The sequence below is a fragment of the Carcharodon carcharias genome, chromosome X, assembly GCF_017639515.1.
Source record: "Carcharodon carcharias isolate sCarCar2 chromosome X, sCarCar2.pri, whole genome shotgun sequence".
Lineage (NCBI taxonomy): Eukaryota > Metazoa > Chordata > Chondrichthyes > Lamniformes > Lamnidae > Carcharodon > Carcharodon carcharias.
The window spans coordinates 21,967,636-22,028,583 of NC_054507.1; the positions used below are offsets into that span (position 1 = coordinate 21,967,636).

The 60,948-nt window shown below is 41.7% G+C and overlaps 2 protein-coding genes and 1 long non-coding RNA gene across 5 annotated transcripts in view; 1 reads left to right on the forward strand and 2 right to left on the reverse strand.

Moving 5' to 3' along the window:
• The window catches only part of LOC121273306, a 23,209-nt gene extending 21,654 nt beyond the window's left edge, over nt 1-1,555 (forward strand). For both annotated transcript variants that reach the window (XR_005941971.1, XR_005941972.1), the window contains one exon: nt 1-1,555. This exon is cut by the window's left edge and continues 1,325 nt beyond it. This is a non-coding gene — a long non-coding RNA (uncharacterized LOC121273306).
• Nucleotides 1,556-14,098: 12,543 nt separating this feature from the next.
• Nucleotides 14,099-35,846, reverse strand: LOC121273217 (leucine-rich repeat flightless-interacting protein 1-like). Its single transcript, XM_041180230.1, has 5 exons — nt 35,566-35,846; nt 21,882-21,968; nt 17,762-17,932; nt 17,043-17,132; nt 14,099-16,304 (listed from the first exon to the last, which is right to left on the reverse strand). The coding sequence occupies exons 1-5, from the start codon at nt 35,647-35,649 to the stop codon at nt 14,289-14,291; spliced, it is 2,448 nt and encodes an 815-aa protein (XP_041036164.1). The 5' UTR covers nt 35,650-35,846; the 3' UTR covers nt 14,099-14,288.
• On the reverse strand, nt 35,714-59,045 carry LOC121273218 (ras-related protein Rab-5B). 2 transcript variants are annotated; one of them, XM_041180232.1, is made up of 6 exons: nt 58,941-59,045; nt 50,105-50,376; nt 48,182-48,333; nt 46,919-47,041; nt 46,303-46,396; nt 35,714-35,848 (listed from the first exon to the last, which is right to left on the reverse strand). In XM_041180232.1, exons 2-6 carry the CDS (start codon nt 50,265-50,267, stop codon nt 35,844-35,846), a joined length of 537 nt encoding a protein of 178 aa, XP_041036166.1. In that variant the 5' UTR covers nt 50,268-50,376; nt 58,941-59,045; the 3' UTR covers nt 35,714-35,843. The 2 variants fall into 2 exon arrangements, with proteins under 2 accessions (XP_041036166.1, XP_041036165.1); XM_041180231.1 differs by lacking the exon at nt 35,714-35,848 and adding an exon at nt 41,489-44,506.
• Between the last annotated feature and the right edge of the window lie 1,903 nt (nt 59,046-60,948).

The following is a 60,948-nucleotide window of genomic DNA, read 5'->3' on the forward strand; positions in this document are numbered from 1 at the left end:
GTAACCAACACAATAAATTAACAGAGAAGAGAGTGAAGAAAGGAATGAAACAAGGGATGCTGTATGCACCTTTATACAGGTCTTGGGTTCTGGCTCAAGTAGATAAAAACTTGTTGCAGCTTAAAAATCACCAGGTGCCAGATTGGATAAGGGAAGCGACTTTACGAAAATGGGCGCTAGGGTCATCCCTAGCAAATGTTGATGTCCGAGACGTCTCTCGAGCCACCCGCATCCCCCACCTTAAGAGCAGCAACAAAAAGAAAGAAACAATAATCCTGGGAATGCTTCTGCACATACCCAAAAGCAAACATGATGCACTGAGATCTCGACTATATCGACTAGGAAATCTCGGCTGGGTGAAGAAAAGGACGTGGTTAGCGGTCCCAGAAACCCCAAAATGGGCAGTAGTAATGAAAAACACAGCAAAAGGATTACAAAGAGATAGGTGCCAGAAAATGGAAGGCAAATGGCTGTGCCCAGACTATGCCCTCATGAATGAGAAAATGTGCGGTTTACACCACTGGAAAGACTGTAAAATACATGTTAACCCCACTGTACATAATGGTTTGTACTTTGTTAAAACACACAACGCAACTCACTATTATGTGGTGACCACAAATTTAACTTACCTTGTACGAAACAAGACTTGTGCCTTACCAGATTATAATGTGATAATCAAGAACCCCCGGAACAACTAACCTTTGGAAGCAATAATATAGACCCATTAACAAAGGACGCGGAGATAGAAATAGAAGCAAACATCGTAAAAATGAATAATGATACCGAAGTACGTAAGATTGTATCAGATCTGTTGCCAACTATCCCACCATTGAATGTGGATTGGGAACAATTGATAAAGGAAGCAAAAAAAACTGTGAGCCACAAATGGAGTGAAATTGAATAAAAGATTAAAACGGACAAAGACAAAGCTGAAGAACTACTCAAGAAGGATTCTCTCTTCTAGGAGGTTTGGAACTGGGGAATGAATGTGAATATACATCCTTGGTTAAGAATTCTCTCCCATGTCTTGGTCATTGTTCAGATTTTGATCATAATTTTAATAATCTTGGTGTGCCCTAATAAGGAGAGAATAAAACACAAAAGGGGGGACTAAGAAAGAAAACATTGATGGATAAGAAATAAGGAAATAAGCTAAGAAAATAGCCAGATTGTCTCACAGCCTGCCTCTACTCAACAGCAGACAAACAGGAGCAAGTCATAAATATTAACATCCTGAAAGTGTTTAACTTGTACCTTATGTACGAGCAAGTAAAGAGTGAATTGAACAATGAAGTGTTTCTCTATGTCACTAAGTAATAAATTGTAAGATTTGTGTGAAAACCAAGGAAGTATTCTTGGTTTATAGCCAAAATCAAATGTACTTTGTGCACAATTAGTTGTGTAAGTATGGTGGCCAGTTTGTTTTTTAATTTGCCGTTCTGTTTTTTGTAACTTCCCGAATCTATGTCCTGTAGATTGTTGATTGTGGTCTAATTGGAGGTAACATGTATTTGTAAAACTGTCTGTCTTGTACTTGATGTAAAACAAAAACAGAAATACCTGGAAAAACTCAGCAGGTCTGGCAGCATCAGTGGAGGAGAGCACAGTTGACGTTTCGAGTCCTCATGACCCTTCAACAGAACATGCTGCCAGACCTGCTGAGTTTTTCCAGGTATTTCTGTTTCTGTTTTAGTTTTGGATTTCCAGCATCCACAGTTTTTTGCCTTTATCTTTGTACTTGATGTAATTGCTTAAACTTGTCAAGTACTTAACCCATTGTGAAATGTGATTACCTTCAACAATATGTAACTAACCGATTGTCACATGATTGTTGCTACACTGACATCGTCTCGTACACTTGGTTGTTTCACTGTATAAAGGAAGCTTCTAACTGCAGATCGGCGAGCAGATCTTTCTGGACCTGCTCCCAATGATCATTGTATATACAAAGCACTAAATTAAAGTGTGGCCTTTTCCTCTAGTAACCTGCTGTGCTGTGGATTGATTGTTTTTCTCTAACGCTACGCTCTCTTGGGTGATAAACATGTCACTCCCAGTCCCGTCCAGTATCTCTGTTACCACATTGCAGTTGTGGATGAAGATAATATATGTTTATAAACTCTATCATAAACATGATGCCTTGCTTTCTTTCACATTGACTTTTTCAATACATTCTTTGGGTGTATTGGCATCTTTATCAAGTCCTCTTCTCCAGTGTGAGCAAAATTTCACAAGGTCACATGTGGATCATGTTCATTCCTTCTGAATCTACAGTAAAATTAGACAATGTGTATTATGTTAACTCTGCTCTTTTAGAGTGTGCAGTTGATGCACTTAATCATCCCACACCATGAATGGCTGCAGAGGTCAACATTATGCATTAGTTCTTATGGCTATGTGATCTTATGCCAGTGCACCTTAATAAGATACCACTTCCAGTATCTTTGTGCCCTCTAGCAGGCTGGTGGGTGCACAATGCAGTACTGCTATGGTATAAAACAAAAACAGAATTATCTGGAAAAACTCAGCAGGTCTGGCAGCATCAGCGGAGAAGAAAAGAGTTGACGTTTCGAGTCCTCATGACCCTTCGACAGAACTAGGTGAATCCCTCGGAGACGGAGACAGTCACTGAGAAAGGAGATATGGCTGTGAAAGCGGGTTTTAGTAAACACCTTGTCAAACACCAGGAGAGAAATGGAAAGCAATGAAGGTGAGCAAGGCAAAAGAGAGATATGGAAATCTTGTCGCAGAGAGGAACAAAACTTCTTCAAGGAAGGCATTTCTTGAAGAGCAGTGGCAGTTAATTAAACACAGAGATAAAAACAAAAAAACTGCCGATGCTGGAAATCCAAAGCAAAAACAGAATTACCTGGAAAAACTCAGCAGGTCTGGCAGCATCAGCGGAGAAGAGTTGACGTTTCGAGTCCTCATGACCCTTCAACAGAACTAGGTGAATCCACTGCTATGGTATGTAGGTATAACAGGTTGTAGAATATCAACTTTTTTTTTGAACCAGGGTTGATCCCCTGACTTGATGGTAATGGTAGACTGAGGGATATGCCAGGCCATAGAGTTATAGATTATGGCTGAATACAATTCTGCTGCTGTTGGCCCACGGCATCTCATGGATGGCCAGTTTTGAGCTGGTAGATTTGTTCTGAATCTATCCCATTCAGCACAACGGTAGTGCCACACAACACAATGGAGGATATCCTCAGTGTGAAGATGGGGTTTAGTCTCCACAAGGACTGTGCCGTGGTTACTCCTACCACTACTGTCATGGATAGATGTGTCTATGACAGGCAGATTGGTGAGGACAAGGTCAAGTAGGTTTTTCCCTTTTGCTGGTTCCCTTACCACCTGCCGCAGGCCCAGTCTGGTTGATTTGTCCTTGAGCACTCCACCAGCCTGGTCAGTAGTGCTACTACCAAGCCACTCTTGGTGATGGATATTTAAGACCTCACCCAGAATACATTCTGTGCCTTTGTTACCCATTCCATGTGGTGTTCAAATTCTGTCTGTTATGAAGTGTTCAGGAGAAGACCAATTAAGACTATTGCTCCTGATCATTATCCCAAGATCATGCTGGAAAAACTGCATAAGGACAGAATTGGACAGAATTGGGCTTGGATGTAGAGTATTTATATAGTTGAGCAGCCTGCCAACACAGTGTCAATGCTCACACATGAAAAATGGTTGCCTGTGTATGAGGTGCTGGTGCCTACTGGTAACCATGGAACTGTACTCCAGTATAAGTCAGCACCTGAAGAAGAAAAAAAGGACAAAATTGGACAAGGAAGAAAACAAAACAAAGGAACTAAATTGTTGCAATTTAAAACAAAAACAGAAAATGCTGGAAAAACTCAGCAGGTCTGGCAGCATCTGCGGAGAGAGAAACAGAGCCAATATTTCGAGTCCATATGACTCTTCATCAGAGCTCCGAAGAGTCATATGGACTCGAAACGTTAACTCGGTTTTTCTCCCTCCACAGATGCTGTCAGACCCGCTGAGTTTTTCCAGCATTTTCTGTTTTTGTTTCAGATTTGCAGCATGCAGTGTTCTGTTTTTATGTTGCAATTTAAAGTTGCTCCGTGATTTTAAAAAATGCATTTCTTATTTTTCTTAAGTAATCTGCAGCAGTAAACAAATATGTCATGCAATTCTCTCATTTAATCTGCTAGAGTTTGGGCATGGCTGGAGTTGGGGAGAGGGCGAAAACAACCATTCAGTGCCTGAACTGGTAAAAGAAATTCTGTACCAGCCAGAAACCTTAAATTTTAATTACAGTAGGGTTCAGTGATACTCTCACCAACTACAATTATATCAATGCAAGAATTTTCTTTACTGGCATGTTTTGTTTTTAATTACTTGAAGTCTGTTTTCTCTCAATCAATGTCTCAATTTTTCTCTCACGATCCCCGACCCCCACAATTCCTTCTCTCTTCAACCTGAAGAATGGATGAACCTCTTCTCTCATAAGACAACTCAAATGTACCGTTTTCCCAGAGCTGTTCTCAGCTGCTTTCAGGTTTCTGTTGTTACAAATCATTGTTTGTCAGATATAGGATTACACCTTCAGGACATTTGTGTTAATGACAGTGAAGGAGACACAGAAAAAGAGCAGACCAAAGCAAGGAAAAGATGACTGAAGTAAAAACTGCAATGACTAACAGCAGATTGAAAAACTTTGAATACTCAAAATTATAACCTAGAAACGGGAACATAACACCATCCCCATTACAACAACAATATTAGACAGTGTCTGTAATGTGGCAAACTGATCTACAGCACTTTATAGGAGTGATTATCAACAAAATTTCACACCGACCCATGAGATATTTGGACAATCAAAGAGATAGATTTTACGGAGTGTCTTAAAGAAGGAAACAGAGCTAAAAGAGATTTAGGGAGGGAATTCCAGAGCTCTTGGGTCCTAGGCAACTGAAGGCATGGCCACCAATGGTGGGATGGTTAAAAATCAGAGATGCGCAAGAAGCCAGAATTGGAGGAGTGTAGATACCTCAGAGGGTTGTAGAGCTGGAGGGGCAAGGCCATGGATGGATTTGAAATCAAGGATGAGGATTTTAAAGTTGAGGCATTGCTTAACCAGGAGCCAATATAGGTCAGCAAGTGCAGGGATGATAGGTGAACGTGGCTGGTGAGAGATCAGATACAGCCAGAGAGTTTTGGATAAGATCAAGTTTATGGAGGTTGGAAGATGGGAGGCCAGCCAGGGCTTCAGCAGTAGATGAGCTGAGACAGAGGTGGAGTAGGGCAATGTTACGAAGATCTTCGTGATAGTCCTAACGTGACGTGTGGTCAGAAGCTCATCTTGGGGTTAAATACAACACCAAGATTATAAAGTCAGGTTCAGCCTCAAACACTTGCCTGAGCATTAGAAGTTTATAACTATACACTAGATAATTTAAAAACTGCACCCCTCCTCCACCCCTGCCCTCAAGAACAGATTCAAATTAAAAGACCCATCTATTAGCTTATCTTACTCCAAACTGCAAGTAGCTCATGGGATAATGTTGAAGCCAGGAAGATTGGGGAAATCAATTCAACTCGGCATGGTAAGAACTGTATGAACAATGCCGGGGTGGGGGGGGGGGGGTGGGGGGGGGGAGAGAGAGAGAGAGAGAGAGAGAGAGAGAGAGAAAAAAAAACTTAACTGCAAAGGCTAGAACCCTCGGAGAAAAAAACTCCCAGAAAATGCTACAAATACTCAACAGGTGAGGCAGCATCCATACAAAGGAGTTGACATTTTGAGTGCAGACACTTCATCAAAACAGCTCACTGCCGACATGATTAATTGCCTTAATAATTAATGGACCAGTGAAATTCTTCTGTTATCATGCCTGCAGTACTCGAGCCCTGAACAATTTCTGATAAAGGTTCCACACCTAAAGTGTAAACTCTTTAACTCTCTCCAGAAACGCTGTATGGATGTTGCCAGCACATTCCGTTTTTGAAGAATTGCATGAAGTCTACTTCCTAAAACAATATCTTTGCCGTGAAACAATGAATCAACTCTTCAAATAAAGAGAAACTTGTACCTGAGGATCCCTTTGTTCAAACTAATATTGCGACATAGCTGATTACAGAATCAATAAACAGGTAATATAATTTCAAGTAATTCATAATACGTAGGCTTATTGCAACTATTATCATTCTACATCAGGATTTGAGTGTGGGTGTATTCGAAGAGCCAATGAGATAAACTAGTTTATCTGCTCACATGTTTCTGGAATCATTTTTGATTCACCATCACTTTATCAAGGGCAATTAGGGATGGGTAACAAATGCTAGCTTTATCAGTGGAGCTCACATCCCATGAATGAATAAAAAAATTATCTGAGCCAGAATACACGACAAAATCCAGCAGAGGGCTTTCCTAACAAAACCAGCTCTTAAACTATCAGGCAGAATTTTCCCAGAATTGCACTAAGTGCGGTAGCGGGCAGGTAAAATGGAGTCCTACCCGCCGATGAAAATGGTGGGTTTTCATACCATATCATCCCGAGCCCGCCTCACTATTGCCGTTTCCATGACGAGCGGGGTCTCATTTGTCCGCTCGCTATCACCCCACTGTTGCATCACGCTGGCCGCCATCTTTAAAAGGCAGCCTCCAGCAAAGCGCTCATCACCACCAGCTCACCACTGCTGCCTGGGAGACATGGCCAGCAAAGGAAAAAAGACTGCAGCGCCCCCACCTCAACAACGGGTCCCTTGAGCGACTGCTGGGTGCCGTGGAGGCCCGCCGGGATGTGCTCTACCCCCGCTCTGGCTGCAGATGGGCAGCAAAGTTACCAACTCAGCTTGGGAGGCGGTGGCTGTGGTGGTCAGCACAAATGCACTGCAGAAGAGGACAGCCACCCAGTGCCTCAAAAGGATGAATGATCTCCGTTCCGCCAGGGTAAGTCACTCTTTTCATCACTCCCAACTCACACACTCACAAACCCATCACACATCCACAGGGCCCTCACTCACTGCCAATGCAAGGGACATCACCATTTATTCTTTCACACTCACCGTCATTGTCCTCATCCCGTCTATGGGACCACTCACCACCCACACAGGCCAGGCATGCCTATCATCTGGCCTGGCAGGTGTCCTGATACACTCTCCCCATCTCCATACATGCAGGAGAAGCTGGCACATAACAGGAGGGAAAGGTTGCAGAAAGGTGGAGGGATGCCGGAGATCAAATTTCTGACAGATTTCAAAAACAGAACCATCCAGCTGGCCGGCGATGACCGGGACTGGTCCTGTGCTAACGGTGAGGTTGCTGCTGCTCTACCAAGTGAGGATCCAGCAGTGCAACATCCATCAGACACATGCCATGAATGATGTGTCCTCTTTCACAGGCCACTGCCACGCACTAATTATCTCTCCTTGCTTTCACAAGCACATCTGTCAAACAGCCGATAGAGTCCATGACCCAGGGCCGCCAATCGAGCTCCGAAGAAACCTCTGAAGAGGAATCTGAAGGCACCCTCCCTGAAGTCCCGTCACACCGCTCACCCACACCCTCCACCAGCGCAGAGAAACACACCTCAGAGAGACCTAGCTTTAGAGTAGCCTCGGGATCACAATCTGGTGAGCACATCGCACTGTCTGATCCAAAGTAGGCGGAGGCAGGGACTTCCCAGGTCCCTGGCACTCAGAGGGCTGCCGGAGGCCAGAACGTTGCTGAGTCCGAGTCAGATGAGGAGCTTCTTGTCTCGGTCATGTCACAGCTGCTGGAGCTGCAAAGGCAAGCTCGAGAACATCAGGAAGGGATGTCCACTGCACTCCTCAGATTGCAAGGCACGATGGAGGAGTCTGTTCATCTTCGGGCTGAGGTGACAGCGCCGGCATTGCAAGGCACTGAGGTCAGCACTGGCAGGATGGCGGCTGCCATGGAGACCTTGGTCTAGGACGTCACTCCTGCACTGCTGCACAGGCTTAACTCCATTGCTGATGCCATAGTTGACCTCCAACAGTGTGGCGAGGGGAGCACTGGGCAGCTCGATCTCACTCCAGCTACCTCGTCTGTTCACGGAGTGAGCCAGGGGCCCTCGGGCACGCATAGGGAGGAGGATCAGCAGGTGCACACTCCGGGGCCATCCATCCAGGTGACTCTGGGAGTAACCGGCCCATCTGACTCCTCTCGCCCTGTGAATTCTGCAGATTCAGCACCACAGGCCTATCAGCAAGACCCCAAAAGCAGGCCGGGGCCCTCCAGGTCTCGGCCCTCCAGAGGATGCCTGACAATGTAATCACAGGCAGGGTGTCGCGGTCAGCAGGCTGCCTCCACCTCTGCAATATATGTCCGGGGAGCACCAAGACATAGCAGCACAGTTAGGAGAGTTAGGTAAAAGTAGTTGCACAGCCTGACCATGGGTGTTGATCACTTTTACATACTGTTCACTATTGTTAATAAACTCCTAAGAATGTCACCCTGCCTTGGCTCCTTGTTCTGATGAGCATTGCTCTTATCACTCAGATGTGAAATCTTTCTGCACAAGATAAATGGGAGGTGTCTCAGTCCAGGGCCTCTTCCCTGTGCTCTGTGCAGCCTTCAGACCACAGTGATGGTCCAGCCTCACATTCCCTGGAAACATTACTGATGCCTGCACCTCAGTGGTGCTGGTCATTGCTGCCAGAATGTAGTGGGCAGGTGCACAGAGTTCTCTCATTCTCTGTGTGCTCTCAGCACCTTTAAAGTGGGGCTGGCCCCCATCACACCAGCATCTGCAACCAGTGATGTTGTGCACCAGTGATAAAAACAAAAAAACTGCGGATGCTGGAAATCCAAAACAAAAACAGAATTACCTGGAAAAACTCAGCAGGTCTGGCAGCATCGGCGGAGAAGAAAAGAGTTGACGTTGCGAGTCCTCATGAAGGGTCATGAGGACTCGAAACGTCAACTCTTTTCTTCTCCGCCGATGCTGCCAGACCTGCTGAGTTTTTCCAGGTAATTCTGTTTTTGTTTATGTTGTGCACCAGCTCCTGAAGGGCTGTGGTGCTGAAGGCAGTCACAGCATCAGATGCATCTGAAGTTTCATGGCTGCATCTCTGAGGTGGATGGAGCACAAGCAAGCTGCCCTCAGCCAGACAGGAGTCAGACATTCTCAGAGGATATGTGAAGATCTATGCAATGTCCTCACTGCATGTTGTCATCATCCTCCTGCGATTGAGCGAATATTAGGGCCTCCACTGCATCTTCATGACAGGAGCATTCTCAGAGGGTATTGGCGCTGCTATAAGCCAGGCTGGGGTCAAACGTTCACAACTACGATGTGAGGATCTACGGGGACACCTCACTGCATGTCATCATCATCCTCCACAAATCTGGCAGCTATGAGGGCCTCTCTTGCCTAGCCAGTGTGAGAGCCTCATCCTCGTCATTGTCGACACGGACCTCCTCACCCTCATCCCCGTCAGCATCCTCCTCACCGGAGGAGACATGCAGTTCCTCCATCTCCCTCTCAGCCTACTCCTCTCCCCGTTTCAGTGTAAAGGGCGCAGCAGACGACGACGATGTGCAACACCCTCTGTGGACTGTGTTGCAGGGCTCCACCAGACTGGTCCAAGCACCAGAACCTCATCTTCAGCATCATGATGGTCTGCTCCACCAAGTTGTGAGCTGCGGCATGAGCCTCATTATACCAACGCTGTGCTGCAGGCTGAGGCCACCGCACGGGTGTCATCGGCCACCCCAATGAGCCAACCCTGCAGCTCTGTGGGCCCTGGAAGACTGCAGAGATCTGCGAATGACTGAGGGTGTAGGTGTCATGCACACTCTCTGGGAACCATGCGCATACCTGCGGGATGCGTTTCTAGTGGTTGCATACCAGCCGCACGTTCAGTGAGTGGAAGCCCTTGCAGTTGAAGTCCAATGAGTATAGCGATGGAAATATGAGCGCCACATGAGTGCACTCAATCGTACCCTGCACCTGTGGGAATCCTGAGATTCGGGAGAATCCGATGGCCCTTGCTTCCTGGCTGTCCTGGTCCCAGGCAAAATGCACAAAGTTGGTTGCCCTGGAGAAGATGGCATCCTTGACCTCATGAATGCATTTGTAGCTGGCGGACTGTGAAATCCCACAGAGGTCACCTGTGGAGCCCTGAAAGGAGCCACTGGCATGGAAATTGAGTGCCGTGGTCACTTTCACAGTCACTGGCAGTGGATGCCCTCCATGTCCCCTTGGTGCCAAGTCCTGCAGTAAGTGGCAGATGTGAGCCACCAGCTCCCTAGACATGCGCAGTCATCAGTGACACTGGTTCTTAGTCATCTGCAGGAATGGCAGGCGGCGTCTGTAGACCCTGGGTGTCGCTAGGCGCCGACCAGCTATGGCTCGCTGTCACTCCTGGGCAGCATGTGCAGGAGCCCCAGTAGCCCCTTCTTCATGAGGTTGCTGCTCCTGCCTTTGCGTGGCCAGGTGCATCAGTCACTCTCTCTATATCTTCTACAGTCTCTGTAGGCCATCAGGCATACAGCTAGGTCACCAGGATCCATGATCCTGACGTAGTCCTCCTGCAGCGTGAAAAAGAGAGAGAGACACGTGGTTATCATGGCTGTACTCAGCACCTTCCCTGGCCTGTGTGACCGCTCCTTTACGTTTCCCAGAGACTGCTGGTTACCCCTCGGATGGCCAGAGATGAGTGCTCTGCATGGCTGCCCTGTCAGCCTGTGACATGAGGGAGACAGCTCCTAACGGGGTTGCTGAGATTGCAACGGGCTGTGAGCACCTCCAGCTACATGGCCAGCATTGGCGAGGAGATTGTACAACACGTGCAGTCCAACTTCTCTGCGGTGCAGTAAAGTGGTCGCAGACTCGCAGTTTATGTCAGGGTGGTGGGGGTGGGGGGTGGTAAGGTCTGGAGTGCTTGGTGGCACTTTGGGGCTTCCTTGTTGCTTGCATGTGGGCGGGCGGTCTAGGAGCCCGACCCCAATCATATCACTGTGGCTGCGCCTGATCTGTCTTAGTTGCAGAGGCATGGTCAGTTTATACAGGCGTCCCTAATGCATGGCCACTTCCCTCTCTTACCCTGCCCCCCACCTCGATTGTGCACAGGTGCAGCACCAGGGCAGCGCTTTCCCCCCCGCAATCAGTAATCACCTCCGAGGCTGGCCAGCACGTACCCCCAGACACCCCTCAACCATTACCTCCGAGGCTGGCCAGCACGTACCCCCAGACACCCCTCAACCATTACCTCTGAGGCTGGCCAGCACGTACCCCCAGACACCCCTCAACCATTACCTCCGAGGCTGGCCAGCACTTGCCCCCAGACAGCCCCCACCCTCAGCAGTCGCCTAAGGGGTCAGGCATCAGTTTCCCCCACCTCTCAGTGCCCGAGGCCTGTAAACAACGGATGAGCTGTGGAGAACGCTGCTGCTCACTCACCTCACTTCCCCCAAGGCAAAGGCAGCCAAGTGTACGTTGCCTGTGTGCTATTGTGAAACACATCAGCGTGCTTGCCCGCCGATGTGGATGGACGATACGAGGGGTTCCAAGAGCCTGGCGGGATGGCATTTTAATTATATGCTAATGTATTACAATTAGTTCCCCACCGACCAATGGCGGGAAACATGGCCAGCCATTGGCGGGCTGAGCAGAAGCAGGTCACGCCATATTTTCCGCGCACACCAATTATCACGCCCACCACCAGTGGGCTCGGAAAATTCTGCCCACCAACTGGACTCAATAGCTGATCACCAATGAATCATGAGACACAAGTTGGCTTCCCAGCTCTTGGGGAGAGGGGACACACCATGGTAAGTTGATGTTCCCACTGCTGCAACTATAAAAAATGCTTTGTTGGAACACATTCAAAACAATTTCAGCATACTTTTGGAGAATGTTTCTGCAGTGAGGTCACATTGATGTGTTTTTGCACCTTTAATGGTTTAAGACAACAATGCATTTGTCTTATTAGTGTTTATAATGTCCAGACTCCAACCACAGTTTCTGGATTAGACAGCAATTCACATGTTTTTCTCCTTCAAGTTTCGTTCACCATATTCACTGCTTAATGTGCAAGCACCTTTGTATTGGGCAAAGGGATGCCCAACATCAAGAGAGTATATCTGGTTCATTTTAATTTATTGTCCATGCTTAGAAGTGCAAGAATATGAAGGATCGTTTACTGTTCACTATCAAAACTCGCCCAATACATTGATCATACTCTCTAGTGGAAGAAAGCATGTATTGCAGGAAGCTGCAGATTTCAGCATTCAGCACGTTGGAGGGCTAACATTTGACATCTTAAAAATAGAAATCTTCCCGATTCTGATTTGGGAAAAACGGCAACACAGTGACATTCGGGTGCTCACAGGTTGCACCACAGCAAAGCACTAGAGCGGAAGTGTGTAACTTCAGAGTGCCTTCCCAGTGTCAGCTGGCTTGACCTAAAGAGAAGACAGTGGAGATAGGGGGTGGGGGGCACTCAGGATTTTCAACTGCTGAGTGCCTGTTTCCTCGCTGAAAAATAGGCAACCAGCAAAGGAAAATCTGGTGAGCACCTTGGATACTTATTTGCCTAATTTCATTTTTGGGCATTCAGCATTCTTGCCCATAACAGGCAAACACTACTTAAATGTGCAAATTTGAGTCCTATGCCGGTTGTCGAATCCCAACTGCAATTTTAATGTTCAAGTAGGTAAAGCAGACACCAGGCATGCTTGTCCCTGTTGGATGTGGTTTTGAACAGACTAACCAGTCCTTAAAAAGGGTCTGCTATAAGCTGCTCAGGTAAAGGTAAGCTTTTTGTTTAGTTGATTTTTGTGCGGCCAGGAGGAGCATTGAGCATCCAATTCTCCTCTCCCCTCCATCCTAACAGCCAGCCTCATCAGTGCAAAACCTCAGGTCTCATAACAATGAGCGTTTTAAAACCCATTTTGGGCCCATGACAATCCATTTTCCCAGTGTGTTTAACAGTTAAATGAAGTAACTTTTGTTGACGCACACAAGATATTTAGATGGTTGAGAAATGGAGGCCCAAAAATGAGGCAAAAGAAGCAATAGATGATAGTAGGGACACTAAGTTTGAAATGTTCTGGAAACACCCAACCTCCAATATCAATTGAAGTCACACTGATAGCTTGAGCTTCTGTGATTCCATCTTTAAACACATCCCTAAAACATTGTCTCTCATCTTCTTAGAAGTAACAGCTGAGATTGGGATACAGTTCCATCAATGCCACAGTGTGACAGTGAACAGTTGAAGCTCATATGGAATTGTTACGGCAGCTATACAAGTCCATACAGATTTACTAATTTCTTCAGATCCTGGGAGATATTTTCCAGGCTTGTATAGAGTTCCTTCCGCACCAACAGCTCTCCAGTAACTCATGCTAATTCTTCGCTTGTGACCCGAAACAGTAACCATTGTCAGAATTTTCCCCTGTGAGCGATATTACAGCAATATCCAATCCCATCTTTGCCAGGTGCCTGCACATCAGTATTTTGCAACAAGATTTTGGGGTGGGGGGTGCACAGAGGAGGTGAGGGATGGATGATAGCAATCAAAAGGAGGAAGACTGACCAGTTTTCACACTAGCTAATCCAGGGACATTGAGGTGGCTCAGCACATGCTGGCAACTGAACCAGGGACCTTCCTGGAAAAACCAGAGATGAAGAAAACCAGAAATAAACACAGAACAGAGTAGAAACTTGCAGCAAATCAGTCATCCTTCCTGGTGAGAAGAGACAGATTATAATTTGTCAGATGTCTGATCTTCATCAGAGTTGCTGTATGTTTCCAGTGTTTTGGGGTTTGATTTGAGAGTATATAGTATTACTACATCCGACTCCTGACAAATGTCAGACTGAAAGATAGACATATTTACTGAGCCAACGTCAACTGTGAAGTCATCAATGGTGTTGGGGGAAAGAGAGATTCAACACTTGTTTATGACCAGAAATCTTTGTTCATTATCAAATGATATGCAATACATTGAACATTCTATAGCACTAGGTAAAGTAACCCAATAGCATAACATCTTAAAATGAAGATAGGATGCACACTTATTTATTCCTTTGCCAATTAAAATTCAAAGTCTGAGACAGAGAGTATCTGGGAAACAAAAATGAAACTATGTTTCCACTTAATTTGGACCTTTTTACTTTTATTAAGTGTGATTTACCTTTCAAATAAAAAAATGATTATAAATGAAAGAATTGATACTAAGATTATTTAAAGATCCAATTCAAACATGTGCAGAGTTTACATAACTTTAAAGAAGCCTTTCCCCTATGTTGAGCTTCAATATTCCAGAGATGAAAGACCTGACAGTTTTACGAAACCCGGCATGTGTCTCTGTGTTTAATGTGTTGCTTGGTGCTCTCGATAGTACTTAAATTTTCCCTCAACTCCACATCATCTTTAGTTGTTGTGCTCTCAGGGTCTTCTTCAGTCTTTGGTTTGTTTTCTTGAATGTGTGTGTCTGTTTTTGGTTCAGATGCAATGCTTTCTGCTGCATCATGCATTTCGTCATCAGATAGATCAGCCACGGCTCTTTCGGCTTCTTCAACGAGTTCTGTCGTTGCTTTGTTTCCTTCAGGGACCGTCAGCTCCAGTCGACCATCAACCAGCCCCTTCCTACACAGCTCATCATTCGTTTTTTCTTCAATCTCACCACCTGTTGATTCTATACCTTTGTTCTCTTTTTTCCTGTGCTGTCCTTGCTTTGCAAGTACATATTCTTCATCCTGTTCTTTTATTTCATCTTCTCTTTCCCCATCTGTCTCACTCCTCTGACCATCAACATAGTCGTCGCTGTTTACTTTCCCCTCACAGTCAGAGAAACTCTTCTGCTGTGTAATTATATTTTTAAACAGTTGCCCCAACATATCAAGTGCCCCCTTTTCCTTCCCACCAGTGTTTTGTCTACCTTCATTCTGTGTTTCCTTCCCTTCTATGTGTGCTTGCCCATCTATTACAGTTTCCTGCTCGCTCATGTCTAAATTCGCATTTGTTTCTTTCCACTCTTTATTGCTACCATGTGATGGATCTTTTCTCGTATCTACTGTTTTGGTGACATTCTCTCCCTCTCTTGCCCTGCTGTCCTCTCCTTCATTTACTTTATTTATAAATACTTGTAGCTGTTGATCCATTTCTTCATTCTTTACAGGATTTTCATACTCTAATTCTTCCTCACCTCTTTGACTCTGAACCTCATCCACAAATACCTCCTTTCCATGCATTCCTTCATGCTGTTCAGCCTCGTCCAGCCACACATCCCGTTTCAGATTCACAGAATCTTCACCTTTCACAAGGTCTGAAACTGCTCCCGTCATGCACTGGAACTGTTCGATGATCTCCCCTCCCTCTCTGCCACTCTCTGGCCATTTATCCTGAGCGCTTTCAATTCCACCAGCCAATTCTTCTCCACCACATTCTATTTCTTCAGCTTTATTATCCATTTCCATTTTTTTGTAACTAATTTCTGAAGCTGCTATTTCTCTATTCTTCTCTATAGTTCCCTCCCAACTGGACTTTCCAGTGGTCATTTTGTGATCTTGTGCCAAACCCACTTGCTTAAGAGCCTCTGACATACTTCCCCAAACTTCCACTGGCTTTTCTTTTACCATCCCCAAGTTTTTACCACCACACATTTCCATCATTATTTCTTTCTCTTCAACTTGCTTTCTTACTCCCCCCTCCATTCTGTTACTCAAACATTCTTCATTCGATACTTCCTCTCTTGTTCCAGGCTCATTTCCCTCACTTTTCTTTTCATTCATTTCCTTTTTGTGTACAGTTTCCCCTGAAGTCACTTCATTTACCTCCAATATTAGCTTGTTCTGTTCTCTCTCCTTGCATTCCTTATATTCTGTGTCCTTTTTTCCACTCCCCAATTCCAACTGTTCTAAAGCTTCACTTCTATGGCCTTCCATAACTATATTTGATCCTTCTCTCTCAGTTGCATAATGATGAATGCTGTTCATTTTTTCTACAACTGTTATATTCTCATTATCCTCAATCAGACCAGTAGATTCTTCCACACATGTATCAGCTGCACCCTGTTGTGTGAATATGTTCATACTTCCCTCTTGATACTTTCCATTGGAGATATCTCCAATTGTTTTTGTTTTCTGCAGCCTGTTGGATTTGGTTTCAAAGCTGCCGTTTGCTGAATGTTTCACCTCTGCATCTTGAAGGGTTGCTACTGAGTCCTGAAATTGCTCCATACTGTGCTTCCCCACTTCGTCTGATTTAAACTCAATTTTCTTTGCATCCGAGTTTCCCTGATATTTGAAGTTGCTCTGAATATCCTTATCCATATTCTTTGTGGCAGCTATTTCAGTGTCCTAAGGAAAAACAACAAAATTAGTTAACTTGGAATTGAAGTTATTGGTGCAGATGGGATGGCTAATTGCACATATTGACATTTGTTTCTGAATGTCTAAGCAGTCACCTACTGTCCAGTTTGGTTACTTGGCCCTATTTGATAGCCAGGAGGCAGATGGTAAGAAGGGGCAAGCCTAATGACGAGTAATCCACAGACTGTACTTTCCCTCAGAGCAATATTAAAGAGCACTATTCTCACAATAAGGGGCCATTGAACATTTTCCATTTTCCCTTTGTAGGTTAGGTCATTGCAATACCAGAGGACTGCTATGACATAGCTGCAGACTGGGTTTGTGGCAGGTAGTGAGGGATCCAACATGAGGGAAAAACCTACTAGAGCTTTCCCTCGCCAATCTACCTCTCGCAGATGCATTAGTCCATGACAGTGTAGGTAGGAGTGACCAGCACAGTCCATGTGAAAATGAAGTCCCACCTTCACACTGAGCATTTTTATAAATCTATTTACTGGATGTGGGCGTCGCTGGCTATGCCAGCATTTATTGCCCATCCCTAATTGTGTTGTGTAGCCTGAGGAGGAGCTGGGTGAGTGGTAGAGGAAGAAAAAAAAAATAGTGCTAGGCACATTGTGCTTGGCACCTAAAAGTTCCAAGAATGATTTTTCCTTTGATCAAATGCAATTTCCCCAAGGTCCTGGCTGCAATGTACTGCAAGCTAAACTTTGCTTTATTAATTCTTACCTGGCTCTTCTTTCTCTCCTCCAACTGCTTCTCCATGAAATTAATCTTCTGCTGCAATAAGTGCTTGGCAACTTTCTCAGTCTCCAGTTCCTGTTCATGCAATTGAGAAAACAGCAATCACTCAACAGCTTTCTGTCAGAGTCCATTTTTATTTAAAATGTACTGTTCTTTTGTACTCATAAATTGGGGGATACCATTGTTTGGAAAGGAGAGGCTTTGTTTGTTTTGTGTATCCAAAACTTCAGGTCACACATAGCGTAAAGTTCATCCTATACTGTCCCAATTATGGGCTTTAACACCTATCCTCTATAGAGCATCCTTACTCCTCCAGTGATATTTCCCACACCATCTTGTGCCTTATCTTGATACTGGATTGGAGACAGTTTTCCAATGCGAAATAATAGCATAAAACACTGGGTTAAGACCATTAGCATGCTAATAAAGAAGTTAATTTGTTAATGCTAAAAGCTCAATGAAGAACATTAATAAAGCCATATCGCGGGAAGGCAAGTTAATAGGGATTCTAGGTTAGGGCTGGGTGAGGGGGGAGTATTAGAATTTTATTGATGAGTTGTATAGAAAGGAGGGAACACCATTCCAGGCTTTTAGCTATTATTGGTACCTTCTAAGTATGGTTATTGTCTTAAAAACAATGTGACTCTATAGAATTCCTTTAAATTTCAGGTAAACATGAAAGTAATGGACACATTTAATCATACCCTGTGCATTTGTGTATGTTTTCTATGGAGCTCTGCCAGCTCCTCCTCTGTGCTCTCTAGAATGTCTCTCAGTTGCTCCACCTCATACACGAGTAAAGTCTTCTCAGTTTCCAAATGGTCGATCGACTGAACTGCATCCATGTACTTCTCTTCAAGGTCTTCCTGGATGTCCTAAACCAGAGCCAATATAAAACAACTGTATTCCTTCATGAGGTTTGTATTACACAGAAAATAACGTTCAATGACCACCTGTCGATATGTACAACATTCTGGTATAGCAAGAGCACAAACATAATTTGTGATGGCTAACGTGTAAAATTATACATCACTTATCTCGATCAAGTTAAAAGTCTCAGTGGACCACCAGAGTAATTGATGTCTGCAACAGCCTCCCAATAAAATGAATGGGGCCAATTAACGCCTCCTTAAAAGGTGGTAAAATAATATTTGGAGAAGGACAGAATTAAAGTTATTTGTAATGATTTAGATGCTGCTGGTAGGTATTGGAAATGTTCCATGTGAAATAGCATTAGACATTAGTTGAAGAGCATAGGCTGCAATGACAAAATGACCACCTGAAGTTTTCACACAGGTATCTTTAAGGGGCTGGGAGAAATTGCAGAGGGTATAATCTTCTTGGAAATTACCCATAGTTAGTCAATTCTCTGAATAAACAAACAGGGTAGAGTCATAACAGCATACATGTCCTTGGAAGGAATGGTGAGGTTAATGGCCTTCTCAAGTTTAATATTTTCTTCATGTATTAGCGCTTAAGCCATGCGTTAGAGCATTGAAAGAGAGCCTACAGTCAATGTGTAATTAAATGCTCATATTAATGTTCCTATGTGATGCTCATGGACTCCAGTGACTTGTAATAATAATAGTTTGCACATAAACACAAGCTTTGTAATATCTGAGTTTTTCTCAATGGTGGCAACTGGAATTAATAGATTAGTCTCTGTCAACGAATCTGTCAATGAATCCCAGGATACCCAATACTCTGTCAGGACCAGACTCCAAGTAGGAATACCTGATCAGCAGTTTGTTTTTCCAATAACTCATCTACCTGTGAAATAAATACAAAGCAAAGAAACACATTATTGTATGTTGGTTCAAGAGCATATCTTACGTGACCAAGGCCTATTTCAAAGTAAGTCAGTTCACTTGTGTACAGGCTTCCCACCGCCATTCATTTCAATTGATTCAACAACTCCTCCCTGAAGCTTCCATTTTGTTCTAATCCACAAATTATGGTGACAAGAAGGATATAACATCTAAATAAGATTCACCCTTTCTCCACATATCAGGGTTTTCTAGTGAAGTTACAGTGGAAGATCGGGAGATCCCTGCAGAAATTCTATCCTTTTATGTCTAACTACCTAACAGGTTGTGCTGCCTCCTTTACAAAGCTACCACTCCACAGCAGACACAGTGACACAGAATGCAGAACTGCTCCTGCAACTCTAAAGCGTGTCTGTAATCTCTGTTAAGCCATCAAGAGATGGTGCAGAGATGAAACTTTGCCAGAACAGGTGCGTCCACTTGGGTTTCTCCCAGGAGCCTGTGGCTTTGCACAAGGTCCTGGGAAGAACTTGTGACATAAAACACGAAGAAATACTAAGGCAAGGGTACATATTTAATTTTAGAGTACTGCTTTCTGGAAGTTCCTGGTTCTTTTAAAGTATTTGGTTCACAAGCACCTGTCCCAAGCAATATTTACATTAGTGATAAATACACCAGATGTTAAATAATTGAAAAAGAAAGTATAAGTCTATGAGGGAAGGGCAAGGGAGTGGGATGAATCAGAAAGCTCTACCAAAAAGAGCTGATGTAGGCACAATGGGCTGAATGGCCTCCTTCTATGATTCTGCATTAGTAACTTCAACATGTTTGTTTTTTCCACCCATTATGGTTTGGCTTTGAGAGGCTGATGAGCTATGAAATTATAATCTTTTACAGCACCTCGAGGCGCTATTTGGCCCATCACACCTGTGCCAGCTCTTTGAAAGGGCTATACAATTTAGTCCTACACACCAGCTGTTTCCCCAAAACCTACAAATTGTGTGAAATTGTCAATTTTCCCTTTATTCCAAACCCAATTCCTTTCCAGAAATGTTTGCTTAGTACTTTAACAAAAATTCACAGTCAGTACCACTTAGAAAAATTAGATCATAGTATTAAGCCACATGTATTTCTGTCTTTTAATATCAACGTGTACACTGATCATTGGGAGAGTCGGAGTTATTTAGGCAACTAATTCAGGGAACTCAGTAATCCAACTGAGGACAAAAAGAGGGTAATTAGCAATGATAAATCTATAGAAATACTTGAAAAGGAAAAAAATACAGGGCCATGGGGGAAGAGTAAGGGGAGCGGGACTAACTGGATTGCCCTTCAAAAGAGCTAGCACAGATTCAATAGGCCTCCTTTTGTGCTGTACCATTCTATGACTCTAAACAATTCTCTCAATCTCTCAGCAGAGGGAATAAAGTTGTTATCTCTTATTGTTCAGCTAAATTTTAAAGCAGTCCTGACAGGCGACAAGGAAGAGTGTGGTCACAGAGGCACCAATGCTGTGACTGGCCATCCTTCCCTGGCATTCATCATCTGTGTCTCATTAATAGCACACTCGCTTCTGAGTCAGAAGGTTGTGGGTTCAAGTCCCACTTTAGAGACCTTAGCACATAATCCAGGCCAACACCAGTGCAGTACTGAGTGTGCGCTGTACTTTTGAAGCTACCATCTTTCAGATGAGACATCAAATTGAGGCATTGTCTGCCTTGTCAGCTGAACGTAAAACATACTATTAAAAAAAGAGTGGGGAGGTCTCCTTGGCCAACACCTATCCCTCAACCAACATCACTAAATTATCAAACTGCCCGTACTTTCCTCCATTATAAACAGTGAATTACAACATTATAACATTTCAAAAAGGTACTTCATTGGCTATAAAGTACTTTGTGATGCCCTGAGGTTATGAAAGACAATATATACCGGTGGCATAGTGGTATTGTCATTGGTAATCCAGAGACCCAGGGTAACACTCTAGGGACCCAGGTTCAAATCTCACCACAGGGGAATTTGAATTAAATAAAAATCTGGAATTAAAAGTCTGACGATGACATGAAACCATTGTCAATTGTAAAAACCCATCTGGTTCACTAATGTCCTTTAGGGAAGGGAATCTGCTGTCCTCACCTGGCATACATGTGACTCCAGACCCACAACAGTGTGGTTGACTCTTAAATGCCCGCTGAAATGGACTAACAAGCCACTCAGTTGCATCATTTTGTAATAAAAACAGAAAATGCTGGAAAAACTCAACAGGTCTGGCAGCATCTGTGGAGAGAGAAACCGAGTTAATGTTTCGAGTCCAGTATGACTCTTCTTCAGAAGTCTTATTGTTTAGAAGACTCGAGACGTTAACTCTGTTTCTCTCTCCACAGCTGCTGCTGGACCCAGATTTCCAGCATCTGCAGTATCTTGTTTTTATTTTAGTTGACATTTTGTTTTGGGTTTTGCAAGTGCAGGCTGGTTGAGAACGGTCTGTACTCTGCCTATTGCATGCTGTTTGATTCGATCAGCCAATCACTGTGACAAACGGCCTATGCACCGGCACTGAAATTCATATGTGACATTGCTCAGTTGTGTGTGTTAATATTTTAAAACTGGAGTTATATCCCTTCTCAATCTTGCTTTGAATATCAATCTGTCTTCATTACACAGCAAACTACTTCAGCACAGCATGGAATTCATCTTAAAATGGATAAGTGTCAAATCATTATTAACACATTGCGTAAGTCAGTTAAATACTGCGGTTTCATTGATCAAAGTTAGTGCTGGGCAGTGGGACACTTATCCACTTTTTGTGCCCAATGGCAGCAATGTGTTTGTCTGTAAAACTGTCTCTCCCAATACAAGAAGTGCCAGCAAGGGACTGTTTCCACATCCTGTGCCTCAATCCAAAGATTTCTTTTTAAATGAGGTGGTTCTGTATTGTTATTGTCCATGTCATTTGTTCCCAATAGGAATTAGTTTTCATCACATCAGCCATTTATTTCTACAGGAACATCCTGTGCTGGCCAAAAACTTAAGCATGTGTTCTGATCCTATGCTTTACCTCTTGCTGCTGTCGCACCAGTTTCTTCGCACAGGCCTCTTTGGCCTCAGCAAATGAAGCTTTCTTGGCTTTGGACTTTGCATCAGCCTGGAGGAGAAACAGAAAAAGAGTAAGCCAGGTCATGGGCCTCAGTCAACAAAATCAAGAGCAGAAAGGTTGAAGGGATTGGTCAATCTTGGTATCAGCACAAGCAGCAACAAACCACCAGCTTATCAGCAAGAACTTCCGGGCTACCCAAAATAAAAATTCTACCAAAACCAACATTATTTATTTTGTATGCATCTTCCTACAGATTAGTTCTTCTTTGGGTCAGCAGGCTGCATTCTCCTTTGCCAGCATAAGTCCACATTCAGTTGTGTCAGATGAGTTTGCTGTTGGGTAAAACAGAGGTTTTCTGCTGATTGATGCTTTACCTCAATGAGGTGCGTAAACAGCCCGACTGAGAATGGATGAAATTCATCTTCTCTCTTTATGGGTCCCTTGTTAACAGCACATTTCATCGTTCAGCCAAACTATTACATGTCATGACTGCACAGTTGGCATCAAGCAGCAAATGGCCAGCAAGATGGCTGTTTAAGTATGGGATTAATTCAAACACTCTTTCCCCTTTCTGGTGGTGAAGATAATCAAACCAACATTTATATAAAATTTCCTACAAAGTGAAAAAAAAGAGTATTTTTAACATACAAGAGTATTTTAAATTACAACTTATGTTGTAATTTAGTCGGGCTAAAGGTCCTGGCTCCATGTTATATGTCCAGTACCCAGAGTACTTATTAGGAACATTCATTGCGCAATGTGAAAATGGCACTCAGCCTGTGAAGTATTTTTCCTTAAAAAGATTGAAACCATGGGTCGGTTATGGGTAGTCCATGGCATCAACATCCCCACAATACACACGCCCACCCATACCCTTCAGTTCTAGATATTCGATTCTCTGCATTGTTTTATTAGACAAATTCACTTCTCCTGCTTGTCTAGCCTCAACAGCCCAATGTTACTAACTTTTGAGGTGGCTAACCTTTATTTGTTCCATAGGACATGCGGATCATTTAATGCAGTTAAATAATCTCGTCATGTCACATTTTTGTAGTGCAGCCAAGCCTGTCTTCCAACATTATTGATGTTTTTAAACAAAAAGGTCAGGGACAAAGTCCTTGATACCGTTTTTGCTCTTAAAAAATGTTTAAAAGTGGCTCAGTTAATTTGTCCATTTCCTTATTGTATAGAATGTCTGCACAAAACAACAAACTACTTTAGCATTGACTTGGAATCTGCCTTGGAATTGATCAATGTCAAATTTTGATTAAATTACTACATACTTTAATTAGCCATTATGCTGATTTAGATAAGTGAAGTTGGGGCTCGGCAATGGGACACTTCCACTTCTTGTACCCAGTGTCAATCTCATGTCTGACTGTAACAGTGTTTATACAAATACAGGGAGACCCAGCAAGGAGCTGTTTCAACCCTAACTCGCGTGTTCTCAAGGGACATGAGGTCTAGTATTGGCTCTCCGAGAAAGTCAATTGGGCCAGAAACTGCACCTTCTCAGTAATCCTAGCAGAAGCAGGAAATATTAGTCACAATGAGCCCTAACTCCATTAATGCCATCACACAATGACATGGCATGCTGTCTGGTAATTGCAATTTTCCTTTATGACAAGCATTTTATGCAAATTCAGCTCATTTGTACAGGACTCTTGCCTCTGAGTCAGAAGGTAATGGGTTGAAACCCCATTCCAGAGACAGTGCTGAGGGAGTTCTGCACTGTTGGTGGTGCCATCTTTCACAGGAGACATCAAGTCATTGCAACACCCACCTGTTCCAAATGGATAGAAAAGGTCCCAAAACAAGGGCAAAACAGGGAGTTCTCTCAATATCCTGGCCAACATTCAATCCTCAGCCAATGATACCAACAAAATTAAGTGTATATTTATCTCATTGCTGTGCATAAATTGGCTGCTGTGTTTGCTTATTTAACACTTACCAAACTTCAAAAGTTTGCAAAGACGTGAAAGGCAAAACGTAAATGAAAATTCTTTCTGACGCTCACTGGGAGGCCCTCATCTGGCGCACTGCCCAGCCTTCTTCCTCTCCTGGGATACAAACTGGTGGTGGAACTTCTTGTATGGTAGAATGGCTGGTATTCCCACCACTATCTTTCAGGTACATTTAAAAAAGACTTGCATTTATATAATGCCTTTAACAACCTCAGGTCGCCCCAAAGCGCTTTACAGCCAATGAAGTACTTTGGTTCCTGTGGAGGTTCTTCTGATCATTCTGTGCAATTCTGGGGGCAAGAGCCACAGAAACTATGGACAAAATGGCATAAAAAGCTCCACACTGCTTTTCTATCATCTCTGTGGCTCTTGCACCAAGGTTACAATAAACAAGCAGGGGAGTGGGACTAATTGGATAGCTTTTTTAAAGAGCCAGCACAGGCATGATGGGTCAAATGGCTGCCTCCTGTGCTATGTCAATTTATGATTCTGCTTGTAAATTGCAGAAATTTACTCGGGTAGTTAGCTGTTCTCAGCCAGGGTAGTAACATCCTTGAATTAGGGAGGCAAAAATCAGGCCAGGGCTTCTGCTTCTGATTGGTATCTAGTGACCCATTCCGGAAGTAGCACACATGTAAGCAACAGATGAAGATAAAATTGGTGGTGGCTAGGCTGAACTCCCTGCAATTAACTAGAATGCCAACAATCACTGTCTAGGTTGCTAAGCAGCAGGAAGAACGATTCCTTGGGCAGGGTGTTAGAGAGTGATTGGTGCCTGTGGAGTCAACAAGCCTCGAGGAGGGGAGGTGGTAATTATTTTTCAAAAACTACTCCAAGTAATAATGCAGTTACTGGATCTTACAGTTTCTTCTCAATTAAATATAGGCTCTTCTCAGAATCATAAATTGACATAGCACAGGAGGCAGCCATTTGACCCATCATGCCTGTGCTGGCTCTTTAAAAAAGCTATCCAATTAGTCCCACTCCCCTGCAGCCCCATACATTTTCCCCTTTTAAGTATTTTCTCAATTCCCTTCTGAAAATTCCTGAATCTGCTTCCACCATTCTTTCAAGCGACGCATATCAGATCATAACAATTTGCTGTGTAAAAAAATGTATTTGTCTCACCTTTGGCTCTTTTGCCAATTATATTAAATCCGTATCCTCTGGATACCGACCAATGGTTTCTCCTTATTAACTATATCAAAATTGTACATGATTTTGAATGTCGCTATGAATCTCCTCTTAACCTTCTCTGCTCCATGAAGAACAATCCCAGCTTCTCAATTCTCTCAACATAGCTGAAGTTTCTCAGCTCTGACACCATTCTAGTAAATCTCCTCTGCACCCTCTTCAAGGCCTTACCATCCTTCCTAAAGTGCCCTGCCCAGGATTGGACACAATACTCCAGTTGGGGCCTAACCAGTGATTTAAAAAGGTTTAGCATAACTTCTTGTTTTACTCTATGCCTAGGAATAAAGCCAAAGATCATGTTTTTTTTTAAACTGATTTTTCAACTTATCCTGCCACCTTCAAAAGACCTGTGTCCATATACCCCCAGGTCTCTCTGTTCTCACATCCCCTTTAAAAGGTGCACCTACAAAATAATTAATTACAGATTAAATCCACTATTAATTTTTGTTTTATAAACTAATAACAACATGCATAAGAAATGACAGATACTAAAAGTACAATATAAATATAACAAGTGCAATGAAGATACTCAAAATAGATTAAATTACCCATTGTAAGAAAGCTTCCAGCTTGAGCTGAAGTGTATTATCAACTTAATGAATAAGTTCTTGATGCTATCAATTCCATCTCTCTCTACTCCAGTTCAAAAAAGTTTAAACTGAAGAGCTTCACAATTTGTTTTGACCATCAGTTTTCAGAAGGCCTTACTGCCTCAAAAACTCCAACACTGAACTCTTCAAAAAACAGCATTCTGTGGATTATCAGCTGGTTTATTCTTTCCCAAAAATTACCTCACACTTAAGAATGATTAAAAATAGGAGAAAGACCACAAAATACACATCTTAATTTACAGAAATTCAATGGAACACTTTGCACATCACAAATATACAAGTTATCATAAATGGAACAATTTGCATTTATATAGCACTTTCAACATAGAAGAGCATCCCAAGCTGCTTCACAGGAGCTCAGGCAATTAAAAGAGTTTTCTCAAAATTAAATCAGGAAACAAGTCTGTCTAATATCAAATACACAATTTAAATTATTAAACAAAAGAGATAAAAGAATCCAGGCTTGGTCACACCAGCTGAAAACAAAGGAAACTTAATCAGTTCCAAGTCCCAAAGTCAATCACAGTTCTGCTCAAAGCTCCAACATGATAATGCACCTCCCAGTTGGTGACTTATTAATTTAAAAATTAAACTGAGATGAGGTAACAAGTTTTGCATTACTATATTCCAGCTCATATAGGTCAAGACAGTGTTGACAAACTGTCTGGCAGACTCTAAAACTTGATGAACTGGATTGTTAAGGTACATGCATGTGTTTGAAGGTGGGGGGAGAAAGAGAACAGGGGTTAGGATTTAAAGGTGTAATCTCATTGGAGTTTTACAGGTATGCTCTTTATACATTATAATCAAATATGATCATATGCTGCCTGTGGGAATTGTTTCAGAGCAACTTGTTCTGCTTCTTTTATTCTTCTCCTTTCAATTCTCTCCATTAAGTGCTGACTTTTGCTGGATATGCTTCCATATATCCCAGTAGTCCTCTGGTATCTCACCCAAGATGTTATTCTTCAAAACAAAAACAGAATTACCTGGAAAAACTCAGCAGGTCTGGCAGCATCGGCGGAGAAGAAAAGAGTTGACGTTTCGAGTCCTCATGACCCTTCGACAGAACTTGAGTTCGAGTCCAAGAAAGAGTTGAAATATAAGCTGGTTTAAGGTTGGGGGGGGAAAGAGAGAGAGGGAGAGAGAGAAGTGGAGGGGGGGGGTGTGGTTGTAGGGACAAACAAGCAGTGATAGAAGCAGATCATCAAAAGATGTCAACAACAATGGAACAAAAGAACACATAGGTGTTAAAGTTGGTGATATTATCTAAACGAATGTGCTAATTAAGAATGGATGGTAGGGCACTCAAGGTATAGCTCTAGTGGGGTTGGGGAGAGCATAAAAGATTTTAAGATATTTAAAAATAATGGAAATAGGTGGGAAAAGAAAAATCTTTATAATTTATTGGAAAAAAAAGGAAGGGGGAAACAGAAAGGGGGTGGGGATGGGGGAGGGAGCTCAAGACCTAAAGTTGTTGAATTCAATATTCAGTCCGGAAGGCCGTAAAGTGCCTAGTCGGAAGATGAGGTGTTGTTCCTCCAGTTTGCGTTGGGCTTCACTGGAACAATGCAGCAGGCCAAGCACAGACATGTGGGCAAGAGAGCAGGGTGGAGTGTTAAAATGGCAAGCGACAGGGAGGTTTGGGTCATTCTTGCGGACAGACCGCAGGTGTTCTGCAAAGCGGTTGCCCAGTTTACGTTTGGTCTCTCCAATGTAGAGGAGACCACACTGGGAGCAACGAATGCAGTAGACTAAGTTGGGGGAAATGCAAGTGAAATGCTGCTTCACTTGAAAGGAGTGTTTGGGCCCTTGGACAGTGAGGAGAGAGGAAGTGAAGGGGCAGGTGTTGCATCTTTTGCATGGGCATGGGGTGGTGCCATAGGAGGGGGTTGAGGAGTAGGGGGTGATGGAGGAGTGGACCAGGGTGTCCCGGAGGGAGCGATCCCTACGGAATGCCGATAGGGGGGGTGAAGGGAAGATGTGTTTGGTGGTGGCATCATGCTGGAGTTGGCGGAAATGGTGGAGGATAATCCTTTGAATGCGGAGGCTGGTGGGGTGATAAGTGAGGACAAGGGGGACCCTATCATGTTTCTGGGAGGGAGGAGAAGGCGTGAGGGCGGATGCGCGGGAGATGGGCCGGACACGGTTGAGGGCCCTGTCAACCACCGTGGGTGGAAAACCTCGGTTAAGGAAGAAGGAGGACATGTCAGAGGAACTGTTTTTGAAGGTGGCATCATCGGAACAGATGCGACGGAGGCGAAGGAACTGAGAGAATGGGATGGAATCCTTACAGGAAGCGGGGTGTGAGGAGCTGTAGTCGAGGTAGCTGTGGGAGTCGGTGGGTTTGTAATAGATATTGGTGGATAGTCTATCACCAGAGATTGAGACAGAGAGGTCAAGGAAGGGAAGGGAAGTGTCAGAGATGGACCACGTGAAAACGATGGAGGGGTGGAGATTGGAAGCAAAATTAATAAATTTTTCCAAGTCCCGACGAGAGCATGAAGCGGCACCGAAGTAATCATCGATGTACCGGAGAAAGAGTTGTGGAAGGGGACCGGAGTAGGACTGGAACAAGGAATGTTCCACATACCCTATAAAGAGACAGGCATAGCTGGGGCCCATGCGGGTACCCATAGCCACACCTTTTATTTGGAGGAAGTGAGAGGAGTTGAAGGAGAAATTGTTCAGCGTGAGAACAAGTTCAGCCAGACGGAGGAGAGTAGTGGTGGATGGGGATTGTTCTGGCCTCTGTTCGAGGAAGAAGCTAAGGGCCCTCAGACCATCCTGGTGGGGGATGGAGGTGTAGAGGGATTGGACGTCCATGGTGAAGAGGAAGCGGTTGGGGCCAGGGAAGTGGAAATTGTTGATGTGATGTAAGGTGTCAGAGGAATCACGGATGTAGGTGGGAAGGGACTGGACAAGGGGAGAGAGAAGGGAGTCAAGATAACGAGAAATGAGTTCTGTGGGGCAGGAGCAAGCTGAGACGATCGGTCTACCGGGACAGTTCTGTTTGTGGATTTTGGGTAGGAGGTAGAAGCGGGCCGTCCGAGGTTGGGCGACTATCAGGTTGAAAGCTGTGGGAGGAAGATCCCCAGAGGAGGAGGTCAGTGACAGTCCTGGAAACAATGGCTTGATGTTCAATGGTGGGGTCATGGTCCAGGGAGAGGTAGGAGGTAGTGTCTGCGAGTTGACGCTCAGCCTCTGCGAGGTAGAGGTCAGTGCGCCAGACAACAACAGCACCACCCTTGTCAGCAGGTTTGATGACAATGTCAGGGTTGGACCTGAGAGAATGGAGTGCAGTAAGTTCAGAGAGAGACAGGTTAGAATGGGTGAGAGGAGCAGAGAAATTGAGACGACTAATGTCGCGCCGACAGTTCTCAATGAAAAGATCAAGAGAAGGTAAGAATCCAGAGTCTGAGCCTAGACTGCTGAGTGTCAACAGGCACTATTTAACTCTGAGGTGCCTCCGGGTCAAGCTCAATTTTATCTGCACTCAACATCAACATGCAAATACTTCCAACAGGTTACTGAATGGCAATCAAGCAGGAACCCTGTCTGAATTTACTTCACTTCCAACACAGGGCTATTTGTAGCAGCCAGACCACACTGCTGTTCTAGCTTAGCTTACCTGCCTAATGTAGCACAAAACAAAATCAGGTCCTTTCAGATCTGTTTGACTCTAACAACCACATGTTGCATTTATGCATAGCCCCATCATACAGAAGCAGCACCGATACTTTAAATGGTGGTCACATAGCATCTTGGAGCTCACTTTCGGATCGTTTTGATGCAAGGCTAGTAAACAGTCTCCTTTAATGAATTCCTTCCCTCACCTTTGACTTTATTTTCCTGCATTTTATTGTAAAGCAAACTGATATGACTTATGAAAAATCAAGACAGTTTCTTGAGGGAAGGAGAAACTGCAATCGGAATTCAATTTCACAAATGCCCTTGATAAGTGGGAGCCCTACTGTGGAAAGTTACATTCTCTCATAAATTCACCAAACTGTAAAAACTACAAAACAAATAATCACACAACACAGGCAGTCTCTTAAGCATGGACACATCATAGATGGCTGACTCACAACAGCCAGCGTAATAAACTGGTGCCAGCATATCCAACAAAAATAGGTGAGCACACCACTGAAAGCTGACCCCACCCCAAAGCTACACATCCATTGTTGGACTGCACGTGTGTTTGTGGTATTTTCACTGCCCAGGAACGCAACAGCTTGTGTTAGAGAACATGCTATCTCGAAGTACCGTACCTTGGTACGGTATGAGATGTTTAATACACTTAAGCAATGATCTGTTACAACCTCCAGAAATCTGATACTTCCTCTCTTTGTTGCCTCCCATTCCTTTTTTTAAATTCTATCAATATGCATGCTTATCCTGTATTTTTCAGATGCTGACTGACTTGCTGAGTTTTTAGTCTTTCCTGGTTTTGCTTATGCAAAAACAAAGAGTAGAGTATGGATTTGCACATGCAATTTCCCACAGTACAAGATTACAATCTCAACACATACATCATCAGGAATTGGCACCAAATGGAGGCCTGCACAAGGAGAGAAGGAAAGGTCATAGGGCACAATCATCATCAAGAGGTGCGCAAACAGCCACTGGCAGAGGCTCTCATCAGTATATGTTGCAAATATTCAGCACCATAGCATTTATGCAGCCTGCAGGAGCAGAGAATCATTAACTACTGCTCTTTTGTAGTCAGTAGCAAGAGGAACGGGCTCCCTTTAACCTTCACCCTCATTATCCTCCACTAGTTTCCAATTCTTCAGTACATTGACTTGACAATCCTTAGCTTGAGCCTTCAAATTCCTTCATTTTACCTCACTGCTGTTCATTTGCTTGCTTTGAAACTGCTGGGTTAAGGTGAGCAAATCTCAGATTGCAGAGATAACTTAAACATCTCATAACTATCAAGTGATTGCTCCAAATTTGAAGGCAGCTGTTCTGGGTATGCGTGCATATTCCTTTATCATATCTGGGGAGACTAAATCCTACTGATAACATTACTAACTTTTTCCATTTTCTAGGAGGCTCCCCTCTAAAGAAACTCCCCAGTTACAGGACAAAAATCATCAAATCCACAAGAATGATACTGGGACTGCTGAGAAAAATAAACTATTCCAGTGAATTGAAATTTCTTAAACAAAATTCAACATGCACAGCACCAATGTTCTGGTACCTGTAGGAAGGCAGGATTAGTCATGTGGGGTCAAGGCCACTGTGGGGTACAGTGTAACAAAAAAAGGATGATATGACCATAATTGGATTCTCAACTCCCCTTCAAAATAGTTTGGAAATCATATGCACTGTTAATATATAGATTAAAATATTAAGTAATTTTCATACAGTACTATTAGTTCTATAGTCATGGCACATGGCAGCTCTATTGCCTTTGAGTAGTTTCTAATAAGAAAAGAAATCCATCTTTTATCTTAATTAGGTGTCAGTTGTGGCTCAGTTGGTAGCACTCTCACTTCTGAGTCAGAAGGTTGTAGGTTCAAGTCCCACACCAGAGCCTTAAGCCGGCTGACAACTCAGAGTGTTGCATTACCAGAGCTGCTGTCTTTCAGATGTGATGTTAAACTGAACCCCAACTGCCCTTTCAGGTGGAATCCATGGCGTTATCTCAAAGAAGAGCAGGGGAGTCCGTTTTATCCATCAATCAACATCACAAAAAGAGATGAACTGGTCATGTTAGATTTGTCGAACGTATGGTAGCTAAACTTATTGATGACACCAAGATAGGTAGGAAAGTAAGTAGTCAAGAGGAGGTAGAAAGTCTGCAAAGGGATATGCACAGGATAAGTGAGTGAGCAAAAATGTGGCTGATGGGGTATAATGTGGATAAAGGTGAACTTGTTCATTTTGGCAGGAGGAATAGAAAAGCAGGATGTTATTTAAATAGAGAAAGATTGCACAACTTTGCAGTACAGAGGAATCTGGATATCCTGCTACATGAATCACAAAAAGTTAGTGTGCAGGTACAGCAAGTGATTAGGAAGGCAAATGGAATGTTGTAATTTATTGCAAGGGGAATGGAATATAAAAGTAGGCAAGTTTTACTGCAGCTGTTCAGGGCCTTGGTGAGACCACATATGGAGTATATACTGTGTACAGTTTTGCTCTCCTTATTTGAAAAAGGATATAATTGCATTAGAAGCAGTTCAGAGGAGGTTCACTCGACATCCCTGGGATGCAGGGGTTGTCTAATGAAGAAAGGTTGAAAAGGTTGGGCCTTTATCCATTGGAGTTTAGAAGAATGAGAGGTGATCTTACTTAAACATATAAGATCCTGAGGGGATTTGATAGGGTGGATACCCAGAGGATGTTTCCTCTTGTGGGGTAGACTATAGCTAGGGGACATAGTTTAAAAATAAGACAGAGATGAGGAGAAACTTTTTGTCCCAAAGGGTCGTTGGTGTGTGGAATTCTCTTCCCCAGAAAATAGTGGAGACCGGATCTTTGAATTTATTCAAGCAAAGTTAGGTAGATTTTTGTTCAGCAAGGGAGTCAAGAGTTATGGAGGGCAGAAAGAAAAAAGTGAAGCTGAGACCACAACCAGATTAGCCATGATCTTACTAAATGGAGGAGCAGACCCGAAGGGCAAAATGGCCTACTGCTGCTCATATGTTCCTATGCTGTTTGTGGGATCTTGGTGTGCTCAAATTGGCAGCTGTGTTTCCTACATCAAAACAGTGACTACACTTCAAAAGCACTGTTGAAGTGCTTCAAGGCATCCGGTGGTCATGAAAGACATTACACACATGCAAGTGTTTATTTCTTACTTTCAGATCCCTGCTCCCATGTAAACAATACAGACCCTCCCTATGTTTCTCAGTTTAGAGGGGATGGGGGCAAAGAATGAAATTATGTGACGCATCCACGTGACTGTCGACAGCCCTGGGAATACTCAGACAGTTTCAGCATCAAATATTGTCAGCTGAGGCATAGCAGCAGCAGAGCTGGAAAAGTCAGGTAATCTAAAGGAGATGTTACAGCCCTGTAAAGTGGAGGAGATAAAGCAGCTCCAAGCAACATCTGTATTTATATTTCAGTCAGTAAGCCTTCCTGAGTTATTTCTCAGCTTTCCCAATACATCTGGGCCTCTGCAGCTTGTTTCAACTCTTCCCTCCCCCACTGGCTAACTTCTCAGCTATACCACTTCAATTCTTTCTCATATTGATGATCCAAGTTGTATTTTCCCCCTTTACAATTGTTCTATGGCTACAATATGTTAATATACATTCAAACCTTTCAGTGTACATGGTAGAGGATACACAGTGTGCTGTAGAAATAAATAAACTTTACAGGATAGATTGGATTATGGATGACCAAAGGAATTGATTCCAGCAAATGGTGGTCACTGTGTACTTGGTTTAAAGATTAACTAGCAGTTCTGGGTGAGTAACAAGTGAACAAAGATGTTTTTTTTAGTGAAAAGTCAAACATTGCCCTAGGCAAAAGCAAGGAATTTAATAATCAGGAAGGCCAATTCCACCCATGTTACGTTATTTGGCCAAAAAGACCCCACAAGTCTGGCGCAGACATGTAGGGCCAAGTGACCTCTTTCTGTATCATAAACTTTCTATGATTCTAAGCCCTCTACTGCAGCAACCAATTGCTTCCTAAATGATCCCAGGTTTTTCGCCTCCAACCAGACCAGAATAATTGAATTTGGATACTGAAAAATCAGCCCCCCAAAAGGAGCAAGGCCAGTCATTTAAAAGTCAAGTAAAGTGCTGCCTTTTGTGAACACTACGTCACAATTAGTTGATGATATCTTCCTGGAAAGTCATTCCATGTCTTGACCACTGTGTGTGTGAAGAAGAATTTCGAAATATCAGTCCTAAATTTAATCTTTTAATCATTAGACACCTTGTCGAACTAGAAGTCAGCCTCAGATAATCAATTTCAAGAAATCCAATTCTCTACAGCCTTCCCTCATAATCCAGGCTCTTGACAATAAAAAAAAAATCAGCATTGCATTCCAGTGACTCCCTTGCTTCTCGGTGACCAGCTCTGAACGCATAATTCAAGGTGAGGTCTGACCAGAGCTCCATACAATTTGGTTATGACTTCCTCTGACTTGTGTTTTACAATTTTGGCTTTATAGCTCAATATTCTATTTTCAATGAAGCAGAAAAGACCAACAGATTAATTAGAAGTTTTTGAATTTATGATATGTTGAATAAGAAAAGATTATTTCCTCCCGATTGTGGAGTCAGTGACAGGGATCTTCAATTTAAATTTGCCACTGAGGTAAGGGAGCAGAGAGATTTGGAAAAATGTCTTAACTCAAAGAATTATTAGAACATGGAATTTTGCCAGAGGAAATGGCTCAGACAGAGATCATTGTATCTTTTAATAGAAAATTGAATAAATATTTGAAGCAAAATAACAGAGACAAAGCAGTGCAGTGAGATTAGTTTGGAATTGCTCTAGGAAAGAGCCAGCACAGACACAATAGGCGAAATATTCACCCTGTGCTGTAAACCTGCATGGATCCTGAGTTAATGGAACCATAAAATAACATGCCCCAGCTCTGTATTTAATTTAGTGATTTCAGCCAGGACATTGGTCAGGATGTTACAATTGGCCTACACACCTCTAGGTTAGGGAGGAGGGATAAATCAAGGTAGAATAAAATACTACGGATACTGGAAATCTAGAACAATAACAAAAATACCTGGAAAAACTCAGCAGGTCTGACAGCATCTGCGGAGAGAAACACAGTTAACGTTTCGAGTCTGTATGACTCTTCAACAGAACTAAGGAAAAGTAGAAAATAGATGAAATATAAACTGGTTTGGCGGGGGGGGGAACAAGTAGAACTGGATAGAGGGCCAGTGATAGGTGGAGATAGCCAAAAGAGGTCATAGACAAAAGGACAAAGAGGTGTTGACGGTGGTGATATTATATAAGGAATATGCTAATAGGTGACATTTAGGGTAGAAAGCAGGACGAGCAAGGTACAGATAGCCCTAGTGGGGGTGGGGTGGGGGGAAGGGATCGAAATAGGCTAAAATGTAGAGATAAAACAATGGATGGAAATACATTTAAAAATAATGGAAATAGGTGGGAAAAGAAAAATATACATAAATTATTGGAAAAGGGGGGGGGATCAGAGGGTCATGAATCTTTGAAATTCTCTTCTCCAGAGAGCAGTGGAAATAGGGTCAATGAATATTTTTAAGGCAGAGGTAGATAGATTCTTGACTAACAAGGGAGTCAAAGGTTATCAGGGATAGGCAGAATGTGGAATCGAGACCACAATCAGATCAGCCATGATCATATTGAATGGCACAGCAGGCTCAAGGGACTGAATGGCCTACTCCTGCTCCTAATTCGTATGTTTGTATGTATAGAAGTGGATAAACAGACTCCTGGAAAGGTAAACTACACACAGTGGAAGTCAACATCTTCAGGAGGCATGATTTTCTTTTAAAAGTCAACACTAAGATAAAGATCAATAATATGTAACAATTTTTCCCTTTGCATTTGTACAGGAAATTAAGTGAATTGGATAGAGTTCAACACAGGAATTTGAATAAAGGCCTTTAGGTGTGGCAATGGCTGAAGGAAACTAGTAAGGAAGTCATTTCAGACCAAGAGACCGGTTTCAGCATCATGCTTATGAAATCGTATCTACCTATATATCCAGGGGCCTGATCGCCACTTGTGACATGTAACAGAGGAGACACAGAACCTGTTTCCCTTTTATTGACTGGCTTGGGGGTGATAATTGAGGGATTCATTATTAGAACCCATTTTTGTTTTGAAAATAAAATGCGTCATTAATTGTAACTATTTAAACACAATACTTAAAAACAAACAAACTGCGTCTCTTACCTCTTGAATTATCATCATCATGTTTTCATCCTCGGACATTTCTCTCGACAGGAACCTTCTCCGGGAATTGGCCGGGGTCCCCATCACCCCGCCTTTGAATCAAGCCTCTTGTTGCCTTTCGGAGATAAAGTTAACCAAAGAAAAAGTTGCTCAGAACGCCAGAACTTCTGGACAAACTTTCTACCGACCCTTCAGCGAGTAGATTTATTTGGCGCAGAGTACTGCCAGATTTGTTGTTTCATTCTTTCCAAAGTACAGTATCGCCATCTCCGGACCCATCAGCCTGTTTGAAAAACAAAAACATTGACTTTAAAAGGCTCCTCCACACAGCCACTTGCACTGCTCAAGGTATTTCTGGATTGTGGCGGTACCACCAGTCCCGCCTGAAACTTGGGAGGCTTTTGGGTCCTAGCGCCAGAAGCTCCAAACCACCGATGGGAGAGTCAGCATTGTGTTATTATTTGTTTTAAATAACAAAAATATTCAGATCAGATTTGTGTAGAATTTTGAATGGCGAAGGCAGGAGTGGCTTGCAAAGCTGATTGCAAATCCGCAGTTTTCCCCCATTTCCCCCCCCCCCCCCCCCAAATTAGACAAGCAGAACAGGTTATAGAGTTTCTCCTCCTCCAAAAAAAAATGCGAGTTTTAAAAAAAAACATGCGAGTCTTGACTGGCCTAGTCAGTTTGACTAAAGGCAGTTCAATAGATATATTGTAATTAAAGGTGAAATAACAAACATTAAGATTAAACATTTTAAACATAAATTTGCATGCCTGAGAATATGTAGGTGTCAAAAACAAGATGTAATTAACTTAACAGGAGAAAGGCCATTTATCCCCTCAAGCCATGATTCAATTTCTATAGATCCTGAATAATCTGCACCTCAACTCCATTTACCAATCTTAGCTCCACATCCCTTGCTTTCCTGACCTAAAAAAGACTCTCAAACTTGAAAGCTCCAACTGACTCCCAGCATTTCACAGGAAGAGAATTCCAGATTTCTACAACCTTTTGTATGAGAACACGCTTCCTGATTTCCTGAACGGACTAGATTTAATTAGGATTATTTCCCCTCATTTTTGAGTTCCTTCACCAGTGGAAATAGTTTCTGTATTTAACCTATTGAATCCTTTCATCATTTTAAACACCACGATCAGATCACGTCTTGATATTCTATACTCAAGTGAATACAAGCCAAGTTTATACAATATTTTGTTCTCGAGGTTCGGTGCCTCAAATCTGAATGCAAGACACCAGATGGGGTCTAATCAGAGCTTCATACAACTGAAGCATAACTTCCCCCCTTTTTCAGACGCCTTGAGACAATGGCCAACATTCCACTAGTCTTTTTGATTACTTTTTGTACCTGTCCTGTAGTTTTAAATAATGTGTACCTACCCCATTCCCCCAAATCGCTTTGCTTTTCCACAGGCACTAGTTTCTCATCATTTTGAAAATACTCCAATTTATCTTTTATGGGTCCAAAGTGCATTACCTCACATTTGCCAATATCAAACTCCAGTTTTGAAATGCCTCCACACTTCTTCAATATATTTCAGTTGTTAGGGAGTCAAAAGAGAAATAGAGAGCCTGCATCCAAACTGTTAACTTTTATGGATACTTACAAACCTGCTTTGCACTTCCAGCTTTTTCTCTGTCTGATGAGTTGAAAGTGTAATACAAGTTCACTAACACTTAAAAAGTAAATTTTTCTCTTCTTGGGTCATCTGCACCATGTACTGTTTTCTGGCTAAGTTGCAGGCCGGTAATCTACCCCCAAACCTCAGACAACCCATTCTAGCTGGTTATTGTTAATAATTAAAAGCGCACAAGAACAACCTCCAATAACATCATTGAATTTTCCACTCACTCACTTCCAAACTCGCAGTTCTAAAGTTGTGTTTGTTTATTTAAACAGGACAGTAATGGCTGTGGGCCTAAAAAGATAGGCAAGACACTAATGGTTGTACGTAACTGTTGTGTCCATAATATTTAAAACAGCAATGTTTTTAAGCAAAAGGAAAGTAAGCAGGATCTGTGTCTATAAGCAATAAAGAGTGGAGAAAAAGAGTTCTCTTTCCTTTTCAAAAGCAGTATTTTGTAATGGACAATGGTTCTACAAGTAATGGGAAAGAAGGAAGAAAAGTAAGACTCAAAACCAAGTCCAATCCCATCTTCCCCAGAGATCCAGGAACACACCCTTATGACTTGCAAATTTTATTTTTGCACAATAAAGCCTGAAAACAAGGTACTCGAGTTTCCTGTATATCTAACAAGTAATGAAGTGATGCATTAAGAATCCACCCAGAGATATAGGAAATCACACATACACTCACTGAAAGCAATTTGGATATATATCAGCAATACAAGGAAGGATCTGGAATGCTGTTACAAGTTTAGGAAGTGACCTGTGTTACAATTCCCACAAGATTGGTATCTGCAATTGAATCCAAGGGAAGCAGAGCCACCAAGATGAACCCTAAGCTTTTAAGTTGTTTGCGACACTTCCGTTCTCTCCCTCAGCCCTTCATTGGAAGTTGATTAGGAGCCCAAATCCTCCACAACTTCTGATCCAGAAGCAAGAACATTAATCAACTATGCCAAGGCAGCTTCAATATGCAACCTTGACTGGCTGCAGTTCCCAAATTAGATTCCCATGGTGCTATATGAAACCACAGCACTTTATCATGAATCTCTATATTTATGCCTCCAATCCCATTCTTAACCTGATGCTTTTGAAAGGAAACTAGATGAGTACATGAGAAAAAAAGGAATGGAAAGATATGCTGAGAAACTGAGATGAAAAAGCTGGAATGGGAGGAGACTCCTATGGAGTATAAACACCAGCACTGACTAGTTTGGACAAATGCTCTGCCTCTGTGCTGTATATTTTGTGATCCTGTGCAATAATAATTTATCTCTGTGCTGCACATCATTGCAATTACCTGATGACACCATTTGGGGAGGGGGAGGGGTGGTTTTAATGATTCCAATAGCTTCACCATTCTAGTTGTCATAAATATTGATTTACTAAAACACTAAGACAATATTGGCTGAATCCCAGAAGCAAATTCAGACGGAGAATTCATCAGAAATTGACCATTTTTTTCCATGGTAACTTTCTCAAGCTCCTTGCTGGAAAACAATTCCTTCAACATCTTTCAATTCTCTGCTCACAAACCAACCAAAGGGCAGAACAATGACTTCAGTCACTGATGCTAACCACAAAAAACAAGCAAAAACTGGGTAGGTTCCTGCAGGAACAACCCAATTTGTGTCAGCATGCATTAGGATTCTTGCTGGTAAGTGCACATGTAGGCAGGTGAAGACATGAGCAGGCTGGTGTGCAGGATATGTATCAGAACTCAAAATAGCACTTTCATATTGGCATTTGCTCAAGTTAGATTCTGGGATACTGCCATACATTAGGTAGCTGCCAGTTTACACTATCCAATCCACTTAGTTCAGTCGTAGAAGGATGTATAAAGTGTCTGGGGAACCACAAAGTGGGGCATTTGTGATTGTTTGGGGTGGTGGGGGTTGGGGAAGCTGAACTCTAGGATTGATCAAAATAACTTCATATCCCTTGTAGAACCATTAAGGGGCGGAGTTCACAGTAGATTTGTAGAAGTTGAAGAAAATGATTTTATGGAGTTTAAGTTGGAGGAAGGTCCTGCTCATCCAGGTCATAATTTGAGATGCTTGCTACACCAAGCAGACCTTACACTTTTAGATGATGTTGCCATTGCAAAGGAAGGAAACCAGAAGCCCAACTAGTCCCCACCCTCCACATCTGGCTGAACCTGTTCTCTCATTGATGACTGTATCAGTGCCTTTTCCTGCTCTTGCTGGGAACTGGAAAACTTCAACTTTGCTTCCAATTTCCGCCCTTCTCACCTTCACATGGTTCATCTCAAACACTTCCCTTTCACGACTGAGGATAGGCTGTCGATTAATATTCATCATAAACCTGACTCTGACCTACCTTGACTACACTTCCTCAAACCCCACCTCCCTGTAAGGACTCCATTCTATTGTTTCCTCAGTCTCTGTCACATGTGTTCTGATGATGTAACCTTCCACAACAATGCATATATTAGGTGACTGATTTATGGAACACCTCTGGTCAGGCCACAAGCATGACCAAGCTTATGGTTGCTTGCCATTTTAATTCACAACACTGCTCTCATGCTCATTTCCATGCATGGCCTGCTGCAGTGTTCTAGTGAAGCTCAACCACAAGCTCAAGGAACAGCACCTCATCTTCTGGTTAGACACTTTACAGCCTTCTGAACTTAACTTGGAGTTAAGAACGTCAGAGCATGAACTAAATCTACACCCCGACCCCTTTTTGACAGATGCCATTTTCATGTTTTTGCTTTCAGAGCTGTCCATTATTCCAGCATTTACATTCACTCTAGACAAATGCTGTGTCTCATAACAATGCAAAAAGATTGAAATAACACGAGTAACACCAGCTAGAACAGAACCTGTAGACAAAAGCAGCAAGAGGTTGCACTGCAGGGGAGAAAATGTTCAGCAAGAGGAAATGTCTTATACTTGAAGGCAGCAGGTTGCAACATGCAAACCAATCATTATGGCTACTGCATTAACTGAGACATGGGATCTTCCCTAGAAAGGATCATTCACTGCAGAAGTCAGAAGATATTTGGCTATGCAAGTTAAATATAGCTGGCTCCACAGAAAGGAAGTGAGTTGCTGAGGCACAGGTCAGGTAATGACTTTTGGTAATATGGTAGTATCTGGCTACAATTACTTGGAACAAAAAAAACATTACCACTAATGCACACGAATGATGTAGGACAAGGTTATCACAGCAACCAATGCAGGTGGAACTACACCCCACCCAAAGATCATTGTCTTAGGGGTGGGGAGTAAACAAGTTATCAAGGAAGAGATTCAGGATAAAAACCTCAACATTTCAAAGGTCATCATTATACTGCTGTAACGAATTAAAGAAATATGTATAGTCAGTGATGCCATCGTGAACCTGTGTCTTGCTCAACATTCTTCATCGCTCACCACTGCCCTGCCAAATAATATCACTAAAGGTCAGTCATCCATTGTTTGCCGTTTCAAGCCTTGCTGTGAACATTTTGGCCACTGCATTTGTCTGCAAAGATATTGCTGCACTTACCAAGTGGTTGAGATCTGGGTGACCAGAAAAAAAATGCAGGTTGAAAAGTCAGCAACTAAAAGCAAAAAAGATACACAGAAATATGCACAGGTGATTCGACAGCTAAAATACCAAAGTGAACCTGAATTGTAGCCCAGTATGCATTTTGTGATGCTATTAAACAGTTGTGTAATAGAGTCCATGACTCAGGACCAGAAAATGCAGAATTTGAGCCAGAGAAATCACAGTAGGGAGGGGCAGTTTCAGCTGGATTGAGGGAGATGTGTAAATGGATTGTAAAATTTTACTAAAAACTGTATAGGCTAGAGGTTCAGACTACTTGCTCACTTCTCTTGTACTGGTGCCATAGGAATATTAGTATACTGAAATTTCACTTAAAGCCAAAATGTAGACAAGGGGGTGATGTTAAAGATTGTTTGTAATTAATGGATGAATGCACTAGCTGAACAAAACCTTGTCCTGGATTTCATCCCCTCCCCACAAACCTTACCACATCAGGAAAAAGAAAGTTCAATCTGTTGGTAAATTGAGGCAGATAGCTGATTACCTATGGTGTTGTTATTCAGAAGTCTGGAGGCTTAGAAGTCAAAATTGTGCTAACCTGTTGGTCCTTCAGATCAGCAGCTAAACTTCAAGTTCGGCTCAAGGCAAACAAATTGGTGTTCATATAAATGAAAGATAGCCGCTTGGAGAATATATATATATATATATTCTCCATTTTATAAGCACCTAGATATTACAAAAGAAACACACAAAAAAAGGATGTACAAAAGTGAAAGCCTCAAGTTTAATGCATAATCCAGGTTGTTCTGAACACTCAGTGGCAGAGTATCCCCTCACATTTGCTCAAATGAAACATTATCGCCAAAATTACCATTCAAGTGCACAGTAATAATCCATAGCATAAGAAAGGCCATCTGTTTAATACATTGACAGTTACATTAAATACATGAATCAGAATTCCATTATTTAGTTGCAACATAATCTTTAATAAAGCCTAATTTAAGTACAAAATACAAATGAATTTTAGAAGGAATTGCTGCTGCATCTATTCACGAGTCACTTGACCAGTTTTTTGGCACTGAAATTCAACCTTTTACAGATCCTGCACAGAGAATGATTTTAAAAATCTAACGCATCCACAATTGTGTTCGGTTTGCTTCCATTTGATGACGATTAGCATCATTTGTTAACTTGTGCATTTGTGCCATGCAATTCATTAAAATATCAGACTACCATCTTGTACATGACTTGATACTGACTTGTACTAATCACTTAAATGTATCTCAAGGAATGAGATCCAGACATGGCTTCCCCCACTTTAATTCAAGACAAGCTACTCAAAAATCATAGGAACTGGAATGTGCTGAAAGAAAAATTTGGCAAATAGGGATTGTGAACCAAGCTACAAGTTTTGAAAGGAGTTTTTACATTTGAAGATTCAATAAAACATCTGAAAGTCATAGGCACCTAGATGGAGTCAACTGCCAAAGGAAAACCTAATTCTTCAATATTACAGAAAGGCCAGATTTTTAAATATTCTCAGTGCACGATTCATACATATACAGACATATAACTAGGCACCAGACTAGATGAAATGCAAAGAAATTACAAGAACTAGTAAAGTGCATCAGAAAAAGGTTAAATAATTCCTATGCAAGGCCTAACCATTCATCACATGCTCCCAACAGTGGCTGATTTAAAGGTGCTAAAATTTAAAACACATTCTACTTTGACAACTCCAAGACCTTGGACTGTTAGGAAAAACACCCAATCTCAGGAGTTCTCTGGACATTTAAAAGTATCTGAAAATTGAAGTACTGTGCTATGGCCCAACTTCTATACTGCAGACTTGTGGTACTGTTGCTATGAACTACATTAATCTGCTTTCAATCCTTCTGCTAGAGAAGAAAAAGAAAATCAGGAACTCAAATTATTAAAACGTTCAGTTTTTAAATCAAGTGCTCAGTCTTTCAAGTTCAGTGAATTTGACCATTAATTAATCTTCAAGGGAACCATCTGGCTTTCAGACCATGCCATTTAGAAGTATCCTCCTCCCCAAAACACTGCATTAACTCATAATTGGCATTCTGGAGTCAGTCACCTGCAAGGAGAACCTTTCTACAAAGTAATCCAGATTCAGGAACTGATTGTAACTATTGCTGAACCTACAAATGCATTCCAAGTGGGGGTGGAGAGGAAAATGGGTTCTTTTGCAAATGAGTGAAAATCATCATCATTGTGTCTAAAAGTCAACATTTTCAGAAAGCAACTGGGGAGGGGGAGAAGCAAAAATAGCTTTGAAATTTGGAGTGGATTGTTCTTGCAAAGGGCAAAAGCTTCAAAGTATTTTTCCAGAAAGTAAAACAAAAAAAGGTTTATGCTGTAGGGTCCTATTACTACTGACAATCAAGTAATAAAGCTAAATTTGACTTCACTGCCATGTCAGTTTTAACAGAAAACTAACATCCTCCTTCCAAATGAAGGCGGAGAGATTGTAGCATGCATCTAACTCATCTGATTCTGTTCAACTGGCACTGCATTCAAAATGGGAATACTGTCAGAAAAGGGTGTTAAGAGGAGGCAAGTGCTCTGTAGATGTCAGTTCAGTCATGTATGTACACAGCCTCATTGCAAGAGGCTGAGCAAATTGTTGAGTGCAAGCGGGTTGAATTGTTCAGGACATGTAGTGGTTAGTCATTACAGTATGAAGCTTGTTCAATCTTCCCTCCCCAGCCCCCATAAAAAGGTTCACAGCTAGCTTATTTACTGCACTCAACTTTGGGATACACCCAGAAAGAGCAAAAGCATACTACTGTAGCCCATGTCACTATTTTGAAACTGCATTCACACCATTAAGCCAGAATTCCTCACCTGTGCATTATTTAGCTTCAGGTGTACCTTCCCGTCCACCCCCACAACTTTTGCAAGCCTGCATTTGTCTCTTAATCTCCAAAAAGGCAAGCATTGTAACGAGATCCGAAGTTGAGCCTATAGTTGTTGCACAAACTTTAACAATGTGATTTAAACAGTTATCAGGCTCCTATTAAAATCTACCTTCAGTTAAAATAACTAGTTGTCATAAAAGGTAGTTTAATTTTCATTATAAATTTTAGCAGCCAAATTGATTACTCTAGGATAGCCATGCCACTGTTTAGTGGAGTCCTTCTCTCCTCTGCAATTTCCATCCTAGAAAGGGCCAATTCCCACAAGTTCCCAAACTGCAAAGAATTGACTGCCAAGGTTAAACAATGCAAATACTGATACTTCTGTGCAGTTTCAAAATATAGGCCAAACATTGACAAATTGGGGATACAGTCTACATTCAGCACAAGCTGCAAAGTTACAGTTTAAAGAATAATCTAAATTTGAATTCCAAATTATCTACAAGTGTTTCATTTAAAAAAAGCTTTTGAATAACTGGTGTTTTAGGAGACAGACGTGCATTCACATAGCAAGAACATTAAAAAAGGGGAGGAAAATAAGAGTGATTAGGTTGATATTTGCATCTCTAGTACAAAATAAAGATGGGTGTAAGTCAAGTCCCACATCCATTCTGCAGGTACTTTAAAGGAGGCATTGCAAAAGGCATGGATGTAGAGATTCCATTTCAACTCGTTATTGAATGTGCAGTTGTCAACTTGGAGCAAGCTCCTTCATTGTTTGCTTAGTTGCTACAACACTGGCTCTTGTTCTGCTGAGATGGTTCATGAAGATCCACACCTCTGTTGCGCCCTGTTGTTCCACTGGCATTCTGAAGTTCAGTCTTTGGCAACTTCTTGGCTGGAAGATAAAGATACGTGTAATGGTGCCCCAAGTGATACAGGAGGTTTATCAGCCTTTGAAAGCAGCTTAAAAATCATTTGGGAACCACTTTCAAGATGCATTAAAAAAAAGTGGTAGAATGTATAATAGTAAGAATGTGGAAGATTCTGGTTGGAACTGGAGATGTTCAAACTAATGTTAGTTAAGAACTTCAATTATCTCAATCACTTGGGTACTAAGTGACTAATTATCACATTCCCACAGGACTATCCTGGACATTAGCAGTCGAGTTAACTCACGAGAAGTTAACTACAAAACCACAGTCCTAAACCTCAAAAGATGTGAATTCCTTTTGACAGCATTCCCTTCTCCAGGCTGCCATAGTTGTTTTGTCAGGTGTGTAACAAGTGTCATACTAAACCCCAGTCAGTCAAATCTTCAAAGTCCTGAAGATCAATTGAGCTGCGAAAACCACCTTTGAAGCCAGAGGCTTGATTTGCGCAATGCGGTTTTCACCTCTAGAAGCAGATTTAAATCAAGCCAAGTGTAGAAGTAGGATATATTTAGAAATATTAAAAAAGCTTCTAGTCCTACCCAAGAAACCTGCAGCTTGAGCTGCTAGCAGCCACAAGGGGTTTAAAAACAACTAAATTTCAAGAGCTTTGTTTACATAGCGCCTCATCACATCCTTAGGGCATTGCAAAGCACTTTGCAACCAAATAATTTTGTAGTGCAGTCATATAGCCAAATGCAGCCGCTAATTTGCGCTCAAGATACCACAAACAGCAAGTGAGAAGACTGACCAGTTAATATTTTTGCTAGCACTGGTTGAATGTTGATTGCACACAACGCCATTCTTGAATGATGCCACAGGATCATGTCTATTTTTGACATGTAGATGGGGCCCCCCCCTGCTCATGTCCCCATTTGAAAAGGCAGAACCAACAATGCAGCAGTCCCAGAGTACTGCTTTGGAGCATCAGCATAGATTGAGCAAGGCATGTTGCCAAAGCATTTTTTTGCTTCAACAATGTGTCTTTTTCAGCAATACTCACGTTCTGTACTACCAGACAATTATTAGCACAGATTATGTGCAGGAGATCCCAAATTGGTACAAGAAGCCACAACTGACTCAGGTGATAGAATGCTACCAACTTACTGCAAAAAGCTTGAAGGACTACATGATTTAAACCAGTAATGTGACTCATTTCATAGCTCTTCATATAGAAGGCAGGGTTGAAAATGGTTGAATACAAAGTTCCTTTCCATTATTTGCTAAGGGTTTTGTATTACAGCCTTGGATATATCCAAGTTAACCTTGTTTAGTTGGCTTTGATTAGTTTGAGGTCACCAGTAATGCAAATATTAAAGGTGGCATAGCTACGTCAGTTTAAAATCTAGACCAGCAGTATCTAAAGGTGGGGCATGGGAAGAGACAATAACTATGTACACTAATTAATCTCAACATACCTTCAAACAAGTTATTTCAGGCTCCCATTGCAAGCATAAAAAAATTTAGTTTCCTGGGAGCATATCCATTTTTAAGAGACAGATATTTAGTTATGCCATTAACAAAATGGGATTTCCTTGTCATTTTAAAACCCCAAAACCCACCTACGATCTGTTTGGCTCTCCTCTTAACTATTCTCAATTTCAAACTTTTAACCAAGTTAGAGATTCAGAGACAAAATTAATTATTCCTAGACTACATTTCACAATGGCTTAACACATTGATCTGGTACATGGATAGAAGGTTTGCTTTTTTGACTCAAGGCAAATTCATTCAGTTCTCAATTCAAAATTGCTAATCTTACCTATTGCCAAAAATAGGTCATTAACATTCATTGCTGTCTTTGCTGATGTCTCCATGAACAACAAACTGTTATCATCTGCATATGCTTGTGCTTCCTGTTTTTTTTTAAAAAAAAAAGTGGCAATTAAGGTTAAGGTGAATCAAGAGGAGTTGACAAATTGTAATTTCACAACATTACAGACAAAATTGTGAAGTTACTAAAATCACAATTCCATTACATTCAGCAGCTTTGGGGTCAGAAGAGAGCTCTTAAACATACGGAATTATTCACACACAGGTTTTTAATCTGGTCTAAAAAAACAAGTGCAGTTTAAAAAAGTTATTTTTGTATCTTCCCTACAGCATTCAGGATGGGGCAAGTAAACGGATTCATATTTACTAGGAGCTGGCCAAAAGTCCAAGTTTGCCAGACTTTTCATCCAATAAATCCAGATGGAGTTGAACAGAAAGATCAGTGTTTAATTCAATTGCTGTGCACTTAAAAGTCAATTGCTGCAGTACTGATTTGGCTATTCCATGTTTAGTCTAAAAAGCCATACAAGCACCTACAAACAGCTTCAAGTGCCTATATTCCAAGCATATTTCTCCTCAACCACCCAACAAAAAAAAGAACCTACCTCATATTCCACCATCCTTTTATTAGCCAGATCAGCTTTATTTCCCGACAGTGCTATAACTATATTGGGACTTGCTTGTCGCTGCAACTCTTTCACCCATGTCTTTGCTCTTGCAAATGTCTCCTGAAAACAACAGCATAGCATTTGATTTAAATTTATAGGAGGTTCTCATTCCTGAATTCCAGCTGCATCACTATAGGAATATTTCTAGTGAGAGGGAAGCAAGGAATAATTCACTAGGCCACTCCTGCAATAGCACAAGAGCTTCACCAATACTTAAAATAGGACTGTTTTGTGGAAAACTACTTGACACACAATGCAAGTCTGTATTTTATGGCAAAAGAGTACCTCCACTGCCATTTGTCATCAGAGGCACAATAGGAATATCCACAAGCCAGAAGTAAATTTCCTCTTGGCTAGTTCCCTTCCATTCCCAATTGAGAAGCTTACTGCCCATGTCGGTCTCATCTGAAACCGAAAATTAGTCTTAAACATTTACAGAATATAGGTAAATCAGGAGTCTAGAGATTGTATTTAATAAAGAATTATTAGTTCATCTATAAGGCATTCCAAATTGAAGGCCAGTGTACACTGAAAGGCTAGCACAAGCATTTGTTCAAAAACTCCTTAAAAGTTCTTGGATATAAGGCCTTCACCCCACCACTTTTTTTTTAAAAAAAGGCTGCAGTTAACTTTAACTCTAGCTGGAGATCTGAAAAAGGCCTCCCCCCGCCCCTGTCCATTCACTAAACTATTCAATATGTTTGAATTATTTTCACCCCATGGGCAAACTTACTAGCTTTCAACAATGAACTGTTTTACTGCTTCTATGCATACATTCTAGTTGTAAATATGCAAGTTTTAGCCAAGACACAGGCTTATGGTATTTGCCACCCTCAGAAAGCAGTGGATACCTCAAGATTATCCAAGTGCATACTCAAAGAAAAATGCAATTAATTGTTAATGCTGGGAGAAAGCTTATCCAGAAAGGATTTCACTGGCCCAAATAGAAATGTACATTCCCTTACAAAGGCATTCCCATTATTGGTGCATAAATGGTGAATACTCTAAGAATGCTTAGCAGCAAGTTACTTTAATCTAAGTATTTCTAATTTTTTTTACCCCCTTTGTCATTTCAACTTTAGCCTGAAAAATAAACAAGATAGCACCAGCTAGAAAAAGCAGCATTGAAACAAACATCTTTTGTTGTTCCATTATAGCAAGGACAATGCCCAATCCCAATGATTGATCTGTAATTCTAACCTGATTGGTGATGTCATAAACCACAATGGCAGCTTGAGCACCTCTGTAGTACATGGGAGCTAGACTGTGATATCGCTCCTGTCCAGCAGTGTCCCAGATCTCAAACTTTACTGTTGTGTCATCCAAGCAGACTGATTGTGTGAGAAATGCAGCTGTTTAAAAAACCACAACGTCAGGATTTTTTGCTTTGAGAACAACTTGCTAGTCAGTGTTTTACATTAAAGGCTTTCAGCAAATTACAGGGAATCAAAGCAAAGCTTAGACTACTTGGAAGTTAAGCAGGCAACTGAAACAGAACTAGTCATGGAGCTACAAGAGACAACTTGAGCACTTATTCCTCTCTGGCCATGACTGTGCAAAAAAAAAATTACACTTTTAGGATTTAGTATCAGGATTCTACAGTATTGATCTTTGGACAAAATTGTAAAACTGCTTGCCATTTAAAATAGAATAAAACTCATTCATTAAAACAGTATTGCAGCTTTAACACCTGCAAGAGATGTTCACTTTCCATATAAATAGCTGGGGACCCAAAATAAAAAGACTTGAATCTCAATTTCCACCCTTAAAAAAAAATCACAATATCTGGCTGTATCCTTCAGGAATCTCATCCATGACCCTTCACCCTCAGTAGATCAAGTTTATATTCACAATGGCCTTGCCTCAACCCCATCTTACCCATGACCTTCCACTGCCTCAGAATATTGCTGATGCTTACATTACAAAGCATCAGCAAGAGTTAGCAACCCCATTGGAAGGTTAGAAAGGAGAAACTGCCCATTCCTTTGATCAGTTAGGTTAAAACAGAAATAAACACCAAATGCACTAGGTGTTAATTGGTGCTTTTGATATATCCATCATGACATCCTAAAGAACTTCACACAATCAGTGATCAATCAGTAATAATTAACTACCATATGAAGAGCCCCTGAACAGCAAAGATATGGACTAGTTAATTTGTTTTTATGATATTGGTTAAGGGGAATGCCAAGAGAAAACATAAAAGTACCAAATCCAGATTTAAATTGCCAATGATTGATGATCATGCCAAGGTTTGGTAGAGTTGGTCATAACCTTATCTAGTCAACTTGGTCTGTAGAGATTCTACACAGCAGCAAGTGTTTGCTCCAGTCAGACAAAAATGACATATTTGGTCACAAGCTTTGTAGAACCCTAGGTGACATTAGTTGCAAGTTTTAACATGTTGCCCAGAATTCTTATTTGCCTCAATATTTTGCAACATTAAGTGATTGATTTGCAGAAAAGCTATCCAAAAGTAATGACAAATGGACATATTGCTAACAGGTAGGCAAGGCTTAAGTATTCAAAAACTCAATGCCCCAAAAGAATGGCAGGAAATCCTAATAATGGGCATCAGAAGCTACAATATATTAGCATGTTAAAAGCCAATAGATTAGGAAGAAGTTCTTTGACAAACAACCCACTTGGATGAACATCATTCCGCAAAAAGGTTGCCAAGTACTGCAGCACAGCTGAGCAGATCAGTTAAAACAGCAGCAATTTTAAGTTGAGGAACAGTTAATAGTCCCTTATCATTGCTGCATTCTGCCCCAACAGTTGCCAACCAACTTGCCAGTTTCACAGCAGTTCATTTTCATAGCATTAAGTTTCAAAAAAAAAAACAAGCTAATGGTTAAGGGAGAGGTTTGGTTCTTAAAAGCATAAATAAGAAAAAGTATTTCACTTCTGTTTTTAAGCATGTAGCTTAGTGACTGTGGGGAGGGGGGTTTGCAGGCCAAAGTCACAGGTGTCACACAGGGCAGCCAGTCAACCACTATACCAAGAATAAGGGCAGGGGGAAGAAGAGGAAGTTGTGCAAATAGCTCTCAGGCAGACAGTCCTTAGCTACTGCATGCCATTCTTGAGTGTCATCATGCATTAGGTACATCTTAGAGGACTTACCACCAATTGTGCTTTCCTGGTATTCATGGAATTGTCCTTTAACAAAGCGTAGCACAAGACTGGATTTCCCCACAGCCGACTCCCCCAGTAATACGAGTTTAAACTGGCAGATTTTGCTGGCTTGGGACTGACCATTTGGCCTGGATGCTCCTCTGCTGGCCATGCCCTTCACAGTAATTGCAATAGGATCCTATTAGCAGAAACAAGTTAGCCTACCAATTCCAGAGGTTAGGCACTGCTGTGGAACCAAGATTGCCTTGAAACCATCCAAACTGTAAGGGGAAAAAAAACAGACTAAAGTTTTAATGCATATATACATACATACACACACATTATTTCAGTGATGTGTTTTTAATCAAGCAATTCAGTCAAACACCTATCAAACCAAATGATAATCACACACTTATGCCCTGATAATCAGCCACATCTTGTTTATATCTGAAACACCTTGAGGCATAATTTTTTTTTAAATAAAGAAAAAGATATTAGGGATGACTAAGGCCTAGTCAGAGGCTTTTAAAAAGGCAGGCTTTAATAAAAAAGGGAATTTCTTGATGGTTAGAGACATGATCAGAGGCCATGTCAGGAGTGGAGTATGGGACAGGAGATAGTTTTAGGGCAGAGGTTCCAGGGATAAGGATGAGGCACTATGAATAGGGACAACAAAAAAAAAGTGAACTACAGTCAAACAAGAAAGTAGTACAAGAAAGATCTAGTTTCTTATCAATTAGTTTCTCAAATAGTTGTGTCAAGATATTTTGTTTACTGAAAAATGAACAGCAGTTAAGTGAAGGCCCCCACCACAGAGCCCACAAGTCTGAAAGATTTAATTTAATGAGCAAACCTGCATGCATTTGAGCAAACTGTATGTTAGATAAGTATTCCAGTGTTAGATGTGAACCAAGATCCCACTAATCACCAACCAGAATATTAGCTAGCTACCCACTAAGTGGGGCGGGGGCAGAAAAACATACATGGAAAGTGCACCACATAGTAAAGGAAACTGATGTAACCATCTTTGCTGGGGGAAAAAAGCTACAATACTCTTAATTTTATTATAGTTAAGATGCTTTAGTGTCATTCAGTAAATCTCCTTTGGTATTAAATTATGCCACTTTCTTACTAGGATGTAGTGAGCAATCTTATAACTTCAGTATATGGCCATTTCACTGGCTACTCATTGTACAAGCACTGCAATTTTTGGCCCCCAAAAGCCACATGACTAACCAAAAGTGCAATGACATTAATGGAGCTTCAACTGATTTGAATAAAAATTACATTCAAAATAAACAATGGAATGGCAGGAAGATACAAATAATCTGGACTAATAGTTGAAAATAACTAAACTAAAAAAAACTTTAGAAATCGATAGTATGAGACAAACAGCTGGGCACTGCTGTGATGCAGAGTTGTGTTGGCACTGTGGCTTTAGGCTGGGTAAAAGAGGTCAAATGAGGGGAAAACTGTTTAGCAAATTAAAAATATTCATTCACCTGGCTTCTCTGAAGAAGAAAAGTTACAAGATTTCATTGAAAAAGCTTTAGTTCAATGGAAATTGCCAGTTATTGCAAAGTGAAATAGTTGTTTAGGGATGAGCCCCAATGGAGAGAAGTGCAATAACTGCACCAGATGTCCTACAGTTGGAAGAGTGACAATTCAAAAGTTGTTCATTGGCTGAAAAAGGTTCAGGACAAAGTAGTGAAGTGCACTATACAAAAAAAAAATTCAGTTTCCAGCTAATCTGGGACATGTAATTTATTATGATCCTCCAACAGACTGAGCAAAGGAGATCCCATTACAGCAAGTTTATGTACCAACATTACATACCTTGGTGGTGGAATATTAGACCTATCACCTGATCAGGCATCATCCCCATGTTCTGGGCCTGATTGCATCAGTCATCCCCAGTCTCTGATGCAAGCACCATAAGTTTAAATGATTAGGTTGCAAAATTAAATCTGATTACAATTGGGGCAGTTAGAGGAAGGAGCAAGAGAGTAAACTTCACCTGGTTTACTACCAAACAGTTGTAGCTCCTTAGCAACAGAATGAAGTCTACAAGTCCCATGCTGCATGAATTATGGACTTTTCCTACCTGGTTATCACATGAAATAGGTTTCTAAGTTTAAAGGTCCAGATTACATTTCTAAAGTCAAGCCCCAGGCTGGAGACTGAAGGGGAAGCCTACATACTTCTGCAGGCAATTCCAATAGGATAGATTCTCTTAAGTACATACTTATCTTCAATCTACAAAAAGTTCAAATTTAAAAAATAGCAATTTGCTCACACCCACATAAAAGAGTTAGGCAAATGTGTAAATACTTACAGGTGGACATTGTGGCCACAATTTTGTACAGAATAAGCTAGACAGAACATTGCTATGTTGTATTTGCAGGACAGTAACTCAAATCCATAACCTAAAGACAGAATCATCACTCTCAAGATTGCAGTGTTCTCTTACAAAATAGAGGGACATGGCATGATCTGGACATGTGGTTGGCTAACCTGGGATTTCTTCCCCCCCCACCCACCACCCACCCCCAAAAAGTTCATAAGTTCACCTTGGAACTGTAAACAAGCAGGCCTCTTCCATGAAATCACCTGACCTACTTGAGTTGTGTGTGTTGAGCTGTAAAGCCTAAATAGCCAAGTGGTTATGGTACTGGGTTTGTAACCCCAAGATCAAGAGTTCAAATCTCACAATGGCAAACTATGAAACATGTAACTTCATCTGAAACAGATGGAAACAGGTTTGTACTCGAAAGAGTATCAAGAGTTCAAATCTCACAATTGCAAACTATGAAACAATGAACTTCATCTGAATAGGAACAGATGGAAACGGGTTTGTACTCAAAAGAGTTGAGCTCAACAACTTCAGAATTTAAAAGATTATCAAGAGTTCAAATCTCACAATGGCAAACTATGAAACAATGTAAAGAACTTTACTTAATGAAAAGCTGGGAGACAAAAAAAAGGTAGCCACATGAGAGAGAGGAGGTTACGAACCTGCTTGTTGGACAGCAAGCTGAGGAAAGGCAGCTACCTTGACTGGCTTCCTCACTACCTTGCCTAAAATTGTGTGGCAATCAATCTTAGCCAGAGAACATTCATCTGAGTGTAACTCTCGTCTGCATTTGGACCTGCAAAGCTAAGACCAGTTGGAGGAGAGAACGTCCAGGCATCCAGATAAACTCCAGGTTGATGCTATTAACTCTGGACTTTATTTTATAACACCCACCCTCCAAAGCCCATCTCTGCAGAGAGACTGTACGTTAGTGTGCGCCCACGCACTGGGGAAATTCTTTAGTAAGAGATTATGATACTTCCTGATTACAATAGCATTAACTAGTACTAACAACTTGTTAAAAAAAGTTTTGTTTTAAAATAAATTAACGATTGAGTTTTTGGGGAAAAAAAGCCTGTCAGTTTTTCTTCAGGGTAAGAGAGGTATAGGTACACAATTTGCCATTGAAGTGGTATAGCCTGTGGCATAGTGGGGCTTGATAATTCACACTCCTCTCCTCCTTCCCCCCCCTTACCCTGGTTGGGACAAGGTGCAACAGAACCTTCCTCATTGTACATAAAATCATTCCATGTCTCATGACTTGAGTTCTCATTCAGCAAGCTCAAAATTACACAATTTGGAACATGCAGGAGTCTAGTAAACAAGGATAATGTTACTGAACTCAACTCATTACTCAATATGCCTGAGCCACACATTTTTTGGATGACCAACAGTTCCTCATAGCTACCACTCACTGCTGCTACAATTCTGGTTTGAGCACCAAGACTATCAAATTATCACATGCTAATTTAAGTAAGGCAAGTTTACTTTTGTAAATAGGCATTTCCATTACAGGATATGAACATCAGCACTAACCCCTAGACAACTGACAAACATGACGACCAGCTGGCTTGGATTAAGCACTACAAAGCAACTAGGGCTCAGATAGTAATGAAACAGAATATTGAAAAGAAAACTACAAATCACTTGTACATGAATAAAGCTTCTTGCATTCCTTGCTTCAACTTGAAAAATTCTCATGAATCACATTAGTACAGCAAAGTTTCAGACCTTTTCAGCCACTAGTAGATGGAAGTACTTTACTGGACTACAGTTTGAATTATACATATGGCAGAATATTTCATATTTTAGGTCATTTAAAGTTGCTATTCCCTGAGGCTTAGGAATTCAAAGTAGTGAAAGTAGTCCATCAAGAGATGAATTAGTGATCAGTGTTCAATAATTTAAGTTATGCCACTATTGACAATAAGCTTTCCTATATTACTAAATAAACATTGATCATCAAGGGACCATAATTCGTGTTAGTCTGCAACAGTGTTCAGACTTTCAGCTATTTACACACCAAGAGTGATGAAAGATGATGTTACAGCCAAGTAAACACCTAGCTGTGAGAAGGGCATTGGGTTAGATGCCAGCAGTTACCTTCTAAGGAAGCGTCTACAAAGACTGAAATAACCCTTGCAGCTAGATGGATGAGAAATAAACTCAGTCCCAATCTAGAGCCCATTGTACAAACAGCTACTCAACAGTAATTGTTTCCCACACCAGCCATCCAGATTGCCAAAGAGCTTTAAACTGGTGCAGTATGGAATGGGAGTCTTTTTCATGGGCTAGAGGTGTACCGTAGAGACTCCAGGTAATCAGATTTCAAGTTTGCATTCCATGCATCTCAAAAGTCTGATATTAATAAATTTAAAAACAAGATTACAAGCTCACCCAGCCCAAACCTGTAGGCCTGCAAAGTTTAAAGGATCCACTCCTGAAATTGGGGTAAAACAGGAGCTTCAAATTATGACCTGGAATGCTCAAAGTGGACAATGTCATGAACTAAATCTTGGGGGTTGCGCAGAGAAAAGAGGCAGCTCCTCAAGGAGTCCATAACCTCTAACTTTATCTGTAGGGCCAGAATTAAAAATACATCAATTCAGTTCTGCTGGCTGCAAATTTCTCATGCAACATGCAAGTTTGCCCAGTCTCATCCCAATTCCCAGTGTACAAGTCAAAAAGCACAGTATTATCCAACAATAATTTTATAGCGATAGGCCACATTCACCCTGTTTGGAGCAATGTGTGAATTTGGAAGGATGTTTCCTCCTGTGGAAGAATCTAGGACTCAGGGTCACTAGTTTAAAAAAATGAGTCACCCATTTCGGCCAGAGATGAGGGTAAACATTTGCTCTCAGGAGGGTCGAGAGTCTTTAGAACTCTCTTCCTCAAAAAAGGTAGTGGAAGCAGAGTCTTTGAATATTTAAGGCAGAGGTAGGTAGATGTTTGATAAACAAAGGGTGAAAGAGTATTGGGGGTAGATTTACAGTCAGATCAGCCATGGCCTTAGTGAATGGCAAGAGCAGGCTCAAAAGGCCAAGCAGCCTACTCCTGCTCTGAATTCATAGGTTTGTGAACATCATGGATGACCCCAAGCTATACCTGACAGAGGACCCCCCAGTTTAGCACAAGAAACCATTCCCCAGTAAGGGAATCTAAGAAAATTGCAGGTTAAGCAAATACAACTTTCAGACAAACATTTTAAGCATACATACCTTTTTTAATCTGCTGAGAATGTTATATACCCATTCTATTTGCAGGAGGGATGAACATTTAGCAAATTTATCCAAATAACTTGAAATTCCCCTCCGACAGTTGGCTCACTATTCCAAGCCATTAATTTCAACAGAAATTCATTCCACACTGATTACTGGTACCAGGAGGTTCTTCGGCCAGTCTCAATTTATTTCAGGCATTTGAATCAGTTTTCCAGATTGACTTTTCCATGCTATTTTACCTCTTATATACATTAAGACATCCATCAAGGCTGATAAAGCCCAATTTCCTCTTGTCATAAATCAGACTTCTGGCTCTTCTCTCCATGGTCTCCAGCGCTTCAGTGTCTCATAACCAGAACTGGACAGCAAGTGTGATCTGATTAGAGTACCAGGACTTCTGACTTGCCTGTCTAGCTGAACATTCTATTGTTCTGATCAATGGTTGATCACATGACCAGCAAGTCACTTATTCATGGAAGTGCAGCACTGCACACCAGTCTGCATTAAAAATTTCAAATGCCTACCTACAAATTCTATATAATCCAATGTGTAATCAGCTGCATCATCTGAATCCACCATACCATAGTTCAAACCAATATCCTTTTATTAAACCATGTTACAGGCTCAAGAAAACTCTTCAGTTGAAGTCATACGCACTTGAAATGTTAACTGTATTCCTCTCCGCAGATGCTGTCAGACCTGCTGAGTTTTTCCAGGTATTTTTATTTTGGATTTCCAGCATCCTCAGTTTTTTGCTTTTATCAAGAAAACAGGATGTCTTCACAGTACTATGTCCCTCCTCACTCTAGGGATTCCCAATTAAAAAAAGCAGGTACTTATGCCCTAGTAAGCTAGGTGTAGAATATCTACAGCATTATAGGAAACTGCAGTGCTTCACAATTTCCGAGGGGGAAGGAATCTACCTACTTCTGCCTTAAAAATATTCAATGACCCCCAACTCGACCACGTTCTGAGGCGGAGAATTCCAAAGTCACAAAACCCCGAGAGAAAAAAAATTCTCCTCACTGTCCTAAAAGGGCGACCCCCAATTTTAAAACAATGCCCCCTAGTTCTGGATTCACCCACAAGAGTAAACATCTTTTCACATCCACCTTGTCAAGGCCATTCAGGATCTTATATACTTCAATCAAAAGTCATCCCTCTCTTCTAAACTCCAGTGGAAACAAGCCCAGTCTGTCCAACCTTTCCTCATAAGAAAACCCACTCATTCCAGGTAACAATCTCGTAAACCTCCTTTGAACTGCCTCCAATGCATTTACATCCTTCCTTAAATGAGACCAAAACAACATATAGTATTTGAGATAAGGATTCACCAATGCTCTGTATAACTGAAGCATAACATCCTTACTTGTTTGTTCAATCCCTCGCCTAAAGGATACCATTCCATTAGCCTTTTCAGTTACTTGCTGTACCTGCATACTAAATTTTGGGTGACTCATACTAGAACAGCTAGATCCCTGTGCACCTCAGCAGTCATCCTCCATTTAAGTAATATGCTTTTTTGTTCTTCCTGCCAAAGTGAACAACTTCACATTTACCCACATTAAACTCTATTTGCCAGATCTTTGCCCACTCACTCAACCTATATCCATCTGCAATCTCATGTTCTCTTCACAACATACTTTCCTACCAACCTTTGTCATCTGCAAATTTAGTTACCATGTCTTCACTCCCTTCGTCTAAGTCATTGATGTAAATCGTAAAAAGTTGAGGCCCCAGTACAGACCCCTGCGGGATGCCACTCGTCACATCCTGCCAGTCAGGAAAAGACCCATTTATGCACACTCTGCCAGCCAATCTTCTATCCATGCTAATATATGTTACCCACTACAGAAAATAAAAGCACAAGGTGTAAAGAATCTTTGATGTGGCACCTTATCAAATGCCTTCTGGAAATCAAAGTACAGTACATCTACAGGCTCTCCGTTATCCACTGTGCATGTTACTCCTTCAAAAAACTCCTATAGATTGGTTAAACATGATTTCCCTTTCACAAAGCCATGCTGACTCTTCCTGGATTACCTTGAGCTCCAAGTGCCCAGCTATAACCTCCTTAATGAATGATCAATTCTAAACTTCCCCATGACAGAAGTCAATGACTACATTTGAAATGCAAGAAACAGCAATAGGCACATGAGATAAGTGGTCAGATCTGCTTTAGGGGTGTTGGTTGTGGGATAAACTATGAGCAAGAGGGCACTTAACCCAAGTACATCCAAGAGTCAAAAGTAAAATTATGCAAAAAAAACCCTACAACACTTAATGAATTACTTGCTTTCCTTCCCAGCAAAATTGGCTTTTCTTTGAAACTAAGCACCAGCATGCATCCCCTTTACCAAACAAAATAAGTGTAGACCAGTTGCTGTACAGTGAAAAATGTGGAAATACTGATGCTGCTGTGAAATATCTGTAAAAGCAAAGTGCTACAAATGCTCTACAGCAGCAAGTCTAGCGACATCTTCTGAAGTCATAATCCATTCGGAACGTTAGATCTGTTTTTCTCTCAGGTGCTGCTAGACTCAATAGAAATCCAGTTTCACTTTACCCTCACCCCACCTCTGGATAATAGAAATTCGCAGATAATAAAATCCAGAGAGTTTGCTCCTATACTTCTTAATTCTTGTTTTAAATTACTACAACGCATACGGCACAGATGTCCGCACAAATTTAATAAACAAATTGAACTAATTTTTCTTGGGCAGTCGGATTGATTTCTATGTAAGACAGGCAAAGATTCTTGGGCTGAGCAATTCAGTAACATCACGCCCAAGGCTTTGTCCCACAAAAATGGCACGAAAGAAAACAATGAATGTTTCATTGCACATCATAATTTCGCGGAATTTATGTTCTGACCCTCAACTTCAACAGCATAAACTACCAATGTCACATATTGCCCAGAATACTCGTTTAAACCCCAACATAAGGAATCGGTCAAGGCCCAAGGATCAACCTTAGGTTCCAAAATAACTTCAACCCAACCCGGGCCAACCACCGGACACCGACTGACAATGTAATCCTCGCACTTTTTTAAAAAAGGGGGAGCTTTTTAATCCATTCTTCGGAAATAAGAAACATTTAAAATACCGCATTTTGCTTCTGTCCGCCCAATCTCCACACCCACCAGAACATTTTTTTTTGTAAAACGGATCCTTTAACTCGGGAAAATTTGGGGAATCTAAGCCAACATTCGAATAGGAATGGCTCATTCGGAAACAGTTATGACTAAAAATTGATGATAATTTTCTACCTTCACGACGTCTTCAACTTCGCAGGGTTTTTTTTTAATAGTGTCGCAAGAACTGATAATCAGCCAAGTCTGGACCACAAGCGTCCGTATGAGCTAACGGACAGCTCCGGGACTCAATAAAAAGCTGACGTTTATTATTGACAGCTGCGTCCACCAATGCCAGTGGAAGAAGGCAGGCGCGGCTGTGCTAATAGTCAATAGAAGTGGGAAGTTCGTGTGATTGACAAGCAAGGCAGACCACTGGCCAAAGGCTTCTAGGGCGGGTTGACGTTCTAAGTGAACCAATCAAGAAGAGCTTGGCTGTGAAGGTGGGACTTCCGGTAGTAAGGTTAGTCTGGTTCTCTCTTCTTGACATCAGGTGGCACAGAAAACAATGAGTTCAGGCAGAGTTAATTTATACAATTGGAAAATATAAGAATTGCATTTTTGATATGGTGCAATTAATATATCAAAATAATTCATATGATATTTTATCACCTTTGTCAGGAAGGCCCAAAGCACTTCCTATAGACTGAATGACTTTGATGTGCAGTTAGTATTATTAGATAGGCAAGATAGAACAGCTTCATTTCCCATAATAAATTTAATTCTACTAACCTTGCAACGGTTATGAAAATAAACTCCCACGTCTTTTGGGGGACAGTTCCACGGGCACCAGCCACACACACATAAAAAATTACTTGAAATTATAGAAAAGCGAAATACTGCAGATGCTGGAGATCTGAAACAAAAACAGAAAATGCTTGAAAAACTCAGCAGGTCTGGCAACATCTCTGGAGACAGAAACAGAGTTCATGTTTTGAGTCCGTGTGATCCTTCTTCAGACTGATAGATCTTATAGCGTGTGGAACTGTAAGAATCCCAACGTGTATATTGACCAGTGAAGGTTGGCTTCTGGTAGACCATGGTAGAGAATCCCCTGACAGATTTCTCAACTAGTATGTCAAGGAAAGGGAGTTTATTTGACTGCTCCATTTCAAAAGGTGAATTTGAGCACAGGATGAAGTCCATTAAGACACACAATGAAATGATTGAATGCTGCTATGGATTTAAATATAGCAAATGTATCATCCACATATTGGAAATATGCAAGGGGCAGGAGGTTAGGTGTCATTCCATTGAAGACACGTTTCTCATGGAACCCAACACAGATGTTTGCGAGAGCTGGGCCTAGAGGGGATCCCATGGCAACACCATCTATTTGGGCATACATGGTGTCATTAAAACTGAACTCAACTGCACGAGTTCTCTGAGAAGAACAGGAAACGTGGAAGCATAACAAGAATTGAATAAAGAGGTCAGATCCAATCAGATCCAAGGCTGTACAGACCAAGAGTAAATTAATCATTTGGCCTTATCTGAGGAACAGGAAGCAACATGATTAGGGGCTCCTTGGACTGCTGTTCTCGTCGCATTCTGAGATCCACACTCAGTGCCATGTGCCGCCATATGAACACACTCGACCTCTCCCTCCAGCAGCACCGCCGCACCCTTTCTCTAAGCTGTGCATGCCCCCAGTTTCATTTTATTCTTTGTCTCATCCGACGCCTCAACAAGAAACTTTGTCTCTTTCTTTCAGGTACAAAGGAACGCAAGCTCCAACAACTCATCGACACCAACACCCATCCAGAACCCTCCATCCCTGCCTGTCCCTCTGTCCCCATCCCATCTTCCAATCCCAGCCCCGGCCGTGTATTCACTATACCTCCTGACCTTCCCCTCTCCGACGCTGAACGTTCAGTGCTCAGCAAAGGACTTAGTTTCATACCCTTACGCCCTCATCTCAATGAATTTCGGGCTCGGCACAATGCTGAAGTCTTCTTCTGCCGCCTTCGTCTCCGTGCTCACTTCTTTGGGCAGGAGTCCTCTCCCCGTTCAACAGATCCTTTTACTCACCTCCAATATTCTCCCTCCACCTGGACCCCTCCCTCTGGATTCTTACCTTCTCTTGATCTTTTCATTGAGAACTATCAGTGTGACATTAGTCGTCTCAATTTCTCTGCTCCTC

Bases quoted from the DNA above. Each gene is read 5' to 3' on its own strand.
- LOC121273218 (XM_041180231.1), bottom strand. From the start codon at position 50,267: ATGGCCAGCAGAGGAGCATCCAGGCCAAATGGTCAGTCCCAAGCCAGC. The intron at 48,334-50,104 runs GTAAGTCCTCTA...TTTTTTAAACAG, and splicing joins CCAGGAAAGCACAATTGGTG to CTGCATTTCTCACACAATCA. The intron at 44,507-46,302 runs GTAAGATTAGCA...TTTATCTTCCAG, and splicing joins TGACCTATTTTTGGCAATAG to CCAAGAAGTTGCCAAAGACT.
- LOC121273217 (XM_041180230.1), bottom strand. From the start codon at position 35,649: ATGGGGACCCCGGCCAATTCCCGGAGAAGGTTCCTGTCGAGAGAAATG. The intron at 17,933-21,881 runs GTAAAGCATAGG...GCTCTGGTTTAG, and splicing joins TGGTGCGACAGCAGCAAGAG to GACATCCAGGAAGACCTTGA. The intron at 16,305-17,042 runs GTAAGAATTAAT...GTTTTTCCTTAG, and splicing joins AGGAGAGAAAGAAGAGCCAG to GACACTGAAATAGCTGCCAC.